The sequence below is a fragment of the Hoplias malabaricus genome, chromosome 14, assembly GCF_029633855.1.
Source record: "Hoplias malabaricus isolate fHopMal1 chromosome 14, fHopMal1.hap1, whole genome shotgun sequence".
NCBI lineage: Eukaryota > Metazoa > Chordata > Actinopteri > Characiformes > Erythrinidae > Hoplias > Hoplias malabaricus.
The window spans coordinates 37,213,951-37,283,143 of record NC_089813.1 but is presented as its reverse complement, the minus strand read 5'-3'; the positions used below and the strand labels follow the sequence as shown (position 1 = coordinate 37,283,143).

At 42.0% G+C, this 69,193-nt stretch overlaps 6 protein-coding genes across 13 annotated transcripts in view; 5 read left to right on the top strand and 1 right to left on the bottom strand.

The window, feature by feature from the left end:
- Positions 1–12,570, top strand: part of hcfc1b (host cell factor C1b) — a 17,859-nt gene extending 5,289 nt beyond the window's left edge. The window contains exons 4-28 of the mRNA XM_066643536.1: positions 1–25; positions 207–415; positions 727–811; positions 1,038–1,144; positions 1,266–1,445; positions 1,647–1,973; positions 2,335–2,486; positions 2,710–2,904; positions 3,006–3,230; positions 3,401–3,505; positions 3,750–3,963; positions 4,136–4,278; positions 4,436–4,574; positions 4,735–4,940; positions 5,128–6,022; positions 6,173–6,315; positions 6,697–6,948; positions 7,227–7,473; positions 7,616–7,930; positions 8,271–8,389; positions 8,528–8,665; positions 8,802–8,987; positions 9,173–9,470; positions 9,759–9,822; positions 10,312–12,570. The exon at positions 1–25 is cut by the window's left edge and continues 136 nt beyond it. Of these exons, the coding sequence (XP_066499633.1) occupies positions 1–25; positions 207–415; positions 727–811; positions 1,038–1,144; positions 1,266–1,445; positions 1,647–1,973; positions 2,335–2,486; positions 2,710–2,904; positions 3,006–3,230; positions 3,401–3,505; positions 3,750–3,963; positions 4,136–4,278; positions 4,436–4,574; positions 4,735–4,940; positions 5,128–6,022; positions 6,173–6,315; positions 6,697–6,948; positions 7,227–7,473; positions 7,616–7,930; positions 8,271–8,389; positions 8,528–8,665; positions 8,802–8,987; positions 9,173–9,470; positions 9,759–9,822; positions 10,312–10,351 (5,009 nt within the window). The 3' untranslated portion in view covers positions 10,352–12,570. The remainder of the gene's footprint in view (positions 26–206; positions 416–726; positions 812–1,037; positions 1,145–1,265; positions 1,446–1,646; positions 1,974–2,334; positions 2,487–2,709; positions 2,905–3,005; positions 3,231–3,400; positions 3,506–3,749; positions 3,964–4,135; positions 4,279–4,435; positions 4,575–4,734; positions 4,941–5,127; positions 6,023–6,172; positions 6,316–6,696; positions 6,949–7,226; positions 7,474–7,615; positions 7,931–8,270; positions 8,390–8,527; positions 8,666–8,801; positions 8,988–9,172; positions 9,471–9,758; positions 9,823–10,311) is intronic.
- A 281-nt stretch (positions 12,571–12,851) lies between these two features.
- cdk20 (cyclin dependent kinase 20) lies at positions 12,852–18,429 on the top strand. Its single transcript, XM_066644106.1, has 8 exons — positions 12,852–13,143; positions 13,579–13,692; positions 13,789–13,977; positions 15,258–15,379; positions 16,195–16,257; positions 16,509–16,632; positions 16,799–16,954; positions 17,070–18,429. The coding sequence occupies exons 1-8, from the start codon at positions 13,069–13,071 to the stop codon at positions 17,259–17,261; spliced, it is 1,035 nt and encodes a 344-aa protein (XP_066500203.1). The 5' UTR covers positions 12,852–13,068; the 3' UTR covers positions 17,262–18,429.
- A 4,801-nt stretch (positions 18,430–23,230) lies between these two features.
- On the top strand, positions 23,231–26,590 carry gata1b (GATA binding protein 1b). Of its 4 annotated transcripts, none has more exons than XM_066643704.1 (6): positions 23,231–23,340; positions 23,513–23,745; positions 24,300–24,791; positions 24,956–25,101; positions 25,268–25,393; positions 25,926–26,590. In XM_066643704.1, the coding sequence occupies exons 2-6, from the start codon at positions 23,538–23,540 to the stop codon at positions 26,232–26,234; spliced, it is 1,281 nt and encodes a 426-aa protein (XP_066499801.1). In that variant the 5' UTR covers positions 23,231–23,340; positions 23,513–23,537; the 3' UTR covers positions 26,235–26,590. The 4 variants fall into 4 exon arrangements, with proteins under 4 accessions (XP_066499801.1, XP_066499800.1, XP_066499803.1 ...); XM_066643703.1 differs by having other exon boundaries at positions 24,914–25,101; XM_066643706.1 differs by having other exon boundaries at positions 23,238–23,383.
- Positions 26,591–30,746: 4,156 nt separating this feature from the next.
- hdac6 (histone deacetylase 6) lies at positions 30,747–46,444 on the top strand. The gene is made up of 28 exons (XM_066643702.1): positions 30,747–31,054; positions 32,199–32,312; positions 32,891–33,001; positions 33,850–33,935; positions 34,189–34,273; positions 34,417–34,457; positions 34,543–34,639; positions 35,406–35,503; positions 35,597–35,701; positions 35,820–35,888; positions 36,094–36,220; positions 37,012–37,077; positions 37,190–37,249; positions 37,354–37,443; positions 37,747–37,853; positions 37,971–38,038; positions 38,122–38,251; positions 38,402–38,530; positions 38,652–38,820; positions 38,979–39,181; positions 39,561–39,753; positions 39,867–40,016; positions 40,474–40,648; positions 40,845–41,254; positions 41,512–41,643; positions 44,387–44,533; positions 44,714–44,842; positions 45,217–46,444. Exons 2-28 carry the CDS (start codon positions 32,229–32,231, stop codon positions 45,283–45,285), a joined length of 3,330 nt encoding a protein of 1,109 aa, XP_066499799.1. The 5' UTR covers positions 30,747–31,054; positions 32,199–32,228; the 3' UTR covers positions 45,286–46,444.
- Positions 46,445–48,383: 1,939 nt separating this feature from the next.
- Positions 48,384–52,004, top strand: lhfpl4b (LHFPL tetraspan subfamily member 4b). Of its 5 annotated transcripts, none has more exons than XM_066644828.1 (5): positions 48,384–48,621; positions 49,287–49,745; positions 50,171–50,404; positions 51,482–51,547; positions 51,875–52,004. In XM_066644828.1, exons 2-4 carry the CDS (start codon positions 49,295–49,297, stop codon positions 51,505–51,507), a joined length of 711 nt encoding a protein of 236 aa, XP_066500925.1. In that variant the 5' UTR covers positions 48,384–48,621; positions 49,287–49,294; the 3' UTR covers positions 51,508–51,547; positions 51,875–52,004. The 5 variants fall into 5 exon arrangements, with proteins under 5 accessions (XP_066500925.1, XP_066500928.1, XP_066500927.1 ...); XM_066644831.1 differs by having other exon boundaries at positions 49,317–49,745; positions 51,783–51,912; XM_066644830.1 differs by having other exon boundaries at positions 49,307–49,745; positions 51,783–51,912.
- A 3,468-nt stretch (positions 52,005–55,472) lies between these two features.
- Positions 55,473–66,009, bottom strand: pcsk1nl (proprotein convertase subtilisin/kexin type 1 inhibitor, like). The gene is made up of 3 exons (XM_066644826.1): positions 65,861–66,009; positions 56,860–57,368; positions 55,473–55,861 (listed from the first exon to the last, which is right to left on the bottom strand). Exons 1-3 carry the CDS (start codon positions 65,936–65,938, stop codon positions 55,477–55,479), a joined length of 972 nt encoding a protein of 323 aa, XP_066500923.1. The 5' UTR covers positions 65,939–66,009; the 3' UTR covers positions 55,473–55,476.
- Positions 66,010–69,193: the final 3,184 nt, after the last annotated feature.

Below are 69,193 nucleotides of genomic sequence, written 5' to 3'. Positions count from 1 at the left end.
AGGATCCCAAAAACAATATTCCGAGGTAGCGAATCAATAACAAACACGTTTTGTTGTCTTTTTAACATCATGTAACCCATACATGACTTGTCACAGTTTATTTTGTAAACTGATATTTCAGTAAGTCTCATCATACAACTCGCTGTACTGAGAATACTAAAACTTGAAACCTTTAATATAACGTTTTTCCCTTCAACCCCGTGCAGATACCTGAATGATCTGTACACACTAGAATTGCGTCCCGGCTCCAATGTGACAGGCTGGGACATCCCCATCACATACGGTGTGTTGCCTCCTCCTCGTGAGAGCCACACTGCTGTGGTCTATACAGAGAAAACCTCCAAAAAGTCTCGCCTGGTAATCTACGGTGGCATGAGTGGCTGTCGGCTTGGAGACCTCTGGACATTAGACATAGGTGAGAGGAGCTTGTGAATAAACTGGGTCAGTTTTAATTAACCGTATGAAAGACATTTTAATATTTATCGTGTTAGATTTTCACACTTAAATTGTGTTTTGGCATTGTTCAGAGGTTAAGTGAATACATTTGAGAACTTGAATTTTCATTTGCTTTGCGAAAGATTTATTGAAGATGCTTTGGTATGTGTTGTGTAGAGTTGAAGAACTTTAGTCGAATATATATTTCTGTGGAATAACTTGTATTTGGTAAGCCTGCTTTCTGGTGTTAGTGTTTTTTAATAAATATTCTTTAAAATGTCTGTCTGGCAGACACTCTGACCTGGAATAAGCCCACCATCAGCGGCACAGCTCCCCTTCCTCGCAGCCTTCACTCAGCCACCACTATAACAAACAAGTGAGTGCTTTCTTTTAGTCATGATACATGTATAATATTGTTCATTTGTGTTGTTACAATGTCTGATCATGTTTTGATGCTTTTTAACGGAATCCCACAAACTATTTGCTGCGTAGAACAGATCATACATGATGTATTAAATTGTTTAATTTGCTATGGTGTTCTCTGTCTACAATGTTTTATTGTTGGTTTTGCAGTAACTCACCTCATTGCTATCTGTCTCTAGGATGTATGTGTTTGGTGGGTGGGTGCCTTTGGTGATGGATGATGTGAAAGTGGCTACACATGAAAAGGAATGGAAGTGCACAAACACACTGGCTTGCCTAAATCTAGGTGGGTGTTTTTTTTTCTGTAAGAAATATTGGTAGATACTTTTGATTGGACAATAACTGTTAGATTTTTATTTTTTTGTCATTTGAACTCTATTTAATTGCTTTCGTTTTGTTTTCCTCAGACACCATGACATGGGAGAACATTTTAATGGACACACTAGAAGACAACATCCCCAGGGCCAGAGCTGGCCACTGCTCTGTAGCTATTAATTCCAGGTTGTATGTCTGGAGCGGAAGGGATGGCTACCGCAAGGCCTGGAACAATCAGGTGTGCTGCAAAGATCTCTGGTATTTGGAGACAGGTGAGTTAAACTAGCTTTACTGCCTTAGTTGCAATTTGAAAACTTTGTTCAAACGAACTTGTAACGTGTAATTGTTGTTGTTGTTTTTTTTTTTTTTGCCCTAATATTGTATATGACTGCTGTCTGAGTTTAAGATTAATGTTGTTTTATCTGGAGGATAAAGACTTAAAAAACAAAAACAAAATCCTGCCTTTCCTGCAGACCGTCCCCATGCCCCTTCACGTGTCCAGCTGGTCCGTGCCAACACAAGCTCCCTGGAAGTGAGCTGGGGTGCAGTGTCCACTGCCGACACTTACCTTCTGCAGCTGCAGAAATACGACATCCCTGCTGCAACAGCAGCGACCTCTCCAAACGTTACTCCTGCTTCCTCTCTGCCAGCCAATTCACCCAAGAGCCCGGCCCCTGCTGCGGCTGCCCCAGCTTCACAGAGCCTTCCTCTGACAGGTGTCACACTTGTACCACAGACTCCATCCCCCGCAACATCCATGCCCAGCAGCCCGCTCGCTGCTGCTTCACCCCGTGCTCCAGGTAAAATATTATGCTACAATAACAAAATGCAAATTCTCACACCCCCCCCCCCCTTTCTTTCTTTAGAAATTGGTACATGTTGGCTGCACTGCCTATGGCCTTTGCAGGCTGTATGTGACATTATCTGTGGTTCAAGCAAACAATTTTAAACTCTTTGTCAAATTCCCTTTTAAAGGTAAATATGACTAGTGTCAAATAGTGTTCACTGGAAGGATAAAATGTTAAATTCATCAGATTTATTCTTTAAAATGTTCTGAAATCGTGCACTTAGAAAATCAATTTTTTTTTTCATTTGCCTCAAGTGTATGGAAAACATTTGTCAAAAGTTGGTATCATTACTTTTACTTTTTTTATTATTTAGCTATTCTGAAAGTGGCTGCACCTCAGTCCACTCCTGGAACTTCCATTGTCACCGTGCGTCAGGCCAATCAAGTGGGAAAGTCCCCAGTCACTGTTACATCACTTCCTGCTGGAGTCCGCATGGTTGTCCCTGCACAGAGCACTCAGGGAACGGTATGTTATCTTGGGGTTCGTTTGGGTACCAGAGGTAAACCCACCTGAATTATGACAGCATTTTGAATGCTGCTTTAGGTGATGTTGTACATTTGTTGCTTATGAACTTTTGTTCACATTTAAATACCTTATGCTAATAATGCTGTGATGGAAAAACATCTCTACCTATCCTCCATATTTTGGTTGAACATTGTTTTTATTTGCACAACCCCTCTGTCTTTAGCCAATTGGTAGTAGCCCGCAGATGAGTGGCATGGCTGCCCTGGCTGCAGCTGCAGCTGCCACACAGAAGATACCGCCCTCCTCCACAGCCACTGTGTTGAATGTGCCAGCAGGAGCCACCATAGTGAAGACTGTTGCTGTGACTCCAGGCTCCACATCTCTACCAGCTACCGTGAAAGTTGCTTCACCAGTGATGGTGGGTGCTGTTCACAATCTATTAAAACCTCTTCTGTTGAAGTACTTGGTTAAGAATCGTTTTTGGATAATTATTTAATGTCTTTCTTTTTCTTTCTCTAGGTGAGTAACCCAGCAACGCGCATGTTGAAGACAGCCGCTGCCCAAGTTGGGACATCAACCATCTCTACTCCAAATACCCCAACCCGGCCCATCATCACTGTCCACAAGTCGGGCACGGTGACTGTGGCCCAGCAGGCCCAGGTGGTCACCACAGTGGTCGGAGGTGTCACCAAAACAATCACTCTTGTGAAGAGCCCTCTTACTGTAGGCAGCGGTGGAACTCTGGTAAATATGATTAAAAACAAATGTAAAATTTTAAGAGAATAGAAAACAGAAATCCTTATATAATGTGATATTAGTCGTAATTTAATCTTAATATTTGATATTGCACTGACTTTTCTAGAATTGACATTCACACTTATCTGCAATGTGTGTGTATATATATTCCTGTTCAGATCTCAAGCCTGGGGAAGGTGATGTCTGTGGTCCAGACCAAACCAGTACAGACATCTGCAGTGACAGGTCAAGCTGGAAGCAGTCCTGTCACTCAGATAATACAGGTAAGCAACATCAGGGCTAGTTATTAAACTAGGAATAGGTTTTCATACAGCATAGAGATCAGTTTACCTGTAAAGTTGATATGCAGTGAAATTTTAAACTCAAGCTAATTTTTGTTGTTGTTGAAACTTGCTATGTTCATGAGAAGTTTATTTATTTATTTATTTATTTATTCATTCATTTATTTTCTCCCCATGATTACTGAACTTACGTGTTTCTCACATGCTCCTAACATTGCTTTTCCAGACAAAGGGTCCTCTACCTGCAGGCACCATCCTCAAGCTGGTTACCTCTGCTGATGGCAAACCCACCACCATCATCACAACCACGCAGGCAGGTGGTACTGGTAACAAACCCACCATCCTGGGCATTAGTGGAGTCTCCCAAAGTACTGCCGCCAAACCGGGCACCACTATCATCAAAACAATCCCGGTGTCTGCCATTCAGCAGGGAGCTGGAGGTCTGTTTTAAAATGTTTCTCTCAGATCTTGTTGGGTTAGTGGGAAGTTGCCTGTTCATTTTGTTCCATCAGTTTCTGTGCTGTTCATGCAGTTTGTTGCTGAGTCTTTACATGGTATCTTCTAACACAAACATGCCTGTCTCCACCTCCCGTTTTCATAATTCAATTATAGGTGTTTCCAGCAGCCAAGGTATAAAGTCTCCCATTACCATAATCACCACCAAGATGGTAACACCAGGCACAGGCACACCAGGCAAAATTATCACAGCTGTACCGAAATTGACCACAGGAGTTGGACAGCAGGGAGTGACACAGGTGAGGGCCCTCTTTGTTCTTTTTATTTCTTTTTATTATTTTTTTTATTTTTTAGCAGACAGAAATGTATGATTTTTACATCAAGCACAATACTTTCTCAGTGAACTGTGGCTTTCTGGAATTTGTATATCCTTTTGCTACTTACATTTTTCTATAGGTGGTCCTGAAAGGTGCACCTGGGCAACCTGGCACCATTCTGCGAACTGTGCCTATGAGTGGCATGCGTCTTGTTTCTCCTGGTACAGTGTCTGCAGCCAAACCCACAGTTACCACGCTAGTCGTCAAAGGCACCACAGGTAAGAGTATCACACTTGGATCATTGGGGGGGGGGGGGTGTGAAATGTTTTCTCACACAGTTGAATAATATTAAAAATAAAATGGAACTTGTTAAATGTAGCTTTTATCCTTTTTATATCTTCCCACTAAAACATTTACACTTATTATTCTGTTGTGTAGGAGTAACTACTCTTGGCACAGTGACTGGCACTGTCTCCACCAGCCTGGCAGGGGGCAATGTTGTTACTTCCAATGCTAACCTTGGTACTCCCATAACCACCCTGGGTACCATTGCCACACTTTCCAGTCAGGTAATCAGTCCCGCAACTATTACTGTGTCGGCTGCTCAGACAAACCTGACTACTGCGTCCTCTGTGGCCCTGCAGGTAATGCACACTTCTGGTGTAGTTCATGGGTTTTTCTTAGTATCATATTTACTGTTTTCATGTGTAATGTCAAACAAGATATGATTCTACAATTGCAGTACAGTAAAAAAAAAAAAAAAAACAGTAAATAAGTCATGGGTATGTTTATTTATTATTTACAATATTGTATATAATTTTCCTCCTATAGGCAGCTACGCAACCAACTCAGGTGACTCTGATTAGCACCCCTAGTGGTGTGGAGGCTCAGCCTGTGCAAGATCTCCCAGTCTCCATCCTGGCATCCCCCACATCAGAGCAGCCCTCCTCCACGGGGGCTGAAACCAGCGATGCCCCGGGTGAAGTGACTCTGGTCTGCTCCAACCCACCCTGTGAGACTCATGAAACTGGCACCACCAACACCGCCACTGTGGCTGCTGCCAAGATATGCTCAAACCCACCTTGTGAGACGCATGTGACTGGAACTACCAACACAACAACCACAGCTTCTGCCAATATGGGCAGAGTGCAGCAGGTATGCAGCAATCCACCATCAGAGACCCATGACACAGGCACCACAAACACGGCCACTACTGCCAGCTGCAGCATGGGCTCCAGGGAGATGGGCATGGTTGATAGCAGTACGACATCCCAACAGGCAACAGCGAGCCTACCCGGCAGTACACTTCTGTCTCCGGTATGTTCTAACCCTCCGTGTGAGACACATGAGACAGGAACAACCAACCCACAGATGCAAGCAACATCAAGCATGGGCAGCAGCCAGACCAACATGGTACAAAGAGTGTGTTCCAAACCTCCCTGCGAAACGCATGAAACGGGAACCACCAACACACCCACACAAGCATCTTCGAACATGGGCAGTGGACAGGCCAACACTGTGCAGAGAGTGTGTTCTAACCCGCCCTGTGAGACGCACGAGACTGGAACCACCAACACGCCTACCCAGGCTTCGTCGTCCATTGGAGCAGTGCAAAATGGCAGTGTCCAAAGAGTGTGTTCTAACCCACCCTGCGAAACTCATGAAACAGGAACAACCAACACCACAACCACTGCCACAAGCAACCTGGAGTCATCCGAAGGCATAGGCATGTTTAATTATATCTTGGATGATATGATTAGTTTGAAAAAGTTATATTTAACATGTTTGCTGATATTTTTAATTTACTGAATAGGTTTTGTTTTTCATTGTTGCTGCATTTTTATGTTATGTTTGCTTGCTTGTAATTGTCTTGCAGCTCAACAAAGTACAGAAGGACAAGAGGAGAGTAGCACCAGTGCTGAGGCAACTTCATCTACAGAGCCTGCCAATCCCACAATCCAAAGCAGAGCTGTCACCACAGTTACCCAGGCCACACCCACCCCAGGGCCCTCTGTCCCAGTAAGTATTTGATTGTTTCCCCTGATCTTAAACTTGCCGTCATTAGTGTTCCGTGCCTTTTTCCAACAGCCCGTATTCTGTTTATAAAGAATATTTTAATATATGCCTATTAATTACCTAATTTAATAAAATTTTTACAGTGTGTCTTGCTATGGGAGCATTCTTGTAATGCTGATTTTGCTTTTACTCAAGATGTGACAAACATGTAGCTTTGCCTTTTGGACTAGAGAGAATTAAACCATGGCTTGAAGCATTTAAATGTTTGTTTGACTTCAAAATATACTAAATTAAGTAATTATGCTTGGACATTTAAAGTTTCCCTCCCAGGTTTATACATCGCTACACTTCTCAGGTTGCATGTTCTTATTTTTCTCCCTGCAGGAGATCTCTTCCATGGCAGGCTCTGCTGCCATCGAGGAAGCTTCAGGTGAAGGTGAAGCAGAGGCGATGGAACAGGGTGATTCTGAGGCCATGGCAACGGGTGAGGAGTCCATGCAGACAGAAGCTGAGCTGGGCGAAGAGGGCACTGTCAGGGTTGTTGCTATTCAAGAAGGTGCTGCCAATGAGGCAGGAACCATGCTACAGGTGCATGTTGCAATGGAAGCACAGCCTGGACAGGGCGCACAAGCTGAGGTATGTTGCGGTGGTGAAGATTTTGATGATTATTATTTTGTATGTTTGTTTTGGGAAGAATAATCTTCAAAATAGTTGATTTGTTAAGTTTACATCTCAATATCCACTCAAAACAGTTGCATTAGACCTGATTATAAAAAAAATTCTCAGGTATATGTATAGTGGATGAGGTGTAACTAATTATGGACTTACAATAAACTGAGTGTGACACTTAAAATGTCTAATTAACCCTTTTTATGGTGTTTTTATTTAATACTGTGGTGTCTGTATATGCGCAGATGGAGCAAGGTGGAGAGGGTGAGGAGGCTGTGGGTCTAGCAGGGCAGGACTCAGAAGCTCTGGCATTGCCCCAGGAGCTAATGTCTGCAGAGGGACAGCAAACTACACTGATGGTAACGGGACTGACCCCAGAAGAACTGGCTGTCACTGCAGCAGCAGAAGCCGCTGCCCAGGCTGCAGCCACTGAGGAGGCCCAGGCTCTTGCTATTCAGGCTGTGTTGCAGGCAGCCCAACAGGCTGTGCTCAGTGAGTACATGCAGGCTAAACAAATGAAGCAATTTATAGGAGTAACATGACGTAATTTCCTAGCAGATTGTTGTTGTTATGGTTGTACACCTTTGTTTGATATTTTGCTTGACTGATACATGTTCTCTTTAATTTCTCTCAGATGAAGGGGATGCTGGACATGATGGTCAGCAGTCAACAACCATCCCCATTGTTTTGACCCAGCAGGAGTTGGCTGCTCTCGTGCAGCAACAACAGCAGCTACAGGAGGCCCAGGCTGCTGCTGCTGCTGCTGCTGCAGCTGCCGCCCAGCAGCTGGCAGCTGATTCAGCCTCTGCAGCTCTCCCCACTGAGGGCCTTGCCCCAGCAGACAGTCTCAACGATCCCACGTCTGAGAGCAACGGCCACGAGATGGCTGCTGCCGCCGCTGCCGTCACTGAAGCTGTGGCGCGACTTCTTCCAAGCACTTCTGCCGAGAGTGAGGGAAAAACTGACCAGATACTTAAAGATTAGTACCCTTGTGCAGTTGTTTATGGCTGATTGCTCAATTAGGTGTTCTAAGACTCTCAGACTAATTGCAGCTTATTAATATTGCATAATAATAATGCTATAGATTGTTGAATAACCTTATTGCTGAAATTCACTTAGACATTTATTGATGGACAAACAAATTGGGCAAAGGAACATGTATCAAACCAAAACATTCCATATGAATTGTGCAGCTATTATTAAGTGTGTATATAGAGTGGTCTGAAACAGTTGTTGTTATTATTAGTCTGAAATGTCCAATTTGACACACTTTGTACTCTCTCTTGCAGCTTTGGCTCCATCAAGTACATTTGCTCCATCCCAGCCAATGGCTGTGGCCAGCCCTGCCAAGATGCAGGCAGCCACAACTCTTGCTGAGGTGGCCAATGGCATCGAATCTACAGCTGGGGTGAGCGTATTTCTGTAATTGCGGAATGTTGTATTGTCACCTGAGATGAATTTGTGTAACGTAGAATATATTTGTCTGAAAATATCTGGTGTCTGACATTTTCCTTCTTTTTCTCTATTATATTTATTTGTTTAACAGAAGCAAGGAGTGCCCCCTGCTCCAGTAAAACCACCTGTGAAGAAAGAAAATCAGTGGTTTGATGTTGGAATAGTCAAAGTTACCAACATGGTCGTCACACATTACTACATGCCCGCAGATGACTCTGAGGTTACTGATGTAAGAAATGTCTTTTCATACTTTATGATGGAACGTGAGTTTTATGTATTAAAAATATAATGTACAGTACACAATGCTGGTATATCATTAGATGTGCTTGTTATCAATGGTGGTAAGTGACTCTGTCGTGTTGCAGGACGATTCTGGGACCATACCAGACTACAGCCAGATGAAAAAAGTGGAGCTTTCTCCTGGCACAGCATACAAGTTCCGTGTGGCTGGGATTAACACTTGCGGTCGTGGAGCTTTCTCTGAGGTGTCCGCCTTCAAAACTTGTCTGCCTGGATTCCCTGGAGCACCATGTGCCATTAAAATTAGCAAGGTGAAAAACACAGTTCTTTAATCATTATGTACAGTACGTCACACCAAAATCTCAAAATGGCTTCCTGACTAAACCTGTCCTCTGAACTGAGTTTTGTGTTGTATGTGTGAGCTGTCATAGGTGTTTTTTTTTAATTTTTTTATTTTTTTTGCACTTCGTTCATTGTTTTCTTGCTTGTTCCACAGAGCCCAGATGGAGCTCACCTCACTTGGGAGCCTCCATCCGTAACTTCAGGGAAGATTATCGAGTATTCTGTCTACCTAGCCATCCAGAGCTCGCAGACTACAGAGGCCAAAGCGTCTGCACCCGCACAGCTGGCATTTATGCGCGTGTACTGTGGCCCCAACCCCTCTTGCCTGGTTCAAACCTCCAGCCTTTCCAATGCCCACATTGACTACACCACCAAACCTGCAATCATCTTCCGTATTGCCGCTCGCAACGAGAAAGGCTACGGCCCTGCCACGCAAGTCAGGTGGCTGCAAGGTGAGCAAGGGCTGAGGACAAAATAATAATATTAATCACATATTCGTGCAAATATTTATAAGGCTTCTATGTAACACGCATGACATTTGGTTTGGCAAAAAAAACAATGTTTTTGTATTAAGACAAAACTACAAAGTAAACATTAGAGAAGTTCTCTTGAAACTAAACTTGAACATTGATTTGTTTGATTTAGAAGTGTTCAGTTGAAAGCAGCACTGTCCTCAATATTTAGATTAGCTTAGATGTATCTGCATTTTAGAAGGCAATAATGTAATTGGTATTTTACAGAAACCAGTAAGGATGGATCTGCTGCCAAATCTGCAGTGAAGAGACCAGTTACATCTCCTGATGTGTGAGTATCTCATTAATCTTAGTGAAGTATTTAAATTTGGGTTAACAGAATGTATTCTACTAAACAGGAAGACAGTCTTAAGTATCAGTGTTTTGTTGTGACGGCAATAACTATTCACTATTCCTTTTTTTAAAATGTTATAAAATGCCAAGTATTGGTCTACCCATAGCAGTGCGAACATACAATATGGTTCAGTCTTGTTGCTCTCGAATTTATCAGGTTTCTTTTGTTTATATCTTTTTTTATTAATTAATTAATTACCAGAAACAAAAATTCAACTAATTTGGGGAATCGTTTGATTTTATTTTTCCTTTTCCTCCTCCCCTGGCTATTTCTTATTTACGTTTTACCCGTTACGTAGTGTGAAGAGTATGTGATGATCATGTTCATGTTTCTTGTAAATGAGGTACATCAAAGACAGTGATATGTTAGAGGCACCCAAAGAACGAAATACAGAAAATTATCCTGTTTTGCTTCTTTTTTTTTCAGGAGAGGTATTGGTGTAAAAAAGGCCAGAGCTGACCAGTGAAAAAGCTTGCCATGTCCTTCAACCCTCTGAGATCAAGACCCATGACTGAACTACTCTTCCTGCTGAATGCCCTCCCCTGCCTTCTGAGGCCATACCCCACCACTAACTACTACATGAGATGGCAGCAAAAAGGAAAAAAAAAAAAATTAAGATCTTTGTGCCCTAAACCCCAGTCTTCACCGAACGTTCTGGTGCCATGGACGCCTTATTTTTCCTCCTTTTGTGTTATAAACGTGTCTTCTGACAAACAGTTAAAAGCACATACTTTTGCTTTTCCTGGCAATTTTGTGTGACAATTTTCCAATGGCAGCAGTTAGTCAGTTTAACTGTATTGATTGTTTCTGTAGTTCAGTTACCTACCTTCCTTCCTTCATGTTTTTATTTTAGCTTAATTCAATACAAGCAATAGATAAAGCAGAAAAAAAACAAGCGACTTCACTCTTGTCAGTTGTTCTCCCCCACCCTTATGTTTTTTGGCAAGTTTGTGTACTTCAGTTGGGCACAGACACAAGATGGAAGGAGACTGAATGAAGAGAGAGAAGACAATGAAGTTCACCTGGAATACCCATTGAAAGATGGAAACAACACAGCACTTGGTGATGCTTCTGAGGAAGAGACTTTGTTTTAAAGACAAATCTGTAATTATACATTCGGTCTTGAGTTCAGTAGCCCATTATTACATCACTGTGTCTTCATACATTGCCGAGAAGGAATGATTTAAGAACTGTACCGTTTTGTACCGAAGATGTAAGGACTCTTGTAGATGGAGAGGCCTATGACTTTTTGCATTGCATCAAAATACATCTTGTATAAAGAAAGAAAAAATCCCATAAATAGTAAGCAGTGATACAGAAGCTCTGTATGTGGTTTATTTTTGTATTTTTTTTTTTTTTTTTTTGTCTTTGTCTTTTTTTTTTTTCTTTTTTTTAAACTTGACCTCTCTTGCTGTGTATGTGTGCATCTGCAAAGTTTTAAAACTTGCTTCCTGCTCATTCCTGTCATGAGTGTGTGCTTGTGGGATTTTGTGGCAGCTTGTCCCGGTGCCACAGTATTTTTTACATCCCATGTTGATGAGTATTTCAAATGTTGATGAGGTTCAGGATGAAAATTAACTTTTTGTAAGAGACACACCCCCCCCCCCCCACTCTAACAAGCTCAAAAATTCTGAAAATAAAAGTTTTGTTTTGTTTTTTTCGGGTCAGGGTCTCCCTACTTGTACATTGTTGGACACTTCCAAGAGGCTTTTGCAGAAGTAATGTTTATGTTCCCAGTTGGTTAATTTCCCCCTTCTTCCTGTTAATCTTTTACTAGTCTATAGTTTATGTAAAATTTACTTTTTGTGGATTATTTTTTTTCTATGCTCGTTTGTGTGTTGGTAGAGGTAAACGCAAAACTGGGGTTCTCTTCATAGTGTAGGAAATGTTTGCGGCATTTCCATATTACCGAGGTCTTGGCTGGGTCTCATTTGGGATGCAGGGTACAGATGTATGAATCTTAGTGAGGGTGCTGATCCAGGTTCAGGTTATTAATAGGATGTTGAAGTCAATCTGATCCTGGACCAGGGCCCTCGCTCTGCAACATTGTTATGCATATGACCCCAGTTTCTAGAATTTTTTTTCTTTTCTTTTTTTTTTTTTTTTCCCCCCCCTTCCCCCTAGAGAGAAGTGGACTGCAGAGTCATTTAAAGGAACTGAAAAAGATTGGTTTGAGTTGCTGGGAGTGGAAAATTGCAAATGATGGATTACTGGCACAGCCTGCGTTTGAACTCGGTTGTAAATTAGTTCTTTCACGTAGCAAGACGTAAAACAAGAAAACTCTGCCTTTTTTATATAAATATCTGTAACAAATGTTTTTACATGTTGTCATCTATTGATTGCTTTTGTGTCTTGACATATAAAAGTAATGGAAATCTGTTTTGTTCTCCTCTGTGTCGTGTTGCTTTTGTTTTGCCTGGTTGTTTTGGAGGTCGTGTACAAGTAATATAAATAACCAGCGGGATTTTAACACTGTTTATGAACACGTAAGATATTATTCAATGATAATAAATAATTTTAGAGAAGACTCAAGTCGAATCCTTAGTACACTGTGTCAAACGCGAATTTGAGCCTTCGGGCCTGCCATAGTTCTTACTGGTTTGAAGCCTTTCCTGTGAATCAAATCTATTGACTCCGTTCACATGGAAGAGTCGATTCGTTCGGTTCCTAACGACTCGTCATTTTCTTTCTCAAAACATTTAATTTTCAATAAATCTTTATTAGCAACTGACTTAGCATCTCTTTTGTCTAATGTCTCACAAAGAGAACATTCACATCTGACAGTTTGATGCCATTACTTTAAATATCAGAACTATTACTTGCTTTCTCATAATTATGAATTGGTGTCACTTAATTTCAATAAAGTAATTTGTAATATGTTTTGTTAACTTGCAAAAACTGAGTCGGCTCCCAAAATTCACTTGAGAACCGAGTTAAAGAGCCGATACATTGCCACTGCATATGTATCCATGGAAACAGCGATGAAACGGCTAGCTGGTTAAAGCTAAATTATGAAACGGTGTGATGTCTAACGACAGGGCATACAGTATGAAATCACAGGTATTAGAATTTTAGCTAGGCGTTAGTTTAGTGGGAAGCGATTCTGTAAACCGGGTCAGTATCGTTACCGACGAAGTTGTCACTCCTCTTCACCCGCTTAAGTGGATAACGTTCGTCCATAACATGGATCAGTACAGTATTCTCGGTAGAATCGGCGAAGGAGCTCATGGAATTGTATTTAAGGCCAAACACATTGAGGTAAATGTTCTTTATTCCTTACATAGGGCACTTTGTGAATCCACTACATACATGCCTTGTGGGATTCGGCAAGATGCTTCCTTACATGGGTTTTAGAGACTTTCATTCATTTATATTTTGTATCCATTCATCCTCATCTTGGTCACTGTGAGTCAAAATCCTACCTGGACTCATTCAGTGCAAGGCATGAACACACACTGGACAGGGCACTAGGGGCACATCACACACTCAACCAATCTCACTTTAAATCATATGATTGTGTGACGAAACTAGAGCAATTGGTATATGTTAGAAATATCCACTTCATTAAAATGTCCTTTTAAAAATCTTCTCATTTTGATCTGCATTCTCCTTATAAAGATATTTGATTGTCATTGTCTTTGAAAACCTTTGCATTCAGGTTCCCACATTTCTCTATTGTTCCTCCCTCCTCAGACAGGTGAGACTGTGGCTTTGAAGAAAGTGGCCCTTCGAAAGCTGGAAGATGGAATTCCAAACCAAGCGCTTAGAGAAATTAAAGCTCTTCAGGAGATTGAAGACAATCAGTATGTGAGTTTGCTTCATGAGTTTATACACAACTTGTATCCTGTGATCTTTCGCTGCCTTACCTTGCCTGATGTTTGATGTCTCCCTCTCACCCCACAGGTAGTAAAACTGAAGGATGTGTTTCCTCATGGCACAGGCTTTGTCCTGGTGTTTGAATATATGCTTTCAGATCTATCAGAAGTTATTCGCAACTCACAGAGACCCCTAACCGAGTCTCAGGTCAAAGGGTACATGATGATGTTGCTTAAAGGGGTGGCGTTCTGTCACGAAAACTCAATCATGCACAGGGTAAGCGTCTGTAAATAGGAGCATTTACCATTTTCTGATGTCATATAAGGCTGTGTTTAGACGGGCGAGTGTAATTTGGGTTAAAATTAAATGAACGCCCTCTGAAGCCGGAAGCTGAAGTCGGATACAGAAATTTTCAATGCAGCACAAACTGCCCGAGTTGTGACGTATATATTAATATATTAATGCTATATTTATGCTATATTAATGCTCAAAAATACCCGCAGAAAGGCTAAAATCAAAGTTGGACCTCGGAGTAAACCACCACCCACTTGTACATGAAAGCAGCCTTAGGGTCCTGGGTTCAGTGTTTGACACAGGGAGAACACACCACACTCCTCACAGACAGTCACCCAGAGGAAACCCACGCAGACACAGGGAGAACACACCACACTCCTCACAGACAGTCACCCGGAGGAAACCCACACAGAAAGAGAGAACACACCACACTCCTCACAGACAGTCACCCAGAGGAAACCCACGCAGACACAGAGAGAACACACCACACTCCTCACAGACAGTCACCCGGAGGAAACCCACACAGACACAGAGAGAACACACCACACTCCTCACAGACAGTCACCCGGAGGAAACCCACACAGACACAGAGAGAACACACCACACTCCTCACAGACAGTCACCCGGAGGAAACCCACGCAGACACAGAGAGAACACACCACACTCCTCACAGACAGTCACCCGGAGGAAACCCACGCAGACACAGAGAGAACACACCACACTCCTCACAGACAGTCACCCGGAGGAAACCCACACAGACACAGAGAGAACACACCACACTCCTCACAGACAGTCACCCAGAGGAAACCCACACAGACACAAGGAGAACACACCACACTCCTCACAGACAGTCACCCAGAGGAAACCCACACAGACACAAGGAGAACACACCACACTCCTCACAGACAGTCACCCAGAGGAAACCCACACAGACACAGGGAGAACACACCACACTCCTCACAGACAGTCACCCAGAGGAAACCCACACAGACACAGGGAGAACACACCACACTCCTCACAGACAGTCACCCGGAGGAAACCCACGCAGACACAGAGAGAACACACCACACTCCTCACAGGCAGTCACCCGGAGGAAACCCACGCAGACACAGAGAGAACACACCACACTCCTCACAGACAGTCACCCGGAGCGGGAATCGAACCCACAACCTCCAGGTCCATGGATCTGTGTGACTGTGACACCTTCCTGCTGCGCCCCCGTGCCGCCTAGACTAATGTTTCATTCTCAAATTTGTCTTTAGGATCTCAAGCCTGCAAACCTTCTAATCAGCTCAACTGGTCATTTAAAGATTGCCGACTTTGGTCTGGCCAGACTTTTTTCCAATGAAGGAGAGAGGCTCTACAGCCACCAGGTGGCCACAAGGTGAGAAATTAGGACACTTCTAACTTATAAACATTGCACCATCCATTTAGTTTGTTTTTTCCCCCTTTGATTGTGTCACATGCTTAGAATATTTGCATTCTGACTGGCTATCTGCTTCCTTCTACACATCATGCCAAAATAGCAGACTTGTGATTGGTCCTTTTGCATCAGTCACATTTCTTTTCCTGCAGTAGTAGGCAGTTGTTGTGTGGCAAAAGGTACCAAACTCTACCTAGAGAGTCTACTGAGAGACTACTGTCCTTGCTACTTCAGGCTTAGCACTGTAGGAACTGCACTAAGCAATTATGGAGTTAAAAACACAGAAAATCACGTCCCTCTGTACCCCTCCACATTGATTCAGTACAGTGCTGTAAAAAAAAAAAGAAAATTACACTAGGGGGAGCCCTAGTAGCAAGAAACCCACATGTTGCCTAGTGTTCCTTTAAAGCAATGGATATCATTGTTAATTACATGGGTCGATAAGGGCTTTGGTCAAACAACACAACACTTTTCTTACACTGTCTAAACAGCCGGGTTCAGAAAAACACTGTTGAGCCCAATAGAGGCACAAGGAGCATAAAAGCGCTGTGACTGGAGAGACTCAGGTGGAGAGATGGGACGACTCTCATATGCCTAGTATCTGTGTAAGCTGCAGCTTTAAACAGATAAACATATTCATATTATAGTGACAAGGAATATTTTCATGATGAACCGTATAGAGACAATTCTCCTCAACATTTGGGAGCTCCCGCTCAATTCTGAGACCAAGATCTAGCTTTTTTATTATTAGAGAGCATTCTTCTGCTGTTTTTCAGATGGTATAGAGCTCCGGAGCTTCTGTATGGTGCTCGGAAATATGACGAAGCAGTGGATCTCTGGTATGTTTCATAAGAATGTCATAATTCTTTCCATCTGTCATGAGAAAACGTATGTTGACTTATTATATGAGTAAATGTTTTAGTATGTTACAGGTAATTGATATCAGAGATGTTAGTGTTGAAGCCTGTGGATCCTGTTGGACGTTTTGTCATCTTGTCTTCTCAAAAGTACACACTAGATGGCAGTAATTTTAAGTGAAGTCCAGTTTTGCTAAACTCTCATGGAGAATTTATTTCTTTTATTGTGGCAGGGCAGTGGGCTGTATCTTTGGAGAGATGCTGAATAACTCTCCTCTGTTTCCCGGAGAGAACGACATTGAGCAGCTGTGCTGTGTACTCAGGGTTCTTGGGACTCCCAACCAGAAAGTGTGGCCGGTGAGCAGTTCAGTCACTTCTAAAAGCCAATACATCCCTGTGCCACTCCTGTAGGACCCCAGTGCTGCACAGTTTTATGACTTCCTGGAAACTACTTTTATAGTTAATGAGTAAGTTCAGCTATAGCCAGGGCCACAGACATTTTACCAGTGTTTATCTTCTACAGGAGATCACAGAATTGCCAGATTACAATAAAATCACATTTAAAGAGAACCCACCAATTCCTCTGGAAGAGATTGTGCCTGACACGTCACCTCAGGCCGTGGACTTGCTGAAGAAATTTCTGGTGTATCCATCCAAGCAGAGGATCAGCGCTAGACAGGTCAGATTGTGTAAATCATAACCACGTGGTAAATCTTTAACTTAGGACCCTCAGTGTAGTCCAACTGGAACAGTTTTTTAACATTCCTTTTTTTCATTAATCTTCCTTTCTTCAGGCATTACTCCATCCATACTTCTTCACAGATCCTCTTCCTGCTCACCACTCCGAGCTTCCTATCCCTCAGCGTGGAGGGAAGCACTCCCGCCAGCGACTGCAGCCTCCCTTTGAGTTTTCCGTGGATCGACCTTTGCACGAAAGCCTGGTGGATCCTGGCTTGATCCAACGACATGCATGGGAATGTTTGTGAAGCTGACTGCTTTTCTGAACTGCAGTTTAAAAACAGGTTCCATTTTTATAGCAGATAATACAAACCTGTCTGCCATGAGAAGCTGTGTTCAGACGCAAGGCACAAAGGCAGATAGCAGCTTATTGATTTTATAAAATGGCTACAGTCTGAATTATAAAATATATCAGATTGTAAACAGTGATTAAATAACAGTTTTAGAAATTCATTGTATAAGATTTTCAGGGTCGATTCTGAATTGTTTTTTTTGTCAGATTGGCCTTTTTTATTTATTAATTTATTTATTTTTTATTACCCAAAGCTTACATGGGGAAAGACAGGCACTTTAAAATAAACCATAAACTCAAATATAACATCACACCAAAAGGAAGAAGCAGTTGTCTCTTTAACACGCTGCATCAAGAACAATTACATTACTGTATTTTGTGACCAGTGTACGAGCAGCATTCAACCTGCCAAGTTATTTATGTCATAAAACCGTAACACGGGTCAAACATAGGTCAACCAGAACTGGCCAGCTGTTAAGCACATTTGAATCAAAATTTGCCAGCTCCAGACTGTGGATTGCAACAGGTGTTACTCTGCAGCGTTATTTAATGAACATCTCAAAGAGTTCAAATAACTTGACGCACCAAAATGAAACATAACTAAATGTTGTGATTCTGTACGTGTATCATCATCATCTCTAAAGTGGATAAGACTTTAAAGATGTTATTTTTCTTACTGAAAATCAGCATATGCAGAGTTATGCAGTCCAGGCCCATCATCAATTTAAGTATGAAATGTGAAACTCTTATTTAAAGTCAAATTTGAATAGGCTTAATGTGTTTCAGTTCTGCTCATTTGAATTTGGCTTTGCTACATTCTTCCTGTAAAAAGCAAAGCATGGGATCAGTTACTTTCACTGGAATTTTTTTTTTTCAGTTGTGCTGTCACCTGTGTAATGCTTGAGCAGGTACCACATGAAGCATTAACTTAACTATCAACAATAACTGTATATTTTCCTTTTGTCAGCTGGACAAATGCCATCTGGATTAATGCCTTAACTGACTGTCTCATTAAATATGATATGAACTTTCCAGAAATAAAAACAAATAAATGATGTCTAGTAATAACGACACACTCGTTTTATAAGACCATACCTGAACTCATCCGAACTTATCTTGATTAAATGCTGTAGTTAAATATCGGTTCTGTGCAGGTATTCATTCATTCATAATGGTCTTATTCATTTCACATTCATTCATTCATTATCTGTAACCCGTGTCCAGTTCAGGGTTGCGATGGGTCCAGAGCCTACCTGGAATCATTGGGCGCAATGTTGACACGTTTGAGTCGCCAATCCACCTACCAACGTGTGTTTTTGGACCGTGGGAGGAAACCGGAACACCCGGAGGAAACCCACGCAGACACAGGGAGAACACACGACACTACTCACAGACAGTCACCCGGAGGAAACCCACGCAGACACAGGGAGAACACACCACACTCCTCACAGACAGTCACCCGGAGGAAACCCACGCAGACACAGAGAGAACACACCACACTCCTCACAGACAGTCACTCGGCGGAAACCCACGCAGACACAGGGAGAACACACCACACTCCTCACAGACAGTCACCCGGAGGAAACCCACGCAGACACAGGGAGAACACACCACACTCCTCACAGACAGTCACCCGGAGGAAACCCACACAGACACAGGGAGAACACACCACACTCCTCACAGACAGTCACCCGGAGGAAACCCACACAGACACAGAGAGAACACACCACACTCCTCACAGACAGTCACTCGGCGGAAGCCCACGCAGACACAGGGAGAACACACCACACTCCTCACAGACAGTCACCCGGAGGAAACCCACACAGACACAGAGAGAACACACCACACTACTCACAGACAGTCACCTGGAGGAAACCCATGCAGACACAGGGAGAACACACCACACTCCTCACAGACAGTGACCCGGAGGAAACCCACGCAGACACAGAGAGAACACACCACACTACTCGCAGACAGTCACCCGGAGGAAACCCATGCAGACACAGGGAGAACACACCACACTTCTCACAGACAGTCACCCCCGGAGGAAACCCACACAGACACAGGGAGAACACACCACACTCCTCACAGACAGTCACCCGGAGGAAACCCACGCAGACACAGAGAGAACACACCACACTCCTCACAGACAGTCACTCGGCGGAAGCCCACGCAGACACAGGGAGAACACACCACACTCCTCACAGACAGTCACCTGGAGGAAACCCACACAGACACAGGGAGAACACACCACACTCCTCACAGACAGTCACCCGGAGGAAACCCACGCAGACACAGAGAGAACACACCACACTCCTCACAGACAGTCACCCAGAGCAGGAATCGATTCATTTCACATATTATGTGCAATTTTAAATTTTTTAATTTGTTTCATTGTGTTTTTTATCACTGAGAGTCTTCACATTCTGTAGAATATTGTGACAAAACCTGAAATTCATTGGTCTCTTAGAGCACAAGGTGTTTAGATTTACAAGCACACTGTGTAACACTACTTCCACTGTGTTTCACTGGTAGCTATATATACACAGTAGCTAACCACCATCCCACAAAACAGCAGGCTTTCTAGCACCGTTTCACCACCAAAACCTGTACTTCTGCTGTCCTCTATGAAAGCTTCTATGGGCATGAACCCAGCAGTCTGCTTTGCCCGTCAGTTACATTGTGTTTGTGTCATCAGCACTTAGGAAAAAAAAAAGCATTCTCTTCCCAAACCTTACATTGTTCAAAAGCCTTGGAGGAAACAGTCCTCTGTTATCTGCACACATGCAAAATGGCAGCAATTTGGTTGCTCCAGTTACTATGTATAGAGCTGTAATAATTGCCTGTATTTTCTCCTGGTTTTGATTTTACAAGTGCTAGTAGTCCAAATGTTTTTAGACACCTGTCATAGTGACTCCAGCTACATAGTCACTTTTGGGCAAAATGGGACATTGTGTAAAATGCAGTTTAAAAAAATAATCTGTCATTTCTCAATTCACAAACTGTTATTTAACGGGATAAAATACACAGAAAAGACTTTCAAAGCTTTCACTGACCGACTGATTTCACTGATTATATTTTGTAAACAGACGTTTACCAACGTGCCGCATCACCTTTACTTCTAATTACACTGTTTAATCCCTTGGGAACTGTTGCTGTTTTGCAGCTGGGATCATTGATACAAGATTTCAGCTGCTCAGAAGTCCATGGAAGTGTGTCCACTCACTTTCCCTGACCTTTTGGTCCGTCTTTTCTTGTGCATTTTGGGTTGGTCATCCTCTAGTCTCTCATAAGTGGACACAGGACACTGTTGGTCAGATGTTTTTGGTCGGTGGACTGTTCTCAGTCAAGAAGTGACACTGAGGTGTGTAAAAACTGCTGTCTGATGCACTCTTACTAGTGCAACACACTCTAATACATCACCACCTCATTGTCACTGCAGCACTGAGGATGACTCACTGCCCAAATCAGACCTGGTCTGTGCTGTGGTTTTTCTCTGGGGATCCTCATTATATTTAAGATATGAGGCAACATATAAGCAGACTACAGTGTGTAATTTTAACCCTGAAGCGCTTCTGTATGGTCAGTGGACCTGAGAAAATGGACGGTGAGTGTGAAAAGGTGTTCACTTTGCGATGGAATGTAAACAGCGATATTAGTGGAACTCAGATGAATATTTTATTCAGATATGTGTATTATTCCTCATTCCGGAAATTCAGAGAGCCAATGGGGAAGTTTCACCCATAAGCTGTAGCTGTTAGAGTCCCTCTGTCTGTCCGTCTGCCTGTCATAAGCTCCTGTTGGGACAGCTATGCTTCAGCTATTCCTCCTTTCTCTCATTTCCCTGAAAACTGAATGAACAAAGGAAAGTAGAACAGTACACTTTGATTAACAAATGACCTCCACACAGCCAGTGTTCTGTGTGGGCTGCGTGGATGCGGCCGGTCTCTATCTCACCTCATGATTGCTGCCTTTTGCACTATTTGCATCTCACCACTCATCTCAACTGTCCCACTTGTGTTACATAGAAAGCTGTGTTTTGCATCTTTTATTGGCTCTGAGCAGCTCCGAACTTCCTTAAGTTTTTATCTCTGCTTTGGCGTTTTTGTCTTGATCGTCTGGTTTTATTCTGAGTTTTGTATTTCCTTGTGTTGAGGGCAAAAACACTTCTCTCAGCTTAATTGATACTGAACTTGGAATAATCGTCATTGTTACTGTTGCTGTTGTTGTTAAGATTGTTGTTGCTATTATTCCATTGATGTTGAGACTATAGCTATACAGGACATAGGTTTATTTGAAGCTCAGGTTAAAACCCCACAGAAAAACAGCAATAGCAGCAGTAGTTGAGATTGTTGTATATAGTCCGTGTAAAATAAGCAGAAGTTAGTGTCACAGTCACACAGCTTGTTCTCCCCGAGTCCGCATGGGTTTCTTCAGGGCCCAAAAAAACACACGTTGGTAGGTGGATTGGCGACTCAAAAGTGTCCGTAGGTGTGAGTGTATGAGTGTGTGTCGCCCTGTGAAGGACTGGCGCCCCCTCCAGGGTGTATTCCCGCCTTGCGCCCAATGATTCCAGGTAGGCTCTGGACCCACCGCGACCCTGAACTGGATAAGCGCTTACAGATAATGAATGAATGACTGATTGAATAAATACTAGTCAGAGCTTAGTTAATCCAAGGAACACAATTCCACTGCTCTAAAGCTGGAGGGCTTAACAGCTCTCTTGCCAACACTTGGCATTTGGCATACTGATCATAGACTCGTTTGTCTGCTCTAGAGGCAATTCATTGCAATAAAATAGCGTGGGCCAATCCATGTTTTCATATCAGAGTAATGAGACCAAATAAAATCCCAGGGAAAGCAGAGCATGTTTTAGTGCATTGTAGTTAACCCAGTTGCAGGTCGTTTACATTCGCCTTTTGGTACAAACTTAACGTAATGTTACTCAGTTGTACTTAAGTAGAAATATTATAGTGTTGGCTTTACACTGTGTACATTCATTGATTCTTCATCTGTAAATGATCGTTTCTTCCTAATCTGGTTCATAATGAGTCCAGAACCTACACAGAACCACTGGGCACCAGTCCATCACAGAGCATCGCACACTCACCCACTCACTCACACCTGTGGATGATTTTGCACAGTGAATTCACCTATCGACATGTGCTTTTTCATAGAACCTGGAGGAAACCCATGCGGAGAACACCTCAAACTGGGTAGATTCAGGGGTGGCATCGGTCCATTCTGCTTTGTTGGTTCAGCTCTTGTTCTGTTTTATTTTTGCTTATTCATCACCCTTGGTGTCTTCAGGGATCCAGAAAAGAGAAGTAGCGGATTCACTCATTTCCAGTTTGATCGCCTCCACTGACCATAAAGATGCGCTGTGTAGATCTACAGTTACAGACTGTTAGTGCATGTGTTGCCCTGCATACACATTTAGCCCCCTTTACCCTACTCTTACACTGTCAGGACCCCCACAGGGCCACCACAGAGCAGGTGTGATACGAGTAGTGGATCATCCTCAGCGCTTTAGTAACACTGATGTGGTGGTATGGGTGGATCAGACACAGCAGTCCATCGGTGCCACTGCACTACTGAACCACCACCTGAATAACACTCATACAGGTCTATGTCCCTTCAATGTCATGCTCAAGCCAAAAGATGGTATCTACATTTCTGATAACGGAAAGCTTTCTGTTATGAGTTCTGGATACTTTACTGATTCTCATGTGGATTCAGAGCTCTATGACTTTACCACAGAATACTCAGGAAAGACGAGGCTGAAGAGAGGCCTTACTGCTGCTTTTGGAGGGTGTGTCTTTGTGGCAGGTCCTAAACTTCCCCTCCTCTTACTCCTGCCCCTGTCCACCACCCCCAACAAACACACACACACACACACACACACATCTGCCCTCAGTAACCTCAACCACCACACAACCCTTTCACTCCTTCGGCTCTCAACAGCAGCTTCAAATCTCACCTAAAAGCTCCAGGACTTCACCTTCACCTGATAAACACCAAGCGTTTCCAACCAGGTGAGCGCCACCACAGTCTCAGCACATCACACCCGGATCACAGGTACTTTTTAGTACATGCTGTTTCATTTTCTATTTCAGTAGTACATTCTCATGTAAAGTTCATCCATCATTTTGCAGCAGGACAAACGACCAATTCCACTAATTTAAAACCTTCCCATGATTGTTACAGACCTGACATTTTGTGGATTTTGTGGATGGAGGTGACGTTAGATCAGACTCGCTGGGCGTCCCAGCCTCTGATGCCTGCTGAGCTGGCGGTCAGTTACCCGCCGGACGCTGGATATATGTCTCACACCGAGGAGGACTCAGCCTTCAGCAGCGTGGAGTCTGAGTACAGCCTGCCCTCTCTCTTCTCTAACAGTGTCCATAGCCGCACCTCCACGGCCTACAGACACAGCCCCGGTGAGTAGTCCACGCACAGCAAGTGTTTTCACTTAGAAAATATAAATGAATTAAATCCTAAGTGTGTTCTCTTTCATGATGAATAGAAACTCAGCGATAATGAACTGAGCTCTGTAAAGCCTATGATAACAGACACTGCTGCTCTTCCTGTCGGTGCGGAATCTAGTCTTATTTACCCAGAGCTTTTAGATGCAATTATCATGGATAAAACTAAAAGCTTTTCAACCTGTTCCTAGATTTTGTTGCTGTTGCTTTAAGACTTATTTATTTATCTAGGAAACGTGCCTTTTTCTAATGGCAGATAATCTGCTGGTTATTAGAATAAGATAAGAGTGAGTCATGAGTAAATGAAATAAAGGGTAATATTTCCCTGGTTTGACTCATCGCTCATTAAACCTGTGTTTATCAGTCAGTGGTGTCTGACTGGAGAAGTTTTAGAGCTTTAGCTGTGATTTCAATGACATTCAACAGTGCAACAACAGCTTACACTTCATTTGAGATTTTGACATATATATGTGTGTTATTTGTTTACTAATATTCTCTCTATCTCTCAGTTCGGCAGGTGTACTCCTCTCCTTTTCTGAGTGGTCTGCCATGGCTGGAGAGTCCTGCCAGTCACTCTCTCTCTGCCCCGTACCCATCGCCCCCAGGGTCCTGGCACAGCAGTGCTTTCAGTAAGCCCCAGATACCCTCCCACAGTTCCGCCACCTCCCCTACGTTCACCCCGCCTCTCCCCCTGTCCTCCGTCAAAGCCCCTCGGCCCGAGCTGTTCTCATCGACTCCGGAGTGTAAGGAGAACCTGGCGGTGAAGGGCGAGAGGCTCAGCCCCGTGGGGGGCACTCTGGGGCTCGGGGGAGGTTACACTCTCAACCACAGCGCCACGGGGGTCTACGCACACACTCACACACCATCACAGTCACACACACACTCCCTGAGTCACTACAGTTCCTACGGAAACCCGGGTCAAGATTTCAGCAGCACCGCCTTCTACTCGCCCTCATCCTTCTCTCCTAAGAGCCGCAGCAAGATGAGGCTCTCTCCCTCAGGTACAGGGTTCAAAGGTTATATGCACGTCAAATACAGTTAAATAATCTCTACATAATAATGTTGTTTATTTATCTTTGCCTTGTTGGAAAGCTTGCACTGATACGTTAATTTGTTACATTAGATGGAGAGAAGGCACTGATGCGGGATGTTATTTTAATGACAGATGCACGGGAGTGTGTGAACTGCGGGGCCACTGCAACCCCTCTGTGGAGGAGAGATGGAACGGGCCATTACCTCTGCAATGCATGTGGACTGTACCACAAAATGAACGGACAGAACAGGCCCCTCATCCGGCCCAAGAAGAGACTGGTATGACTTTTCAGAACCACAGTCAGATTCACAATCAGAATGAGGTCCCAAATCAGAGTCAGGGTCACAATGTGTATAAATAATTTAATATCAAATCATAAACTCATACAATACCAATTGTATATATGTCCACACCTTATTGTTTATCTTCTCTCTCTCTCTGTAGGTGGTCAGTAAGCGGGCAGGTACACAGTGTGCTAACTGTCAGACCAGCACCACTACACTGTGGAGACGTAACACTAACGGAGAGCCAGTGTGTAATGCCTGCGGCCTCTACTTCAAACTGCACAATGTAAGAACTGCTCCATTTCACACATTTACAGAACCTTACAGAACTCCACAGACCATACAGCACCTTACAGCAAAAAAGAGCTTTACAGAACCTGAATGTGCTTAAGAGAATCTCAGAAACCTCATAGACACTTACAGAGCTTTAGGGAACAGGCCTGTGTTACAGCGTGCCCTCTGTCAGCATTCAGCTAATGCCCAAGTTTAAACGTCTTTGAGCCTTGAGGCTGATGTCTCCATCGCAGGTGCTTCTCAGTCACTGGTGATGTGTCAGCCATCTGAAACCTGGATGACACTCACTCCCTTCAGCTCAGTGGCACTGTGTGATTGGCCGAGCTCTAACCAACAGGTGGAACTGGCCAAAGAATAAAATTAGGGAGAAGTTGAAAGAGAAGATAAGTCTATAAAAGTAATTTACTTCTATGTATGCCACATCCATCACATCCTCGAACATCGTAACTGGTATCCAGAACCCAGGATAACAATGTGGCCTAGTCTGTTTCCACATGGCTAACACTCCTCTCTCTCCTCACCAGGTGAACAGACCTCTCACTATGAAGAAGGAAGGGATCCAGACGAGGAACCGTAAAGTGACCAGTAAGAGCAGGAAGGGCAGAAGAGGTGCTGGAATGGAGCTGGACCCCTTCTCTGAGTCCGCTAAAGTCCCTGGCTCTGAACAGCCCATGGACTCCTTTGCACTGGGGGCCGGGGGACTGGGTGCTTACAGCCACGTCACGCACCCCATAGGCGTCCATTCGCACAGTCCCCCACAGTCCATTCACACCCCCACACACCTGCCTTACCCCTACCACGCTGCAGCCACCATCCTCTCCAGCATGGGCTGAGGACGTATGGTGGAAAATGGACTCTTTAGCTACAAAACTGCAGTGAAACAACTGAGGACAGATCGTCGCTGCTGGATCAAATCCATGTATGTCTCTGAAAAGTTAAAGCACAGAAGGAGAAGATAAAATATTCTTAATTTAATACGTTTTAATGCATGACTGCATTCATTATCTCCTAGTAATTTTGTACCATAGCCATTGCTTTGCTCATGAAAATATTCAGTGTAAAGAGCTGCTGATAAACAACAAGCGACTACAGAAGCAGAGAAACAAGGTTTTGTTTGGAAAGCGAGAAAAATGTAATCGTACAACTGTGAATTCATTTTTTAATATCATTTTTTGTGTCAGTGTGGGTACATTTAAAGATTGTTAATGTGATTATGTATTTTTTCAGTCTTAGTAATGTTCACAGTTAATGTAAACACTTTTTTCCATGTTATTTCTTATTCATTACTTCAGTAAAGCAATAATGTGAATAGTGTATATATCTGCAGGGGTGTTTTATCTGAATTCCTCTCTCTGTCTCTCTCTGTATCTGCCGCAGAGATAAGGAGATACATTAGCATTCAAAACTGTTTAATTAAGCATGAATATTTGACACATGACAGACATTTTAATAAAGTGGCGTTTCTGAACTCTTTTTCAACGCTTTTTTGCCATTGTGGTTTAGTCCTCTGTGTGGCTCCATTGTAAGCACAAGGGCTCTAATTACTCAGACAGCAGATCAGCAGCAGTGTGTATGCAAATCCCTCACTTTCCATAGAGCGGAGGAGTGAGGCAGAGACCCGGCTTAGCGATATGCCTCACAGGATTCAAATCTGTGGCTTTATGGAAACAGTAAAATGCTCAAACAAACCCCTCCAGGGCTCAGCTCACACCAGACACTCAGGCCACACTCAGTCCACTGTGCAACACTAGAACAGTGTTATGTACTCAACAGGTAATTGGCGTTACAGCCAGTGACCAACTGTACCATTTACAGTGCTGTATTTTGGACATGATTATAAATAGTGGAAAACAGAAATGGAATATAATTTGTTGTGTGTGTTGAGAAAATATCCAGAACTATGTTTGGCAAAACTGTTGGAAATTAAGACGTAGTTCTACAGTAACCCCCCCGTTCACAGTAGTTTGGGCTGAAAGTCATTGAGAGTGGTCACAGTGGTTTGATGTGAAATTCTTGCCTGAAAACACCTCTAATCTCGAATAAATACGGGCTCTGAGAGCACAGCAACAGTAATGTATCAACTCCGACAGCTTTTTACAGCTTTGATGTCCACAACACAACCATGCACAATGTTTTTACCGTCCACAACTACGAGTAAACCTCCTAATGTCTTCCAAATCTTTTCACCCTGTTCATAAAAATCACTATTCTTTGCACCGACGTTTTTCCTAAAGCCCAAACATCTCAAAACTATCAAAAAAAATGTATCAGAATATTGACATAACTAGTTTATACCATCATTTTTTGAGGGATATAATACACTTTATAGGTGTTGGGTTCCTCTGGTAAGATCCTCCCAATTAACCACTTCATATCAAACCTAAATTTGTTTAGATCTAAATTATTTACATATTTTTTTTCTTCTGAAATGTTGCAGGATTAATTGTCCCTAATTGATTTTAAAGCATATTTATTTAGTTACTAATATGGAGGTATTTGGTAACTAAGAGTGATTTATTAAATTTTATAGGGTAAATGAGCAGAAAAGACTGGCCTGGTCTCTATCAGTTCAAGGACAAAACATGATGATGGAACCAGGTTCAATAAATAACAACGCAAAGTGCAGCAGGTAGAAATACCCTTAACAGCTGCTCTCAGAAACCTCTCAGGTGCTGAATGTGGTCCTGAAAAGGGCCCAAAACTAGAAAAGTTGGCCCAAAATTCCTGGAGCTCAACAATAGTTCAAGTGGAGTGCTTTAAAAGGGCAGAGGACTGGACAAATATTCCAGTTTGTTGAAGTATGTCCTTCACTTGGTCATCACTCTGTTGGATCCACAGGAAGGCCTCCTGACCGGCTCTGCCCAGGTCAGTCGTATATGATCCCTGTATCCACAGCCGTGCCGTGACCCGAGCAGCAAAGACAAAGGCCAAACATCCACAATCTAGCTTTATGCGACACCAGCCGCAACAGTTTTTCTTTCCTCATTTCTCCCTCCATCTGTTTCTCTCTCTCTCTCTCAGTGTTGACCACACTGCTCAGCTCCTTGAGCCTCTGCTGTTGGAACCCCATTGTGCAACGCAGGCAGCTTTTTGGTTTTCCGGAGTCTCTGAAAAAAACAAGCAGAAGGGAAGGAGAGATGCTTCAACGATGGCATGGGCCCCTAGCGGCTCATTTTTTTTAAGGTACCACGCGAGTCACATCTCTCTCTGGTTTCTGTTGCTGGCTTCCTCCACTCAGAGTGAACCGGGTTTATCTGGGCGGCCAAACGAGTGGGAAATGGGGCAGAATGACACATGGAGATTAGCAACCACAGGCCATGTCCAGCCGACACATGGGCACGACCGTTAGAGCTTCTCTCGTTCCGTCACCTACGCCTGTCATACACACCCACACACAAATATGCACACATTCACTGAGAGGATCTTACTTACATACAGCAAGCTCACTGAGGTCTATAATAAATATGTTCAGATATACACTGAAGAAGATTTAAATATGTAGATTATCAAAACACACTGATGGTCAAATGAGTCACCAGCAGTATCTCCAAAGATAACGTTTTTCATTAATTCGTTCATTGTCTGGAACCCTTTATCCAGTTCAGGGTCGCAGTGAGTCCGGAGCCTACCCGAAATCACTGGGCGCAAGGCAGGAATACACCCCATTGTGTGTTTCTGGACCATGGGAGGAAACCCACACAGACACAGAGAGAACACACCACGCTCCTCACAGACAGTCACCCGGAGGAAACCCATGCAGACACAGGGAGAACACACCACACTCCTCAAAGACAGTCACCCGGAGGAAACCCACGCAGACACAGGGAGAACACACCACACTCCTCAAAGACAGTCACCCGGAGGAAACCCACGCAGACACAGGGAGAACACACCACACTCCTCACAGACAGTCACCCGGAGGAAACCCACGCAGACACAGGGAGAACACACCACACTCCTCACAGACAGTCACCCGGAGGAAACCCACGCAGACACAGGGAGAACACACCACACTCCTCACAGACAGTCACCCGGAGGAAACCCATGCAGACACAGGGAGAACACACCTCCTACCTGCTGCACCACCGTGCCACACCAACATTTTTCAAGCTGTTCATAAAGTCTCTTTAGTCCAGATCAATTTGTATTGGACAATTCTGAGTTCCTCTGCTTTAAAAACACATCTAAACTCAAAAGGACTTGCTCCAATTCAGATTAGTGCCTTATGTAAGTCATGAATTTCTGGTGTCAACTTTGTAACATATAACGCTCCACTTCAACGCAGAAGCCAGTACTTTAGTTCACTGTGTAGGCAGTAGGGAACTTGTTCATGGCTTAGTCAAGTAACATAACAAATGTAGTTTTGGGTGTCTCGCCCAGGAAATCTTGTTGGAATAGTTGTGGGTGCGTTCTAAAAGAGAAACATTGCCAAAATCTCTGCTTGCTCAGTTTGTCTGACTGAAAAGGTCAAGAGGTCAAGAAGCAAAGAACAGTACCAAGCCATTTGAACAAGAACGCTTGGAGAAAAAGACTCATCTTCGAGTGTATATGACTGCATAAGCAATTATATACCCTTTTGTAATTACATTGCTATTGTCCACTCAGTGTGGGAAACGATGTCCAGTTGTATATAGACATTTTGCATAATTCCCACAGAAAAAACATGAAATTGGCCACTTTAGAGCAGCTGCACATGAATCTAATGTCAGCAAACTTGGCAACACCCCCTTTTCCAAGCAAGATATAAATCGCACACTGTTGTGGAGCAGTGGAACTGTGTTCTCTTATGTGATGGAGCACAATACTAAACCTCTGGGATGAGTTGAAGTGAACTCACATGAATTTCCCAGCATTTAAGCTGAAGCCTTCCTAGTAGCTATTGCTGCAGGAAATGTGTGGCAAATTACCTTTTAATATCACATCAGAAGAACTGCTGAATACAATTTTGTATCGTACCTTCCTACAGTGTACGAAATCTCCTAATAACGCATATGCATTATATTGTTGTATCATTTTTATTGGACGAACAGCGCCATCGCGTGATTTGGTCTGACCATTGCAAGCAGATGTCATCCGTTCGCGCCTCTAAAAGTGCGCCAGGGATGAGTAAGCTTCATGCTCCCTTCCTAGTGCACACTATAGATTTTGATTTAATGGTTTGTGTGTCGTAATGGTATATTATTTTTCTAATAGACTTTTAAACGCCATTTATATAAAGATACGGCGCTATATTGCTAATAAGTATTGCATTATATAGATTCAGGGGCCAGCAAGCGGAACTCACGAAATGCCCTATGTAGGGTGTAAGGAGTCGTTTGGAACACAGCCGCACTGTTACAGCGAGGTTAGCCTTGATGGGCGTTTTACAGAAATTGGGACCATTAGTGTGCATATTTTGACAAATATTGGACTCGGTTCCGCTTTGTAGTACATTTCTATGCACTTCACATCGATACACACTGACATTAGCTCTCAGTGTGCTTTAGTATTTTCAGAAAATGTCTGTAAAAACGTTGCTCGGTTAGCATTAGCCGTATCAACGGTCGCGTCACATTAGCGCCAAGCGAGTTTGAAAACAGCAGCTGATGAAGCGAAGAGACAACAAGGGATAAGAAGTGGGATTCTTTCAAACGAAAAACAGGTTTTAAAATTAGTAAGTGGTCTTAAGTCACGCTGATATCATCAGCATTGCGCTTACCTTTATTTAATCTTTCTTTCAAATTTGAGTTAGACTCTTAAGAAACCAGTCGTTTTTTTCATTCTGATCCTGAGGAATCTGTGGATCCCACTGACGTTGTGTAACTGAAGGAATGTACCCACATAATCCCGCATCTCTCTTTTAAAAAAAAAAAACCCTGTCAGTCATCAAGGCCACTTACTTAATCACAGACTTAGTTTTCCCCTGAAATGTCCTGCCATTCCTTTTGAATTTTCCTGTTTCTGCACTGATTGTTTATTTTATCACCTCCACTGACCATGTAGGAGCACATTGTAGTTCTACATTTGCACTCTGTAATCCATCTCCTGCTCTCCATATTTTGTTAGACCCCTTTCACTCTGTGAACCCAACAACACCTGTATCATTGGATCATTCTCTAATGTCTCATTGGATCTCCCTGTAGTGACACGGACGTGGTGGTCATGGGTTCTTGTGTGTGGCTGGTACCAGGGGATCAGACACAGCAGTGCTGCTGAAATTTTAAACATCTCTGTGTCACTGCTGAACTAAGGAATAGTCCAAATACACAAATATATAGCCAACAGAATCCGGTGACCACAGAAGCTGAATAATACAAACTGTGCAGCAAAGATAAACAAGGCTCTCTGACTTTACCAAGAAGGTAGGTGTATCTTATAGAGTGTCTGTGTCTGATCCACCATTCATTTGTACCAAAACAACATCAGTGTCACTGCAGTGTTGAGAACGATCCACCAGCCAAGTCACACTCTGGTGGAGATGTGAGGCTCCTGATCATTTTGAGAGGTATAGGCAATGTATGTGTTTTTATGGCATGTAGACGTGGGTGGTCTTCAACAGAAAGAGAAACCCCTAAAACTAACATGTCGTACCTTTTTCTCCTTGGAAATATATAATTTTGTTTGCTTATGTCAGATTATTCGTTCAATGTACTGGTTTGCAGATCTATATACTAACACATGCGCAAACATACATTCTGACACCTATCACCACTGTTTTTAATGAAGGATAAAGAATTAATAGCTCAAATATGTTTATTGTCTGTAAAGCCAAGTGTTACGTTTAGGGTTTAAGATTTGCCTTATTCTCTATAAAACAGGACATCTGAGGGGATTGAGGAATCATCATCATGGATTTATCAAATCCCACTCCACCAAAAGGGCCAAAATGCTCCAATCGTTCTCCAAAAAACCCCCAACAAATCCCTGCAAAAGTAAGAAATATTTATCTTGAAGAGCTTTAACACTGAAGCGCAGGCTGCGAACGTCTGTTCTGATGGTGTTGTGTTTGTCACCGGTCATTTCAGTAAAGGTGTCTTAATTTAGATATGGCTTAAGTTCAGTAAACCTCTTAGTGTTCTAGCTTTAATTACGGCAATGGACAATTTCAGGTTTGATTGTATTTATTTCATTTCTATTCACTCCAAAATGTTTTAAGTTATGCAGAATACCTTTCACTGCTTTACATGATTTATACAGAGGATTGTGCTGAAAACAGGACGTTGAATTCTGTTGCATTGGCTATTTTTTAATAGGAATTTAATTCTAAACTGAAACGACAACAGAGGTATGGCTAATGATCAACATAGACCATGCCCCCTTGGAGTTTGCCCACTTAGGGAGCTCAGCTTTTATAGTGGACATGAACATAAGTAACATAGTGCAGGAAATAATAATATTATGTGTTTAGAACAGCACAATTCAGCCTACAGACTCCATGTTAGACAATTACAGTGTAGGTAAAGTTTAGATTGGAGTTGCTGTGTTGGATTAATCTCTGTCTCTGTCCCAGAGAGAAAACAGCAAACCTAACCCTAAGCAGAGTCTCCAGGAGGCCAGGAGGAAGGGCAGAATGGACAGAGGCAAAGCAGAAGAGGAGATGATCAACAAGCTCAAAAACATGGTCAGTGGGTAATAGATTCTTAAATGTAGATCATATTTTTATATTGAATACTGTTTTGAAAGAGATTTCAGGTTAAATTCTTCTGAAGGATATACCTGTGTGTATTTTCCATTGAAGATAGTGTTTTGTTTTTTACATTATGAAAGATGTCATTTGTAATATCAAAGTTACTTGTATCTAATATAATTATGGAGAAATTATAAGTTATATTCAGCTTCTTCTGAGGAGATACAGGGGTTGGACAATGAAAGTGAAACACCTGGTTTTAGACCACAATAATTTATTAGTATGGTGTAGGGCCTCCGTTTGCGGCCGATACAGCGTCAATTCGTCTTGGGAATGACATACACAAGTCCTGCACAGTGGTCAGAGGGATTTGAAGCCATTCTTCTTGCAGGATAGTGGCCAGGTCTCTACGTGATGCTGGTGGAGGAAAACGTTTCCTGACTCGCTCCTCCAAAACACCCCAAAGTGGCTCAATAATATTTAGATCTGGTGACTGTGCAGGCCATGGGAGATGTTTAACTTCACTTTCATGTTCATCAAACCAATCTTTCACCAGTCTCGCTGTGTGTATTGGTGCATTGTCGTCCTGATACACTGCACCACCTTCAGGATACAGTGTTTGAACCATTGGATGCACATGGTCTTACTGGTGCAATGTGCAGTTAATGAAGATTGGCACCAGGCTGCTCCAATTTAGCCATGAAACCTCCCACACTACAATGACAGGTGTTTCCGTTTCATTGTCCAACCCCTGTACATACATTAAGTAATGCCTCTGAGATTCAAGGGACTCACATTTTAAAAGTATTTTTAAATATATGGACATATTCATATGTTTGTAGGATTTGCGAAACAGGTCCACGGCAAATGGAACAGGCCTAATTTACTCCGATGAATTTTCTCGCCATTTCTGCCTCTGGGATGTCAGGTGACTGCATTAATATTTCCAATATAACAAGAAATATAACAATATAACAAGAAAGTAATATATGTAATGGTAAATAAAGAAAACTACAGAGGACAAGGATGAATTGAATAGAATAAATGCTAGATTTTGGTGTGTAAATATATGCCTCTATTCTTAATGGTTCACTAGTCGGTCCTTAGAGAAGGTTATTCTGTAACAGTAAAAGTAGGTTAGACAATGTCTTTAAAATGTTTGTTAAAATATCTCTCACCAGCCACCCAGAGTGTCCAGAGAGAATGACCACTATAGTGGAACTGATGAAGAAGGAGGGGTTACTGTCTCGCTGTGTGCACGTTGAGGTAAGAAATCTGTTCTGTTTTTTAGAATGGAATGGAGTATGTTGTCTTTAGTGTTTGAAGTGTGAAGGAAACTACAATGTCAATTTTAGGTTTAATATTTATTCAGCCATTTACTCTGGTGTGTGTGTGTGTTTGTGTTTCAGACGAGAGCAGCATCAGAAGAGGAGCTTTCCCTGGTTCACACGTAAGATTTTTTTTTTAGGACTAAGAAGTGCGGAGTTATGGATTATTGAATAGTTTTGTTTAGCTCCTGATTTATATTTCTACAGGAAAGAGTACATTGATCAGATGAGGTCAACTCAGAAGATGACAGAACAGGAGTTAAAGTCTGTCTCTGATGGCTATGACTCTGTCTACCTCAACACTGTAAGAACATTTCACCTATATTTTTATTTTATTGTTTGCAATTTGCGGCACGGTGGCGCAGCAGGTAGTGTCGCAGTCACACAGCTCCAGGGGCCTGGAAGTTGTGTGTTCGATTCCCGCTCCGGGTGACTGTCTGTGAGGAGTGTGGTGTGTTCTCCCTGTGTCTGCGTGGGTTTCCTCCGGGTGACTGTCTGTGAGGAGTGTGGTGTGTTCTCTCTGTGTCTGCGTGGGTTTCCTCTGGGTGACTGTCTGTGAGGAGTGTGGTGTGTTCTCCCTGTGTCTGCGTGGGTTTCCTCCGGGTAACTGTCTGTGAGGAGTGTGGTGTGTTCTCTCTGTGTCTGCGTGGGTTTTCTCCCACAGTCCAAAAACACACGTTGGTAGGTGGATTGACGACTCAAAAAGTGTCCGTAGGTGTGAGTGAATGTGTGTGTCTGTGTTGCCCTGTGAAGGACTGGCGCCCACTCCAGGATGTATTCCTGCCTTGCGCCCAATGATTCCAGGTAGGCTCTGGACCCACCGTGACCCTGAATTGGATAAGGGTTACAGACAATGAATGAATGAATGAATGCTTGCAATTTGTCACTAAATTAGTGTCCTTTCCTTGCTTTAATGTTTGGGTTCAGTTTTTTGTGAGTGCTCTGCTGTTTTCTAAAGGTGTTTAACTGGAATGTTCATATTACACATGACTTGTTTGTAGGTGGTGCTAAAGTTTACTTAAGCTTATATAAATATGTTTGATGATGTTGGTGTTTGTTTGTGGGTTTAGGATACTTTCACCTGTGCCTCTCTAGCTGTTGGGTCTGTCCTACAACTGGTCGATAAGGTTATGACATCTGAGCTTCGAAATGGCTTCTCTGTGTCCAGGTGAGTATTCTTGATAGGGTTTGCTCTTGTATCTGTATCTTGTATTTGCTCTGGTTTATTGTGGGCATTTTCCTATTTGCAAATTACCCCCAGGCCCCCAGGACACCATGCCCACACCAACAAGATGAATGGATACTCTATGTTCAATAACCTCGCAGTGGCAGCTCGTTATGCTCAGACTAAACACTCTGTGCAGCGGTGAGTTCGCCTGCTCTTCTTTCCTTTTGTCTGTCATACGTTACAATACGTTACATATGTTTCAGGATGATTAAATAAGGTTGTAAGTAAATGCAGCATATACTCTGTTTTGCTTCAGGATTCTGATTGTGGATTGGGATGTTCATCATGGCCAAGGAATCCAGTACACCTTCCAGGAGGATCCCAGGTATGGAGTTACTTATTTGTTAACAAGATTGCTTTATATTCTAATGGTTTCAATTTCACATCCCCCAAACCCCAGTATAACCCAGGCCTCTATTTACCTTTGCAATAAATGCACTTATAGCTAGTGCTGCTATTATAGTGTTGAATTTGAAATGGTTCTTTACATGTGCCTTTTTTACTTTGTGACTTTGTGTCTCTTTTTGTAGTGTTCTGTATTTTTCTGTGCATCGTTATGAGGATGGTTCATTTTGGCCCCACTTACCGGAATCGGACAGCAATGCTGTGGGTTCTGGACCAGGAGAAGGTTACAATATCAATGTGCCGTGGAACAAGGTTTGCTTAGACAAAGATATAATAATCTTATACTGATCATAAGAAAAGTCACGTTTTAAGCATTGCTCAATGTGTGGCCAAACTTTAAAGGATCACTAGGTAAGATTTGGTATATATGGCCAGGGCTCTCCTAAAGTTGCAGTGGGTAATTCATTATTACAGCACTGTCCTGTATTCAAGGGGGAGGGGGGGTGGTTTCATGCCCTCCTCCAAAAATTACATAATACAGTTTTTACTGTGCAGAGCCAAGAGAAGCAACTACAAAGGCTCTATTGTTGCTATTACAGGTCAAAGTAACATCACAATTATTTTGAAGCTGTCATTTTTAGGTATAATTAATACCTAACGTGTGGGTTCGATTCCCGCTCTGTGAGGAGTTTGGTGTGTTCTCTCCGTGTCCGCGTGGGTTTCCTCCGGGTGCTTCGGTTTCCTCCCACAGTCCAAAAACACACGTTGGTAGGTGGATTGGCAACTCAAAAGTGTCCGTAGGTGTGAGTGAATGTGTGTGTGTGTGTTGCCCTGTGAAGGACTGGCGCCCCCTCCAGGGTGTATTACCACCTTGCGCCCAATGATTCCAGGTAGGCTCTGGACCCACCGCGACCCTGAACTAGATAAGCGCTTACAGATAATGAATGAATGAATGAATGAACGAATACCTAGCGTTCCTTTAAATTGCATAGCATGAATTTGAGTGTAATAATACCACAGTGATGCAATTGCTTGCTTATTAGTGTATTTGCTCTGTATTTGAATAGATTATGTTCTGATCTGTACTTTGTGATGATATTCAGACAGGAATGCAGGATGGAGACTATGTAGCTGCATTTCAGAGACTTCTCCTGCCCATAGCATATGAGGTAGTGACTGCACCCCTCACATTTGTATGGTGCTATCTGATTGCTGTACCATGATGAATAACTAGTTAACTTTACTGGATATTCATATGTGTTTGTATTTTTGTAATTTCAGTTTCAACCCCAGCTTGTGCTTGTTTCAGCAGGCTTTGATTCTTTGATTGGTGACCCCAAGGTGTGTAATATACAATAGTTATTAATTAAAAAATATATAGATATGACTTTATACAGTGTAGAGTGAATCAGATATGGAATTATGAGTTGTGTCCTTTTTTTAAGGGTGAAATGTCTGCAAGTCCCCAGTGTTTCTCTGTACTGACTCACATGCTGATGGGGCTGGCTCAGGGTAGAGTAGTGCTTGCACTGGAGGTAAGATGCTACAAACTGGTTTGAAACTTTCCCAGTTTTCATATGACAAGAGCTTCAACTTTTTAATATCTTACATGACTCAACATGTGCCTTTACATGACAATGAATGCAGAACTGAAACCCAATAAGTCAGAGGTTCATGAGATTGCAGTCTTGTAGTCTACATTTAAGCCACTAGACTGAAATGTCAGTGATGTGGTGATCTTAAAATGGAGGCTATTTCTGCAGCCTGCAAGCTTAGCTATTTTCTCCGCATTACTTGCATAGCTTTCTTCATACTCAGTCTTGTTTGTTCATTGACAGGGTGGATATAACCTGCAGGCCACAGCAGAAGGTGCCTGTGCTAGTTTGAGGTCACTCTTAGGTGACCCCTGCCCTCATCTGACCTCTCCAGGAGTCCCAAGTGAGAGGTGTGGCATCTTACAGTACATTGTGATACTATGTTTTTCTTTATCTTTAAGCTACAACACGATATTTTCACCAGTTTGTTTGATTTTTTGCTGTGTGTTTGGCTTTGTATTTTACAGTGCTCTGAAGTCCATCTCTAAGACCATCTCGTCTCTCTATTCATTTTGGAGCAGCCTGCAGATACTGGGTAAGAATCTCTGTTCCGAAGTGATCTCCTTTAACTCAGAAGCAGTGGCTGGATAGTGAGACTTTTGTATCTGTGATCTGCAGAGGGGGGCCCTCTCTCTGAGGCAGAGCCCCTGCCCTCAGCTATTTGTGTTGAGAGACAAGAGTCTTCCTCAAGCGGTACTGGTCTTGTGTATGATCAGCGCATGATGGAGCACTATAACATGTGGAACAGGTGAGAATACACACAAATGCATATTCAGGTTTGAATTACATGTTTTAACTTTTCTTAAAAATTAGACATTTAGTTGAGCAGGGGTGACATTTCCTTGCTACTGTAAATGTTTTCTGTCACTTTTGTTTGATGCTTATATCAACCCCTCAGCCATCATCCAGAGCTCCCTCAGAGAATCTCTCGGATCTTTTCTCGTCATGAAGAGTTAGGGTTTGTCAAGCGCTGCCAACAGATACCGGCTCGTTTGGCCACAGAGGAGGAACTTGCGCTCTGTCATGGGTATGTGCAGATTTTACACGTGAAGAAGGATCTACAATGCACTGACTTCTTAAACCATTCTGCTTAGATGCAGTTCTCTAACTTTTTTTTTTCTCCCTTCCAACTTTCTGTCATTCTCCAGCTTGGCACATATAGCCACTATAAAGAGCACAGAGCAGATGAAGACCAGAGACCTGCACAAGCTCTCAGATGAATATAATTCCATCTACATTTGTACTGAGAGCTACAAGAGTGCGTTGCTGGCAGCCGGTGCCTGCTTCAACTCAGCCCAGGCGATTCTCACAGGCCAGGTCAGCCTTTGGCTTAATTCATGTTCTTACCATGGACATTTCTGCTCTTCTACATTTAGTATATTACCATTGAAATATTTAATTTTAGTCTTTATTATAAAACCAATTGTGCAGAATAAAGTTATATTTTATGAAAATGTGTTTTAAAAATTGTGCAGGTGAGGAATGGTGTAGCTATTGTGCGTCCCCCTGGACATCATGCCGAGAAAGACACAGCATGTGGTTTCTGCTTCTTCAATAATGCTGCTCTGACTGCCCGTTATGCCCAGAGCATTACCCACAATGCCCTGCGTATACTCATACTTGACTGGGATGTGCACCATGGCAATGGCACCCAGCATATCTTTGAGGAGGATGACAGGTGTGCCATGTTATTTGAAGCATTTGTCATTTTATTGAACAAGTGACAAGCAATTTTGGTATCATGTACAGTTTAATTTAAATCTATTTGGCTCTTATGCAGGGGTTTCCACCTCAGGAGTAATCTCGGTTTGACAGCAAAGGCTATGGTTGTAGATTAGTGTTTGGTAATTTAGAGTTTTACAGATTTAGTTCTTGTGTTTTTCTGTTTTTATTGTAACTTGATTCATAACTCAGTCAGTTTGATTATTAGAAACCTTCCTGAAGCAGCCTGGTAATTAACTGACAAGGAAGTTCAGGGATATTAGATCAATATTAACAAAGTACTGAAGTGGGCTGGCATTTGAAGAAACCCATTCTTGATTTTCTGCCTCCTGCAGCGTCTTGTACATCTCTCTTCATCGCTATGAAGATGGAACGTTCTTCCCTTTTTCAGAGGATGGTAATTTTGATAAGGTGGGAATAGGGAGGGGAGCAGGATATAATGTCAACATCCCCTGGAATGGAGCAAAGATGGGGGACCCAGAATACCTTGCAGCTTTCCACAACATTGTGATGCCTATAGCGCGTGAGGTAAACTTGCACATGCTCAGTCATTCACACTTATTTGTCCTAAACTATATAAGACAAAATTATAAGCTCTAATTGGGATCTCTTTTTTCTTTTTTCTACACCCCCGTGTGTAGTTTGCCCCAGAGCTGGTGTTGGTGTCAGCTGGGTTTGACGCAGCACGGGGTGATCCTTTGGGTGGGTTCCAGGTGACCCCAGAGGGTTATGCCCATTTAACCCACCAGCTGATGAGTCTTGCTGCAGGACAAGTGTTGATCATCCTGGAGGTTTGTGCCATTGTGCTGCTTACTATTTTTATGCATTCTTATTTGTTGAGCAATTATCAGAATCATTAAGCTCCATTCCTGGTTCTGCGTTTATCTCATTCCTTGTCGTTAACTGAACAGTTTGCAGTAGATTGATTAGCTACTTTTGCTAGAATTAAAGAGATTTAAAAGCTGAGCAGCAAGAGTTAATTTGCTCAAAATAAACCCCAAAATTAGAATATAGACATCACATTATTACAGTAAATAGTTATAATCTGTATGTGGATGTTTTATTGAAATTATATATAATTATTTATAGAAGCACCACACTTATTGAGAACATAAATGACATTAAACAGTTGTAAAAACCGTAGGTGTCTAAGACTTTTACACAGGAATTTGTATCATTAAAAAATTCTGGAATATGTAAGAAGTAATTTCAGAAGTAACTTTTGCATACTCTTTCTGTCCTACATAGGGTGGCTACAACCTCAACTCCATCTCTGAGTCCATGGCCATGTGCACTAGTATGCTCCTTGGAGATTTGCCCCCAATGCTGCCCCCTATGCCCCCTCCTCACTCAAGTGCTGCAATTACCATCAACAACGTCCTGCGGACTCACGCTCCTTACTGGCGATCACTCAGAATACAGAGTACGTCAGTGTCCAGCTTATCTCACACACAAAATGTTTTTGCAACTATAGATTTTTACGTTTCTAGTTTTTGGTGGCGATTCCACAGCGTAGAAGATTGTTTTATTGTTTTTAGCACATTTTTACTTGAATGATGGAAATGATGATAGACTCTTTTCAACTTTGTTCCTGTTCTTTGTTTCTATTTCATTATCAGTCCCAGAGTCTCTGCGGTTGTCCTTGCCGTCCCCTCAACCCAAGAACAAACGAACCTCAGCAGGGAAAAGCAAAAAGTCTCCACGTCAGGTCACTCCTAAACCAAGTCCCAGTCAGCAGCAGCAGGAACGATCCCCATTAATGACTTCACCAGCATCGCCTCCTTCAGCCCAGGAGGACTCAGGCTTGGACGAGCTCACTCAGGGCCTGCACTCGCTGGACCTCAGCTCATCTGCCTCTGACAACTCCAGCCCAACATCTTTAGCTGTCGGAGGAGCACGACCCAAAGTAAAGACCAGTTCGCAGAGGGACGTCATTTTGACAGAGGAAGTGTCACCTGTTAAAGAGTTGGAGAGAAACAGAGAAGAACCCAGTGTGAAGGAGTCCACACCCATCAAAGAGGAGAAACGGGTAAACGGAGATTCTGTAAAGATGGAACCGAAACATATTCATCTTGTCTTATTATCAAGTCTTCAATTGACATTGCTTTGAGTTAAAAATACAGGAATATATATATATAAACATGCAGGAGAATGTTTTAGCTTTATTAGCATTTCTTAAGCATAGCAATTAGCATTTCTTAATTTTCCACATGTATGTTGACACAGAAAGGTGATGTGCTTCTGTACTCTCTTGATGAAAATGTGTTTTATTTTTATTTCCTTCAGTCAGTCCCAGAGGTAGCAGAAGATGCTGTTTCCATGGGTGACCAGGAGGCGAGTGGCATGCTGGAGGGAGCCTGTGGCTATACGAAGAAATCTGTCTTTGAGCTTGTGTGTGGTGCTGTGGATATGGGCGGGGTAAAGTCTCAATTTTAACATATCCACCTACCTCATGTCTCATTCACATGTAAGAATATAACACCCAACAGCGACACTGATATTCACTCTGGGGAGCCGTCTGGTTTCATCCAGACTCTATTTGTCGGAAGTCTTTTCCACATGGCCTTCTTTTCTTTGTTTAGCACTGCTGCACTCTCTCTGCCACTGCCACTCCAGCCTTCAGGGGTCTGAGTCTTTGAGCATGTGTGCAGCACATAAGGGCAAGGTGCTTTAATAGACAGGCACTTGGACGTTTATTTCGGTCCAAGGGAAATGATCGGATGAGTTGTTACAGTCCTGTTGCCTGCATAGAAAAGGAATCTTTTTAGTTATTTCATTAGGATATTTAAATTTACTGTAAAGAATATTTGAAAAATATAACAACTGTTTTAAGACAGATCACCTTCTACAGCTTTAAGAAAAAGGTTAATGAGAAAATGTGTTGGTTGCTTCAGCTGAGTGAGTTTTAGTGGTGTGCTGGCTATTTTTAGCAAAGCTGTAAGCTTAAAGGCTAAGCACCAGCTATATGAAAGTGTCAAACAAATAAATACAGTGGAATTTGAGTTCCTTACTTGTGTTAATTGATAGTCAGACCCCCCCCCCCCAAACGGTGTTGGGAAACTCTAATAGGCGTCTTGCCTGTGACGTAGATGGTGGACAACAACTCTAGAGGTTGCACTTAATTTAATTCAAAATGACGAAAAGGTGTGTTGTTTTTGGCTGCAATCAGTCAATGTACAGTGGGACATCTGTGAACAAATGGCCCAAAGATCCCAAAATATCCAGAAAATGGACTAAATTTGTCAACTTTAAACTTTGGGCACTTTGGAAAGGACCATCCGCTCACTCCGTTATCTGTAGCTCATTTCACTGGCGCTTTTCCAACAATATGGGCATGTAAGGACACCAACGAAAGGTGTTCAAGAGCCTCTGTAACATGGAGGTAAACAGGGTAAGGACACTCACTTCGCCTGTTTTAGTTGGTGTTAGTTAACGTTAGCTTGACTCGCTAAACTCGGTGGCTCAGATTATACTCGGCTACGTAGCTGCATTACGGAGGTTTATAGTGTCGGATGAATTCGAGTTCGACTTCGATCACATTTACAAGAATAACGGTACCTCTACATTTGAGTTTAGCTTATTGCTAGGCTATTGTCATGAATAATGTTGGTTATTTAGCTAGATACTGTCATAACAGTCAGTCATAACGGTGTTTTACCGAGGCGTTGTTCAACTGTTGTCCACCAGTGACGTCACGGTCGCATTCGAGAATTTCCGTAGCGAGCTCGGGTTTTTCCGTCAATTTAATAAAATTGTCAGTTTTAAAGCAAATTAAGCCGCTATTTTCATTTTAATTCATACTTATATCTGTCAGTAACTACAATAATGTCAAATATTCATGGAGGTCCATCAAGTGGTGCTTAGCCTTTAAGACAGGCAGAAAAGAGATATTATCATTACTCTTATTATCATTATAGTAAAGTACTTTCAAATGGTGTGTGAGGGAGGACATAACTGCAATGTCTTATTTAACAAAGCTTTTGCACGACAGGAATATTTACACACACCTCTCTGAATATGACTAAAGGAATAGGAGGCAACTCTGGGGGAAATAAGAGCATCTCAATAAACAACCAGTGTCCTGCTGACTGTGCGTCCTGGGTGAATGGCCAAACTCAAAAACAATTGTTAGTGTGTGCAGCTGGGGGGGAGTTTTTTTTCCCCGCACTCTTTCCATATATTTTGAGCTACAAAGGCCAGAACAATTGTTGAGGGACATGGGGGTTTCTTTTTCTTTTTTTTTTTTCTTTTTTTTTAAAACTCGGCTATATGTTGCATTACAACGTCATTTGTCAGGAGACTTGTTCAAGGGTTCTGTTCATACGTAAATGAGGTTTGCTCGCTGCTGACTTTCTGCTGACACGAGGAACGCATGCTCCCTAAAGTCCACATTTGCTCCAGAAAGACTTTGGAAATGCTTATATATGGATGAGGATATCTCACAGTTAGCAGAGGTGTACAGCTAAAAGGTTTAATGAGCATTCTGAAGAATCAGGATGGATGTAAGTTTATTATTTCATCACAGACTTCTTTTTTCGCCTGAAATGTCCTGTCATTAAACAGACCAGAGACGAGGATTTTTAAATTCTAATTGTTGCTAAATCAGGAATGATTGTTAATATCTAAGTATATTTAGTATTGTTAGATGCATCCATGCTTATTCAGAGTAGAATTTGATTGCTAATTTTCTAATGTAATGTATGACACATTTTTAACAAAGACAAATCTGAACAGAAGGATGTTTAACACTTAATAACACAGTAATTGGACGCTTTAAAGACTTAAAAGTGCAAAATACCCTGCATTCATGTGACCTTGAGTTACAGTTAATGAGTTTGTATATTTATCACCAGCCAGAAAGACTTCTTTTGGTTTCATTTTCTTTTTTTTGAATAATAATTATATTAATAATACGTGTTAGTTAATACAGTACACACAGACTCTGCCATTGGACGAGAACTACAAAAACAAATTAATTGTAAAAGACAATATTCAACATGTAATGATTTGCATGGTTTGTTTTTCAGTTTTTCTCTTAAAAGACAGAAAATGAAATTCCCCAATTTTATTGTCATAAGAGATGTACAATAAGAGATAAAGCCTTTAAAATTGGCCAGAGTTGCATGCCTGCTGTCCTCACCATTGTGTGTTTCCTTTCTAGGACACTATGTATGTGGTAGACCCACTGGCATGGTGCCCGCACCTGGAATCAGTGCGGTCTCTGCCAGCAGGGGGCATTGACGTGTTTCGGCCGTGTGAGGAGTGTGGGGCTGACTCAGAGAACTGGATCTGTCTCATCTGCTACAAGGTACACACCACTGTGCATTTTGTAAAAAAAAATCAGTTCCTACTGCTTGAAGAACTCCAGCTTTTATTTAGATCTGTTTTAATGTGTACTGGCATGGATGTGCTGAAATTCTTTTGTCCTACCCCTAAGCAGTGCAGAGATTCAACATGTCAGTGTCTGTTTCATCTGGTGTGTATGCAGGTGTTGTGTGGTCGTTTCGTAAATGAGCACATGGTGACCCATGGCCAGGTGTCCGGTCACCCTCTAGTTCTCAGCTTCGCTGACCTGTCTGTGTGGTGCTACCCATGTGAATCCTACGTCCACAACAAGGTGGGTGCAGCTGCAGGACACAAAATGTAAAAGAATCTTAACTCTTCTAAGCTTCCTAAAAGCTATTAGGCTTTATTTTATATTGATTTCATGTTTTGTTTATATTTTTAGATTTAGTTTTTCTAACAGAGTTTCTAAATACTACATAAAGAAACTTATACTAAGAAATAAAGGAAATATTCAATATTTTTTGGGACAAATACACTTTCTGTAATTTGTGTTTTCTTCAGTAGTTTTTATATCACTGGCTCTTAATAAAAGTAATTAGAATAGTTTTAAACTTATACAGGAGTTAAACACTTATAAGTGCTGTTGTCTCACCTTTAAAACAGTCAGCTTTTTTCTTTTGTGTGTGTGTGTGTGTGTTTACATAGGTGCTGTATGAAGCTAAGAATGCTGCTCATCTCGCCAAGTTTGGGGAGGAAATTCCCCCCATCAACTAAAACCAGCAGAAAATACAGGAAGAGATTAAGATAATGATGTGTGTGTGTGTGTGTTGTGTGTCTCTGAATGCATATATGTGCATTATCGCATGTGAGGAAGTGACAAGTGGCATATGACGCAGAACCATGTGAACGTGTGTGAGAAACGGTTTTCACACTTGTCTTCCTTTCCAAACCGTCATAAGCATCTTCCTATCAGCAGGGAGCTACACTCACTCTCACCATTAGCTTCACCCTGCGTACGTGTGTGAGATCACACCTGACTCATGCACTGCTTAATAATATTTAATAATTAATCTTTGCCAAAACTGGAAATTTGCCAAATATTCCACAGATACGTTCCATGTTAACCTTCTGAAAATGTAGTATTATTTATTCCAAACAAACTGCACAAATGTTTCTAATCTTTGTAATGCCAATTAAAATGGGCAAGTTGCATGGTGCTAAAAACAAACACCAGCCAAACATTTAAGGATTCCCAGTGCATGCAGTTTTTCACATATCATATGTGCTGTACATCGCTGTTTAAAAATAAAGTTCTATATTAGGGGAGGGTGATGTATTCAAACTGTAATATCATTTTTAAAGACATAATAACAAATGCCACATTTGTTTAGTTTTGATGGGTGAGAACATACAGGAAAACGAGCAGTGTCACGTTTAACACATTAAAAACCACAAACTCCTCCATACACCGCACTGCAGTAAATCCAGTTACACAGGACCAATAATGTTCTTTATTTAATAATGACATTTGATTTCTTCATCATAAATCATGCAATTGCTCTTCATTAAGTACTGACCATTTCCAGATTTCTTTCAAAATCATAGACTGTAAGACAAAATATAATGGTTATACCTCTCCTCCTGTCGTATCACATTGCCCACCTCTGATTCATTCACAATTCATTCACCATATAGGATAAGAAATGTTTAATACTGACCACAAACCTGTCCAAGTCACAGGCAATAATCAGTGCAATATTTCCTTAAACATACAGTAGTCGTGATGGTTTCATTTTGTGGATTTCTCTGTTCTCTTAATCGTCTACGTATCATGCTTTAGTTCCTCTATGAACAGTCACTGTGGTTGTGCTATGGGCTGTACTTTTGAAGCAAGACAGCAGCAAAAAAAAATTATTGTAACTTATGATTTTTGTAAACGTTAGTAATAAATAAAAACTTTTAAATATGAAGACATTTTTCTCCTTTTTTTATGTGTGAAAATTTTGATTTCTGATCTGAGCCGGATTTATGTTTTCACGATAAAGAGTAATAAACGTAATTAAGTTATTGTGAGTAAATGTTGTGTGGCAGTTCAAATTTATCAGGTCACCGGTGCTTGCTTTATAAGCTGTTTCTGGATATACCATGTCAGGATTGTATTTTGTAGCAGGTAGCTGTCGCAGTCACACAGCTCCAGAGGTTGTGGGTTCGATTTCCACTCCGGGTGACTGTCTGTGAGGTGTGTGGTGTGTTCTCTCTGTGTCTGCGTGGGTTTCCTCCGGGTGACTGTCTGTGAGGAGTGTGGTGTGTTCTCTCTGTGTCCGCGTGGGTTTCCTCCGGGTGACTGTCTGTGAGGAGTGTGGTGTGTTCTCTCTGTGTCTGCGTGGGTTTCCTCCGGGTGACTGTCTGTGAGGAGTGCGGTGTGTTCTCCCTGTGTCTGCGTGGGTTTCCTCCGGGTGACTGTCTGTGAGGAGTGTAGTGTGTTCTCCCTGTGTCTGCGTGGGTTTCCTCCGGGTGACTGTCTGTGAGGAGTGTGGTGTGTTCTCCCTGTGTCTGCGTGGGTTTCCTCCGGGTGACTGTCTGTGAGGAGTGTGGTGTGTTCTCCCTGTGTCTGCGTGGGTTTCCTCCGGGTGCTCCGGTTTCCTCTCAAAGTCCAAAAACACGTTGGTAGGTGGATTAGCTACTCAAAATTGTCCGTAGGTGTGAGTGTGAGTGAATATGTGTGTGTCTGTGTTGCCTTGTGAAGTACTGGCGCCCCCTCCAGGGTGTATTCCCGCCTTGCGCCCAATGATTCCAGGTAGGCTCTGGACCCACCGCGACCCTGAACTGGATAAGTGCTTACAGATAATGAATGAATGAATGCGTTCCATTTGCACAAAAAAATGTGGAACTGGGACGGTTTGATCCCCAAAGCCAGTAGGTCATGACTGAAGTTTGAGCAAGGCACCTAACCCCCAACTGCTCCCCGGGCGCCTTGGCTAGGGCTGCCCACCGCTCTGGGCATATGTGTGCTTACTGCCCCTTAGTGTCCACAGGTAAGTGTGTGTGTGTGAAAATGTGTTTCACTGCACGGATTCGGTGTGCCAGCACAGTGGCCAATAAAGTGATTCTAATGCTAATAATATTCTAAATAAAGTGATTCTAATTAAAAAAGAACAACAAAACACATTTTCTGTATTTGTTTTATTTCAAGTCATCTACAGTTGATGTTTTGTCATGTCTTACTACAGGTTTATTAAAGTTTAATACGGGAAAATATACATTTTAAACTAGTATCTGCATGATCAGAGAAAATCTTTCTCATTTTCAGTGTGATTCCTGCAGTGGTCATGGCCGCTACTCTCTTATCTGCCCTCCTGTCGTCCTCCTGTGCAAAACTACAGATAAAGATGTAGCATGACTGTTTTTAGATGATGTGCCACACCCCTTAGATGTTGTTTTAGAGTGAACTGTAAGGACCTTGACTCTTAGAGTGCAGCACGGTGGGTCAAGACTCTTTTAAACAACCTAAATTGTTTATCTCTTATGCTCTCTTCATTCTCTCTTCCTTTCTTTTGTCTTTTGTTTTTCTCCCTCCCAATTCCTAGACCCTCCTTAGCTCCTTCAGGTTTGTGATCCACTGTGGTTATTCACCATATCCACTCTTCCCTCTGTCCAGGCTGCATTGACTGACAGGAAGGCTTTTTCTGTTTTGTCTGAATGTGTTCAGACCTTGCACCACTGCTGCATGTGATGTGCGGATCAAACCCCTCCCTTCTAGTAAAGAGCGCCATGCTCCCTCCCTCCTCTCCCTGGCTCCCTCTCCCCTTCCCTCCCTCCCTTTTCTCCTCGTCATCCTCTGTATGTTTTGCGCAGCTCCTTTGCCGTGGGCCTGCTGTTGTGTCGTTCATCACTGCCACCACAAACCCACAGGGAAGAGGAGGTGGAGAAGAGGATCTTCCTTCATTTGATTGTAGTTTTTTGTCCTCACTCCCTGGGTCGCCCATAACGCAGCTCTGCGCAGTTATATTTTGATGTGGTTTTTCTGAAGTGATTTTTGTTTTGTTGCCCTTCACATCCCGACAGAGGGAGAGAGAGTCACAGACGAGGGCCGGCAAAAGAGAGGGAGAGGTGATTTTCATCATCCCATCTTATCCCACTCATTTCCTCATTCACATGACTGCCTTGTTTGTGTCGTCTTTTCCTCCCTCCCCCAGTGAGCATCATCATCATTCCTCTCTCATTCAGCTCTCTGCCCCTGAGGCATCCTCACTCATCCCCTGTGATATTAGTCACTGTATTTTGCTTCTTGTCTTAGCATTAATACTGTAATCCAGTGGACAGCAGTCACTCAGCCTCCTGGATGTTTACATCCAGCGTCGTTCAGGAAAGTGGTGTGATGATTAACCAAAAAGAGTTAATGTTATGACTGTATTAAGGACTGTATTTTGCCTTTTTTGTATTTTGTAGTGTTTTTACTATTTTCCCTCTTCATTCTGTTTGCTTTTATTAAATAATTACACTGCCATTTTCCAACTCCTAAATTTAAACTGATTGTTTTTGTTTGTTACTGTGCCTTTAAGGCTACATACTCTACATATCTATGTACTGATTGCGTGATATGTATTAGGACACTCCACGGGGATCTGTGGCAGCCACATCCTCTCAGAGAATAAATCAAAATAAATTTTGATTTAATGGTGAGGTTGGAAAATGAAATGTTAAAATAACGCAGACTTTAGTGGACTTTAGGGGACAAATCTGAAATGAAAAGTTGTAAAATGTGGTCCCTTTAGGTGAAATAATGTTTTCTGAGGTCTCTGCAGTGGTCATGCAGCCCCACGCGACAGAGGTGGCGCGTCTCTACCAGACGGAGTTTATCCGCAGTGCCCGAGCTGTGGGTGTCCTGTGGGCTGTGTGCACGCTCTGCTTCGCTGTCATCGAGGTGGTCATCTTAATCCAGCCGTCCTGGGTGGGCACAAGAGAGCTGCGATACCGTGGCGGGGGCGGGGGTTCAGCCCCTCAGGCTGGGACGCTGGGTCTGTTCGAGGTGTGTGTAGAGTCAGACTGGCCCGTGCCTGAGTGCAGAGGATCTCTCCGCACCCTGACCCCTCTGCCCGCCTTCCAGTCCCCTGCTGTGCTGGTCTGCATGTCCCTGACCATGGTATGGGCCAGTGTCGGCTGCCTATGTCTCTTTCGCTTCTGCAATGCTGCCACCGTGTATAAAATCTGCGCCTGGCTGCAGCTGACGGCAGGTGAGGAAAACTCCAGGTCCAGATCTCTGCAAAAGTCTAGAACTGCTGACAGACTGGGTCCCACTGCTGTGTACAATTTAGCCTTAATAGCTAGGCCTGGATTTGGGTGATCATCAGAGAGGTCGTAAACATCAGTTACAAATACTCATGAAGTCCATATGTCAAGGTGTTGAGAGTTGTCAACCAGTCATAAAATAAACAGCACATTAGAGAATGTATAAAATATAATCAGGTCAGTTTTGCTCTCTAAGGACTGAAGCATCATTGGGGATCAAACCTATGACCTCCTGATAATAGGGCCAAGATTTACATCACTATATAAGTGCCCTGATTTTTTCACAGGAGCTATGAAATTAAAATAGCTAACACGTAATGGAGACATAACCCATCAATTAGCTCTAATGTATTCCTGTTTCTTGCCGTAGGTTTCTGTCTGGCTCTGGCATGCGTGTTGTTCCCGGACTCATGGGAGTGTGCGGAGATGAGAGCTCTGTGTGGAGAGAGTGTGACCAGCTTCTCTGCAGGGAACTGCTCTGTCCACTGGGCCTATGTTCTAGCCATGCTGGGGGTGCTGGACGCTGCAATCCTTTCCACGCTTGCTTTTGTCCTTGGAAATCGGCAAGATGCACTTCTCCCAGATGATGCCAAGGATGGTGAGGGTAAACACATGATTTACTTCTGTTTGTTCAGTCGGGACTTAGAGGTTACAGTGAATTCAGAAGAAAAGCACTTAATATTTAGTGCAAGTTAATATTAATAAGACTAAATCTCAAGTTATTTTATTTATTTATTTAGATAATTTATGGAGCCTATCATGAGAAGAGCACAGATTAAAGCAGGGAAATCCATATCATAATTATAGTGAAATACTAAGAAACGTAAAATATAAACTTAGAGAATAAGTGAATGCAAACATTCAACAAACACAAAGCACAGTAACCTGCAATTAATCTGTAATTCTTTATGCAAAGTGCTATAAATAAGCACAAAGAACTACAAACACCTTACAAAGTAAGGAAATATGTGTTTGGTAGATTATTTCTTTGTTGTAACAAAGCTTATACAGTTGGAAGCCTGTTAATTTCCCTTTTAAATGGTGCCTTATTTGTAAGGAACATGCATTTGTATGTGGGTTGCGCCCATGAAAAATGTACCAAATCCTTTCTGCCAATGCCAAACAGCTTGTTTGGTGTCAATGGCAATTTAACAATTTATTCATTTAATAAACAGGAGTTTCAGTAGTTTGTGGAAGAACCATACACAGCCACAACAGCCTGGAACCTCCTCCTCATGCTGGTCAGTAGCCTGGTCACACACTGCTGGTGGTCACGAACAGCACGCCCAAGCTGATCCCACAAGTGTTCAATGGGGCGAGCGTTGTCATCTTGGAGGGTAGAGTTCGGTCCCAGACTGTGGAGATATAAGATTGCCACTGGTTGCACAATTTCCTCTCGATATCTCTCTGCGTTGAGATTGCCTCCAATGATGACAAGCCTTGTTTTTCCAGTGAGGGAGATGCCGCCCCACACCATCACATAAAATACACTGTTTGGCATTGGCAGAGAGGATTTGACAAATTTTTGTCATGGGCTCAACCCACATAGATTTATTGCAGAGAAGCTAAATTATAACAAAGAAATACTCTACAAACACAAATGTCCTTACTTTTTGTGCTATGTTAATGTTTTGTTTATGTTCTTTATGTAATTGTTTAACAACAATCTTCTCCTCCTTAGTGACTGGGCTGCTGCTGGAGGCATAAGGTGATGGTGATGAAGATCCTGTTGAAGAAAATGCATCAGGTACACATCTTTCAGCCTGTTCACAGTAGCTTTCTCTTTGGAGCATAGGTAATGGGATTGTATTATATGTATTCTGACCAAAATTGAGCATTTTACTCTAATAACACGTGAAAGCATGTGATTATTTTTCTTACAAACTGAATGATGATTGACATTGATGTCCCCTTCTCTCTCTTCCTACACTTTAATTATTTTCCATTTTCTACCTTTTTTACTAACCCATAATGCCTCAAAGCTTCAATCTTCCTTCATTATGCTTCATTCATCTGTGACTCTCTCTCTCTCTCTTTCTCACTCACACACACACACACTCTACCATTCTCTCAGATAATTCCATTCTCATCACATCTTCTCTGCCCTGAGAGAGAAAAAACAAGATGGTGTGAGAGGAGCTTGGTTTCTCCTCCCCCTCAGCATGACATCACCCTGACTGCTCTGCTTACATAATCTCTCTGCATAGAAACAGTCACCTGGCAACCATCACTTGGCAACAGTATCCTCCAGCTTCAGAAACCTCCATCTCTAGAGAGAGAGAGAGAGAGAGAGAGAGAGAGAGAGAGAGAGAGAGATGTAATTCCCTTATTGTAGTGGCAGATAATGAGGGACAGAGGGACCATTACAGTGTCCAACATCTCATGTTCTACCTTACATTCCCTTGGAGTCAGTGATAATAAGTGTTTTTTTCATTAAATATAACCAGGTAATTATCTACTGAGTTGTTCTATGTCAATACTAGAGCTGTCTCAATTACTTGATTAAACATGTTAGCCTGATTAACAAAAATGATCTATTAAAATGTGCATTCTCAGTAAATCCGTTCTAATTAGGTCATGAAAATTATGCAGATTTTTAAATTAAATTATCCCTTTTTTATACCAAACAAACAGTAATTTATGTTATTTTTCTATTCTGTTTTAATATATATTTTTATTGAAGTCTTGGTTACCTTTGCAGTAAAGACTTTTTGAATTTTTGAGAAGGTTGTGCATGGTTTGTCCAATTTAAAATGGTTTCAATTAAAGTAAGGAGGTTTAATTAATAATTCAAACAAATATTAAGTTGCTTAAGTACTAATATAATCTATAGTGACAGCCCTGGTCAATGCCATCAGGTGTATTTTGTCCTCTTCTGGGAATCTGCTGTTTATTGTGCATATTTCCAGTTTCTACATTGTCTTTACTCAGTTCAGTCAGTGTGCTGCATGCTAAAGTCTTGTAAAATACAGCTAAAACATAAGGTATTTTACAGTTGAATGTAGAACAGATCAAGCAATACTAACAGTAGGTCTACTTAGTAATATGTTTTGTAAATCAATTTTGTAAGCAAGGACATTTTAATTGGGTTTGGTGGTGTTTTTCTCCCCTGTTTTGTTCAAGGGTTGTTGGTGATTCAAACATTTTGAAATTCCGATATTTAGAGGTGTTTCATACATGAGTTAAAAAGAAGTAAATGTCAAATAGCTCTCTTTGATCTTTTTTATGTGGAGTTTTAAACCTAGCACTGGTTGTTTTATTGAACAGAAGTAAGACAGAAATATGTATTAATTTAGTTTAATCTAACAGTGCTAGGTTCAAAGAGCCATTAAGCTCAAAAACTGAAAAAAAAAAAAAGTACTGAGACCAGGGGTAGAATGTTGTTCACACACAATTTATTGAATTTAAACTGAGTTTACAATAAAATCTGTGCATTTTTTTAGTACATTTCATGGGCGCACAGCAATGGAAACATAAAGCTATAATATAGTGTGAAAGGCAGTATTTTTCTTGCACAAACTCTGCTGTAGAGTAAATCAGGTAACTGAAAGGTGCCGTTAATAATTTTGGGACAAGTATTGGCACATTGGGCACTAAAGCCAGTGGCAAAAGCAGGGGAGAACAACTGACTTTTCCACACAGAGTTTAGTCAAGAGTTTAAGTTTCATAGTAATATTAATGCACACAGGAAAGCAGAGAAAGAGAGAGCAGAGAATTCACTTTGCTAATTGTTTTCTTTTTCTGTGCTATGATTAGCTTTCTGTGCAATTACATATGGATGCTACAAATGTCTGCAGTGAAGCAAGCAAAAACATTCTAAACAGTATTTGTCATCATATTAAAACAGGTGATATAGTCTACACCAACTGATATTATATAATAACCTAAATTAAATTTGAAGCACCACAAAATCCTTCTTGTATAGTGGGTAAAAGGTGCGATGGAAGGTTGTGTACTTAGCGTGCATTACGTCCAGTAGCATCCAGCTAAAGCTTGAAGAAAGCTTCAGTTTGAGAAGAAGAAGCCTCAGGTTTGGCAAATATAAACCCTAGTGAACTACATGTATAGGCAAAATGTTGGTTAAGTAGGCTAATTTGCAGACCACTTTAGCTACTGAAACACATTTATTCAAAATAAAGGATTATCTTATTGTTTAATATTAGATAGATACACTCCCAACCATGCTAGCAAGCTAACTCGCTAACAAACACTAAAGGAGTGAGATTACCTAACTTTGTTTAACCATACCTTACCACTTTCTTCAACCTAACCGTAATGTGAACCGCCACACCAGTATTTTAGCTCGCTAATTTGTGGGTGGCTGGTTTACTAAAGCTACTTTTCTATATTCTCATATGTATTACTATATCACAAAGATTAATACATTTGACAAATGTTATTTGTAATGCTTTTGCTGAACAAACGGCAGAAACAACAAGAGCACTTTTTTTAAATGTAAAGCAGATGGATACAGACGTTTCATTTGTGAAATCTGTGGTATTTTGTGTTAAATGTATTATATGTATCTGCTAAATATTTCACACAATGGCCAATAAAGGCGTTTTATTGAAATCTACAACTGCTCTAAGTGTGTTTTTAAATGTGTCCAATTTGTCGCTATGGTAACAATGAATTATTCAAATTATGCTACATAAAGAACTGAATCTGTGTTGTGCAGTTGACAAAGGGTATGTACGTGAAACAACCTTCCACAGATCTGGTCCTACGTGTAAAGGTTGGTGTGGCACCCACAAAGATCTGGATTTTAAATCTCACAGTTTGGTCATTTAAGCCGTAAGTGAGAAAAGGCCTGACTGTTTCTCTGTTCTCCCATTTGATGGCCTTGATTTTTTAATTAAGATGTCCCAATGAATGCTTTGAAATAGCAGGAGGACTAAGAGGTTCTAGAAAGAGGAGAGTTTTGGCGCCAGCAGACAGTAATAGTAACACGTAGTGGCTGGGCAGCTCTGGACCTTTGTGCACCAGAGACAGAGGGAAATTGATAAGAGTGGGCTCTTCTTTCTGGGAAGAAACCACACTTCAGCGCCTCATGTGGAAAACTAATGCAGAGGACAAAGAGGTAACGCGACAAACACATCTACAATAACGTGGTGAGGACATAATGCGGCTTCTTAAACCTAGTTGGGTTTTTACTTTGGCTCAAGCTTTGGGTTGTAAGGATTTGGGATGGAATCTAATTTGAAGGTTACCTTTAATATAATTCACAATATGGGATAAAAAGTACTGCATCATTTAGAACTGATAAAAGGCTTGATGTCCTATGCATACGCTATCAGGACAAGAAAGTGGTGAATTTTTAGACAAAAGGCAATTAAATATAAACAATGGCATCATGCAGTCTTGCTTTTTATATAATGTCTAAGAAATAAAAGAGAACTGTGGTTGAGTTAAAGGTGAGAATATTGGCCTTAAAGGTGCAATAGTACAAATGCTGCCAACCTTTAAAAATAATCCCATTCTGTTCATATGCAACGGCATGAAGCACTGGTCAGTAAATATGTTTATGATTTATTATAGTGCTGAAGCAGATGCATTGCTAGACATAAGCAGCTGAATATGTGGCATTTATGTCACCATGTGAGATCATATCTGTTGTTAATTGGCTTATTTTCTCTGCTCCTCTCTCTCCCTCTCTTTCTCTCCCTCCCTCACTCTCTATGCTGGTAGGTACTGTAGAATGTGCTGAGCAATGAGATTGGGGTCGTAGGTGATTGCCCGGCGTTTGCGACTCTGTTTGGGAGGAATGAGCATGTCTGTGTCGATGCGTTTCATCCTCTGCAGACCGGCGTGGGGTGATCTGTTTTTCTGAGCAGGGTAGCCTTCATCATCCTCATCGCCCAGCCTCTTCACCCTCAGTAGTGAGGCCTCGGTGCTGGGGGAAGGGCCAGGTGCAGAGTCCACAGAGCGTCTGGATCGTCTCACAGCAGCTCCACCCCGTCCTGTGCCGGACGCTGCGTTCACGTCCCGCTTGGTTCGGCGGCTGGAGGGGCTCGGCTGGTTCCCTGGAGCCAAACCTGAGAGGATTTTCTCGACCAGGTACCTGAGTAAAGCAGCAGAAAAGACGGTGAACACTTCCATTCTCTGAGCAGATCCCTATCTTCTCTATAATTATTAGTTATCGCCATTTCCACAAGGACTTCACCTATTCAACACAATGCGACCAACCTGGGAGGGTGAAGAAAAGCACATGCTTCCACTGATATATGTGAAACCAGCCACAGCTTCTTTTCAAACTGCTACCGGACAGTGTGCCAGATTATGAAGGCCAACAATGTTCTTATGTGATAGTAATAGCGGGGGGCCATCCCACTCCCCCATAGAGCGAGGCCAATTGTGCTCTCCAAGACTCTCAGCCTCAGATGAAACACAACAAGGGTCCCAAAGACCACTGTACCATTTGGGAGCTCAAGTAAAGAACTGCATTATGTTTTATCATGGGCAGCATGGTCTTAGGAGTTTGGTGTTTTCTCCCTGTCTCAGCATGGGTTTCCTCCTCAGGTTTCCTTCCACGGTCCAACAACACACACTGATATGTGGATTGGCGACTCAAAAGAGTCCATAGTTGTGAGTGTGTGTGATTGTGAGAGTGTGTATCCCTACGAAGAACTGGCACCCCCCTCCAGGGTGTGGTCCCACCTTGCACCAAGTGATTCCAGGTAGGTTCCGTGATACTGAACTGAATAAGCGGTTACAGACAGTTAATGAATGAATGAATGTTTCATCATATAATCTTCGTGGTTCAGAGAGACTATTGAATGTAATGCAATGTAAATTAATGGTTCATCTGCTAAATGATAGAAATGTAAATGCCATTTCTATCCTGTGGGAAACAATGATTATATGAACTAGGCCTACGCTTTGGGTCAGAAGTTTCATCCATTCATCTCCTGTAACCACTTCATCTTGCTCAGGGTCAGGATCGGTTCAGTGTCTACATGGAGTCATTGGACCCAAGGCAGGATCATGCGCAGGGCGGGGCAAACTCCATTTAAACTGTGAAATACTTTCTCTAAAACACTGAATGTTGTTTCTCCTCACCGGAGCATCTCCTGGTCTCTGTCCTCCTCTCTCTCTTGTAGGCGGTTGGAGGTGGGGTTAAGCCCAGCCTGCAGCATCCTCTCCTGCTTGTAACGGTTGAGCAGGGCCTCGGCCAGTTGCGGGTCCAGCAGTGCCTGCGGCTTGGCCATGCTGACCGTCTGCTCCGTCTCGTCGTAGTCTGGGGGGTATGGTCCCTGGAAGTCTCCTTCCTCCTCCTCTTCCTCTTCCTCCTGCTTCCCTTGGCTATTGTTCTGTGCCTCGTTCAGGAGGCGCAGCAGACCTGCCAGATACGCAGCTTCCTGCTCCCTTCGCTGGTCACTCTCCATCAGCCGCTGGAGAGCCTGACCTAGCCCCTGGGCTCTCACTGCCTCAGGCTGGTAGTACAGGTCATTGCCCCGCCCCTTGAAGTCAGCAGGTGGATACGACATCATCTGAGCCTCGTACGGCAGTGAGTCGCGCAGGTCACGGCGAAGACGCACTGCTCCGCCCCCATGCATGCCAGAGAGAGGCTGAGAGAGAGAGAGAGAGACGGAGAGAGCGAGAACTGTTATTTTTAATGGCTCATCATGTTTAACCTTGTGACATTTCTGTGGTTTATTTTTGTGACATGATGTTTTTAGCCTTTTGAGCTTAACAAGCTACTGCGCCTTTAAAGGAACACGTGAGATTTGGTATTTTTGCTCCTGGGCTCCCTCTACAATTTCAGAGAGTAATTAACTTTTACAGCACTGTCCAGAACTCAAGGGGCAGGGAGAGGGAGAGGGAGCAACCCACCCCAAAAGTTACACAGTGCAGTTTCTGCAGTGCTACATATTACAGCCCATTGGAGCATCACAATGATTCTCAAGCTGTAAATTTACAGTAAAAATATTACCTAGGAATGCCCCTGAAAGCAGTCAAAGCTGAATTAAAGTTCTAAATGTGTGGTTTCTTTCAGCATTTGCAACAATACATTTGCTTCTCAATGTTCAGGAACAGCACAATGTTTGGTCACTGTCCAATACATCTCAGACTCAGAGAAGCAGGTGAGTCTGGCTGTCGTTACTCTGTGAGAAGATGTCTCAACTCTAAATACAGACTACACTGCAGTAAAAAACACTCAGAGAAAGGTGCATCAGAATAGAGTGAGGCTTAATGGTCACATGGAAATGTCTTGTTTTAGCAGCTCAGTTTAATATGTAGAGTAAAATGCATTAATATTTACATAGTACATAGTACAAAATTGAGCCTTTTATAGATGAGCAGGAAAGAGGATTTGTGTAAATTGTCCCTCTTACTTCAATCCACATCAAAACCAAGTACACAGCTGCAATCTCTAAATCTCTAAGCTTTTAAATAATTATGTACCAATTTTTATTATGTTTCATCCTGTCCTTGTCTCAAATGAGAGCAAATTAGGCTAAAACACTGGCACCAGTCTGGACTAATGCACTCAGAACTGCTGTATGAGCTTTCTGGCTTTAAATGACTATTCAAAAAACATTACACCCCATCTTTCTCTTCACACTGTGTCTCTCTAAAAACAGAGATAAAAGGACTTTTCCATTTAATGGCCAAGACATTGCTCAACAATAAATTTTTTACAAAGTGTGCACAGGCTTTCACAAACTATAATGGGGCACCTAGAATATGTCATTTATCACCTAAACGCGAGGGTCAGGTTTTGAAATAAAGTTTCATTAAGTCAAATAGGCAGCCTGGTTCAATGCAGCTGAACACTCTTGATTATGTCTTTTAATGTGAGTTTACACCCTTTTACAATGGTATTTTCTGTCTGTATAATTCAGAGCAATAACACAGAAGGACTTTTAAATATGCAGCACTATGCAAATGCCAAAAATCACCATTATTTGATGAATTTATTTGGAAAATGGCGATAAAGTGCAGTTAGTGTGTAGTGTAGTTATTTTTAGGAGAGGATTAGATACAGTAACCTGCTTGCACCACTCAGGGGAAAGTCAAAGGAATAAATTGGAAAGATTTTCTCTCAATTTGGAGAAAATATGGCACTCATAACATCCACACAAGGAGTGGTAGACTACCACAACTGTCCCTACAAGATAAACAACAATTTTTTAAGATGAAATGAAGCTCTACTAATGTTTTAGGCTGCAGATTTCATTGCAAACGGAAGCTTTAATAACAGAAAAATATGGACTCTGTAAACATTAAAAAAATTATATTGAGTTACTGAAGCTCATTTCATTGATGTTAGAAAATGAATAACAGCCGTGTGCACTGGAGGTTATGTGTATGATGGGTGGTCTCTGACATTTGCACAGTACAGTGTGATCTAGAAAATGAAACTACACTACTCTAGTAATGTGTCAAAAAGACAAAGGTAGAAGCTGATGTAGATACAATGTCTGTGATGCAGATGCAGAAGTGATGTTAACAGTGAAAACAAAACCATTACAAAACATTGAAACTGTTAAGGGGATTAGCATTGAAGTCGAGATGTGTGATAGGACAGAGGGAGAGGTAAAAAAAAGGTTATCTATTAGTATCAATAACAGTAGGCCACAAGCACTGAAGGACTGTTACAGAGAGGGTGGGATGCAGGGGAGGAGAGCAAGACACAATGGCGGAAGAAAGTGAGATACACAGTCCATCCATCCATCCATTATCTGTAACCCTTATCCATTTCAGGGTCGCGGTGGGTCCAGAGCCTACTGGGAATCATTGGGCGCAAGGCAGGAATACACCCTGGAGGGGGCGAGCCAGTCCTTCACAGGGCAACACATACACAGGGAGAACACACCAACTCCTCACAGACATTCATCTGGAGAAAACCCATGCAGACACAGGGAGAACACACCACATTCCTCACAGACAGTCACCCAGAGGAAACCCACGCAGACACAGGGAGAACACACCAACTCAAGAATGTGTGTAAACAACACTGAGAATGAATGAAAACAAGAGAACAAGAATGAAAGAGAAAAAAGACCAAGAAGGACTTTAATAAAGTAATGGAGAGATACAGAGAGAGGGAAAGAGAAAGGGATAGAGTGAGAGACAATGAAAGAGATGCTGAAAGAAAAGACCAAAATGAAGAGACTTAAAGAAACAAACAAAAAAATGAGTCAGAAATAGAGAATGCAAATTCTCGTTAAGCTGAAATGATTGAAGTGTGCAGAGTAAGCAGGTAGTGACAGTCCCCAATAGCCCAGCCTGCTCTCTGTGTATATATCACCTCTGCAGGCTTCAGCAGCTCAAATCCAATATTGCAGCTTAAGCCAAAAAAAAAAAAAAAGATTACAGTTACAGGCCTGTGCTGTACGCTACATCTGAGAGTCAGCGTGGATAAGCCCCTGATTCACACAGAGCACCCTCCTACTTGGTTAATTTTTCACAGAGAGGCCACAGAAGAAAATCAGGAGCCTGCTTTAGCCGCAGGAGATCATGACTGAGACAGCTGTAAAGATCCCTTCGCCATTAGCCACCAGACATCATGCCCTGTTTACTGCTGCACTCTGAAACAATCGCCATCTGCCAGTTAATAAACCAGTGTGTGCTCTCTTTTTTCAGTTTAAAGACTAACAATATCCCACTGAGGAGCACAGCCAGGGCTCTGTTTTTTATCAGATTACGATGATGTTAGATATTTACTTATTACTATAAATGTCGAAAGGGTTGTAGACAACAATAATAATTAGGGAATACGGATAATACACATTTTCTGTGTTGGAAAAATATATTCAACTGGACACACACAGATCATATCATCTCCACTAATGGACATTAGGTGACGAGACACTTTGGAACAGCTGCAAATGAGCTTAGAGTTCACTGTCCTCAGTGAGATGAGCTCCAATCAATACCTTTCTTAGTGTCTGCGATGATGCAACAAGCATAAAACCCTAGGTAGTATGTTTACATTAAAATAACAGCTTCAGACTCCATTGATGCTCCACTGACCTGTCATAAGGTGAACAGAGCCTCTGTCGTTGCTTCTCCTGGCCCAGCCCTGGAGAAACTACCACATGTAACTGCAGTATGTACCACGTACTTGACCATGCACTTGGTTAAACATAAGCAACAGCATTTGTTGCATCTGAGTTTTGGCCGACATTTGACAGGTTTCTATGGGAACATCAGTGCCTCTCTGTTCTGATCTGTGTGTGTTGAAAGCATTGGGTTGGGTGGGAGGCATTGTTAGGGCCGATGGAGTGATGAGGTGATGAATAATAGATAAATAATACAGCCAGTGACGTGTAGAGGTGAAGAGAGGGATTCAGAGGCGAGATCCATGGAAGGATGCATGACTCAGGGAAGGAGTGAGTCACTCTGTCGCATTGTGATGTCCGTCCCTCATGAGACATGAACATATGTGTGCTGTGAGAGGCCGTGTGTGTGTGTGTGTGTGAGAGAGAGAGAGAGAGAGAGAGAGTGTGTGTAAGTGAGTGAGTGAGAGAGAGAGAGAGAAAGAGAGAGAGAAAGTTAACAGTCTGTTCATCTGTTGAAATCATGGATCCAAGTGCTGACTTCCTGGCGTTCTTTGCTCCCCAACTGTTTCACAGGTTCAAATTGTTCAGAGCAAACTGTTTTTACTAAAGCTTCAATGGAGCAAATATCACACTGAAGAAAACAGTGTGCATTGAATGTACTTGTATTCATATGTGTACATCATTTACATATTAATAAAAAATGTTACATCAATGTAATTACTGCTAAACGTAAACAGCATTATAATGGGGTAGGTGGGGAACCCGTAAGTGAACACTGAATTATTTCTGTGGAAAGTCTTACTATTAATTAATTTGTATTCAATAGAAAGGCTGTCAGGCACTTTAAAGGCAGCTCTTGTACTATTTAGGACTTCAGGAGATGAACTGAAGGCTTACTGTATCAGGAAATAATGCTTTGATTTAAAAAAGGTGAGACCAATGACGTGAGGGAATACAATATTATAAAAAGCAGTTCATTGACCGCGAATATGAGGAGTAGCTTTACTTTAGTCTGGTGTTAGAAATGGAAAACTAAAGCGGCTCTATGACAGGTCTTTTCACTGAGACCTATTAGGCTAAATATGTCATTCATTCATTCATTCATTCATTCATTGTCTGCTCAGGGTCATAGTGATTCTGAAGACTACCAGGAAAGCCTTTTGCAATCTTCAAATATTTACTTAGCAGAAAACAGAACTAGAATTATAAGAGAGCCATTCCTTTTTTCATCTCATGCAAAGTTTAGACATTCCTGGGCCTAACTCTATAAGTTCTAGTTTGCCACTTGTTAAAACTATAGTCTATTGATGGGTAAATGATAGACACATTCGGTCAAGTAGTTTCAATGCATTCTTTTGCGTGCAGCTCTGTTGATTTTCTCTGCTGCTAAAAAAACATTGATCAGAACTTAGTCAACCTCCGCTTTGTCTGAGTCTCTTTTTCTCTGACATTTATTAAAATCAAATTTAAGGATTTCAACACAGCAAAGAAAGTGTCTATAACTGTTAACTATTGCCCTCTGGCGTGTTCAGACTGAAACAAGTAGAAAAGGTCAGAAAATATAGAAAGAAAAGTAAAGAAAAGTTGAAGATGGAAAATGCTGGAAGCATGTGGGATTGAGTATTGATTCACGCTCTCAGTAACAGCAGACAGAATCATCCATTAATCAAATCTGCAGAGCTCCTCAAGTATTGTGGTGTAAACAAAGTGATTCAGATGTTCACTTCCTATCAAACCACTCTGAATGGCAAATGAATGGTCCACAGTAATGTAGGGTAAATGTGATGGCTAAAAAGCGCACATGCAAATGTGACTATTGTGACATCATAAAAGGGTGAATCCAACACTGGCTTTTTTTGCAGCTTAGTTTCTTTGTATAAACTAGGGATGAAACTTATTATTAACCTTCATACATAATAATTACTATATTTATTATGTGTAATATTAATTACTCCAGATTAACATTGACACGGGGGTTATTTAAAAAAAATGTTCAGTAATGATTATGAATTCATAAGTTAATGGATGATTAAATGTTGAGTGCTTAAGACATCTGTGGAATTGAAACTCACTTTGTGTGTGTGTGTGTGTGTTCGAAGAAGAATATGAATGCATTTGTGCCCACTGAAAGCAGTTGCCATGACAGCAGTCTCCTCCGCTCTCAGTGTGTTTTCAGCTAATTAGATTGTGCAGCCACTCCTATTGATTCCGTTCACTCGTGCGTTCAGGAACATAGTTTAGTATTCTTGGCACATTCACAAAAACAACTTTTCCATGATCATTTCTCCTCACAAACACTCGAGTGACAAAGATTCCCTCCTCCCTACCTTTTTTGTCCAAAACCAGTCAGCCCATCCACGTCCTGTGTTCTTAAATAAACATTTGCCCCATGTTCATTGTAATAATTAATTTCTCTCCACAAACATCTAGCCCATGGTCATTTTTCTTGATCGTCATCTTCCCTGTGTTCCTGTAATCACCATAAACATCAAATGGATATTTTTTCCTTCTACGTACATCTGCTAGGATCATTTCTTTTTTTTTGAATCTGAAATTATTTCACCCCATTAACATCTAGGTAATGTTTGTGTCTCTCAGTCAACATCTGCCTCTTATCCCCTTCATGTTCATCTTTCCATAAATACATGTTCTTTATATTATCTCTTGCTATTGTTTCAAAAACACCTGTCTCTTGTTCTTTTCTCCTCAGTTCCAGATGTTCTATGGTCTTTTCTTTGTGCTTATGGATTGTTGCCTCAGTGCACTGTCCATGGTGCTGAACACAATGTTCAGCCGTTCAGATCTTTTTTCAGTGATGTGTGACAACAACATATTATTGAAATGGTTTCTGCTCTGTAGGGAACAAACCTCCTCCCCTCCCTTAATTTTCACCAGAGGCTATTCAATTTCCAGTGCAGGAAAGACAAGCAAATTGGAGCCCATAATGTAAACAAATGGTGATGAGGCTCTTAACTGAGTGTTCACATGATCAGGTTATTTGGCATCAACAAATTACCACCCAGGGCAGTCATGATGACTGAGGAAATATCGTTCTTAACCTCACTGAACAGATGTTAAACGGGGCGCTGCCTGAACAAATGATTCCATTAAATATTTGGGAGGGAACAATTATAAAATTAAAAATATATTTAAAACAGTTCCATCACAGCTTTAGGCCTCAAACGGCTGTATTTTAGTACAGTACAGTGTGTTATGGCCTATTAATAGAATTATGGCATATTAATGATCCTGTTGAGTCTGTGTTTATGCTCAAGGCTGGTAGGAACAACAGCGTAATCACCACAAGAATACCCACAGATGCTGAACATGATGAGACTGCATTTATCACTCCCTGCACAGAGATGGCTGCAGACAATTTTCATCTAAAAATAGCCTGAAGTGTATAACTAGAAAAAACAAACCCAAACCCTGTAAATCATTAATATGTTGTAATTCAGCTACACAGCATCAAAATATAAAGACTTCATGAACTCAAAATAATTTAGAGCAGCATAATTTCAGCCTCTCAAACTATGCTCTGGGATTAGTCTTGGTCTCTGTACATAGTTAAAATAGCTTCTAAATTTAGGAGCATGCTCACATTCAATACATCATCAGCCAAAACATGGACATTTAACACCCATTGTCCATTTTATCAGCTCCACTGACCATACCGGTGCTCAGACTGTGGTCCATCTGTTGTTCTACATACAGCCCTCTTCCTCCAGCTCCAACCAGACCATCACAGAGCAGACACTATTTAGGTGGAGGATTCTTCTGAGCAATGTGGAGACACTGAGGTTTAAAAACTCCAGCAGCACCGCTGTGTCTGATCCACTCCACACCAGCGCAACACACACTAACACACCACCACCACGTCAGTGTCACTGCAGCGCTGAATACGATCCATGACTGAAATCGTACCTGCTCTGTGGAGGTCCTGTGGAGAACAGAACTATGAAGTCCACATATGGTCAGTGTAGCTGGTTAAATGGACAATGAACAATGGAATTTTGGTCTCAGCTGATTGGTGCATTTGCATTTTTAATGGTCCATAATGAACTGACATTGGTCAGAAATGGACATTCATACTGTTTCACTGTCTCCCAGACAGTGTCTCACCTCCCAGTCTCCACTGTCTCACCTCCCAGAAGTTTCCAGAACCTAATCATGATTTTATGAGTGAACACTGTGTTGATAAAGGCTCTGTGACGTTGCCTGGTAATGAATGCAGGTCAATTCTCTCGCTCTTCCTGCAGTACTCCTAAATCAAACATGAGCCCGGCACAAACAAGCGCACTCACCCAGATGGTGACATGCTAACGTTACTGCAGACCTTAGAGGAGACCTTTCTGCTGTGTCCAGACTACACACAAGTCTCATATCAAAAACCTCTCTCCTTCATTTCAAAAAGAGTGCTGCTCTCTAAATTGATTCACATTTCATAAGGGATGGGCCAATAGAACAGCTGCAGAGCCTCGTTACGTCAAGAATATTACATTATTTACCGCCTTAAATACCAGGAGCTACTGACATTATTACAAGAATTTGTTTGTTACAAACCCATTAGCTATAATCTGACACATATTCAATGCCTGAATAAACACAACGTCCAGTTAACACCCTGAAGAATAAATTAACCCTTCACACTCCTAGACTTAGTACATCCACAGGCTTATTAATCAGTCATTACGAAGAAATCAATGCAAAACTCTCAGTTATTTGTAAGTCATGCAATTGATAAAGTCTGGATCCTAAAGCAAGGCATTTCACCCACTTCTGAACCTCAGTGTAATGAGTATCTGACTGGCTGAAATAAGATTATAATCATTAGATACAACAACCGCATTTGATTGATTATAATTCAGTTACATCATCGTTATTTAATTTCATTCTATGTGAACTGATAGATAGATAGATATTCTACAGTACGTCTTAATGATTACCCTTAAATGAGAAAGGGATTCAGAGGAGATGCAACGATAACAGTACAGGAATAAAAAAAAATGCAGGGAAATCTCTCCCACTGTGTGTGTGTGTGTGTGTGTTACCTTGGCCTCCAGCAGAGCAATGTACAGGAAAGTGATGGTGAAGAGCAGCAGTATGGAGCTGGTTCGAGGGCCCGACATCCTGGAGGAGAGAATGAAGCTGCCCCTGCCACAGAGAGATACACTGCTACTGAACCACTGCTCTCTCTCTCTCTCTCTCTCTCTCTCTCTCTCTCTCTCTCTCTCTCTCTCTCTCGCTCTCTCTCACTCACCCACACAGAGGGGGTGGGGGAGGAGTGTCTCTGAATAGAAACAGATGTGAAAAAGAGGGAGGGCTAAATGAAAGCGAGAGGGAAAGAGAGAGATAACAGAAATATGAGTGAGAGCATAAAAGAGGGGAAAAGGGAAAAAAAAGATGAGAGAATTAAGAAGTGAGACCAAAAGAATGAGAGGCAACAGAAAGGAGGAAGGAGAGGAGTAAATATAGAAATAAACGAAATATTAGAAATAAAGAAATAAAATAAAAATAAAGAAATAAAAGATAAGAAGAAAGGACTGTGTTAAGGTGAGATGAAGAGATATAAATATAGAGAAGAGTGATGTGCTTCGAATAAGGTATTTCACTGAGGTTATTTTTTGAGAACATACAAAATTCAGAGTAGAAAGCACCTTTTCCACTCTGTGTGTAATTTACATGCAGTACAGAGTGATAGAGCAGTTCCCCAGGGAAACAGAATCCATCAAGTGAAAGGCTTAAATGTGAAGACCCCAAACCAGTTCTTAACGTTATTAATTCAGATATAAAAAAGTAGCATACACACCACAACCAAGTCCAACATTTATTCTTCTCAGCAGTCACTCAGCAGTGATTCTGGGTTCTGTGCTGATCACTTGGTGTTCTGACAACATGTATTTTAAAACAAAGTTCCTGCAGAGCTGGGGCAACAGGAACCATGCACTGTTCATAAAAGAGAAAGCAGTGATTTGTGCATCCTTTTTCACACGTATCATCCATTCATTCATTCATTATCTGTAACTGCTTATCCAATTCAGGGTCGCGGGGGCCTACCTGGAATCATTGGGCGCAATACACCCTGGAGGGGGCGCCAGTCCTTCACAGGGCAACACACACACACTCACACCTACGGACACTTTTGAGTCGCCAATCCACCTACCAACGTGTGTTTTTGGACTGTGGGAGGACACCGGAGCACCCGGAGGAAACCCACGCAGACACGGGGAGAACACACCAACTCCTCACAGACAGTCACCAGGAGGAAACCCACGCAGACACAGGGAGAACACACCACACTCCTCACAGACAGTCACCCGGAGGAAACCCAAGCGGACACGGGGAGAACACACCACACTCCTCACAGACAGTCACCCGGAGGAAACCCACGCGAACGTGTGTTTTTGGACTGTGGGAGGACACCGGAGCACCCGGAGGAAACCCACGCAGACACGGGGAGAACACACCAACTCCTCACAGACAGTCACCAGGAGGAAACCCACGCAGACACAGGGAGAACACACCACACTCCTCACAGACAGTCACCCGGAGGAAACCCACGCAGACACAGGGAGAACACACCACACTCCTCACAGACAGTCACCCGGAGCGGGAATCGAACCCGCTCTACTGCGACACTACCTGCTGCGCCACCGTGCCGCCCATGTATCATCCAATTTAAACCAATTCAAAAACAAAATGAATGATCATTCAGTGAATGAAAACAGCTGGCGTGTAAATAAACAGGCAAAAATGCATCGTTTTGTTCCATGGCCTTTGTCAATCCTGTAGAACAAAAGTGATTGAGCGCCAGAACTCATTTCCCTTTAGATTATCCCTCTGTTTTTTCTTTAATCCATTCCTTGCCTTTTCAGCTGGAATTAAATTATTTCTATGTTTCCATAGACCCTTTCCTGGACCCCTCGGCATGTATCTGTGGAAAGAAACAACACATCTGTTCCTGAACAGCAGTGATTTTAATACACAGCAGTTTCAATAGTAGCCCTGCAGAAAACCTTACACCCACAATAACTAGTGAACACACAATTCAGTTTAATTGTTCTTTTAATTTGTCTGTTTCTAGCATAAATTGGTTCCATTTTGCTAAATACAGAGTCATTTCTTTCACTGGTTAGGATCCCAACAGGGAGAACTGCCTTGTTCATTATTATTCAGTCCTAAAGAACTAAAATAAGATTAAAAGAAATGAGCAGGGCTCAGTAATGAACTCAGGAATACACACAATGTTTTAAAGCCGTATCTTGATTTATTTAAGTTGTGCAACTGAAGCATGGGGTTTGAGGGAAATTTGATTATGTTTTTTTTATTGATTTATGTTTAAAAAAAATAAGATAAATGATACTTACTCTTGATTAAAGACACGGTATTTTCAGGATGATAACAGGGAGATAGGAACATATGACATATAAAAAGAATATTACACTATTTTCCACTTAGTTATTTGCAAAGCTGAGGTACAAGGCTAACGTTGCTAACATTAAGTTGGTTTTGTTTTGAATTTAGTTGAAGGTGACTGTAAATTGGTTCCATAAAAATAAAATAAATTCAAGAACAATCTTACCAAAAGAATAAGTAATAAGAACTACAGTGTTTGAACTACTTTCAGCTTTAATTAAGACCTTGATGAGGTCTTTGTGGCCGAGGGAAGGAATAAATGTAAGGAAACAGTTTGAACTATTATTCATTTCTACTTGTGAGTGTTAGCAATCGTAACTCCAGTATTAAACTAATACAGCACTATACTGATCCTGAAGAAAACTGCAGCATCTCAGTAGCATTGAACTGTAAAGTGTTACTAGACACAGTTCAGACTGCAGGAGTCTCGTTGCAATGGGAAGGAACAATATTAATGATTCTTTTTAGCGTAGCCTTCTTCCGCTAAAGGTGCTTCGCTGTTTTATGATTGTAATGTACCGGCAATAATTGTGAGCTAAGAGAAGTTAAAGAAGCGACCCTGAATTGGATAAGTGGTTTCAGACAATGAATGAATAAATGAATGGATGTATTGAAGTAAATTATGTAAAATGTATCTTATTTCCCATTCAGGCCGATTTGGTCCATTTCATGGAAAACCATGTCAGAAAAAACAGAATTTCCCCCATATTTATAAATAATTGTTTTTTTCCTGATTACGATATTGTATTCGATTTTCAGCTTCTAAAATAAGTCTTTTTTTGTTAGCTTTTATTTTATGATTCTTATCATTTTAATTGGGCGGCACGGTGGCGCAGCAGGTAGGTGTCGCAGTCACACAGCTCCAGGGACCTGGAGGTTGTGGGTTCGATTCCCGCTCCGGGTGACTGTCTGTGAGGAGTGTGGTGTGTTCTCCCCGTGTCCGTGTGGGTTTCCTCCGGGTGACTGTC

Coding starts and splice junctions, on each gene's coding strand:
- cdk20 (XM_066644106.1), top strand. CDS start 13,069: ATGGATCAGTACAGTATTCTCGGTAGAATCGGCGAAGGAGCTCATGGA. Junction 13,144..13,578: donor TTAAGGCCAAACACATTGAG/GTAAATGTTCTT, acceptor CTCCCTCCTCAG/ACAGGTGAGACTGTGGCTTT. Junction 16,258..16,508: donor GACGAAGCAGTGGATCTCTG/GTATGTTTCATA, acceptor TTATTGTGGCAG/GGCAGTGGGCTGTATCTTTG.
- gata1b (XM_066643703.1), top strand. CDS start 23,538: ATGGAGGTGACGTTAGATCAGACTCGCTGGGCGTCCCAGCCTCTGATG. Junction 25,102..25,267: donor TCCGGCCCAAGAAGAGACTG/GTATGACTTTTC, acceptor CTCTCTCTGTAG/GTGGTCAGTAAGCGGGCAGG. Junction 25,394..25,925: donor TCTACTTCAAACTGCACAAT/GTAAGAACTGCT, acceptor TCTCCTCACCAG/GTGAACAGACCTCTCACTAT.
- hdac6 (XM_066643702.1), top strand. CDS start 32,229: ATGGATTTATCAAATCCCACTCCACCAAAAGGGCCAAAATGCTCCAAT. Junction 37,854..37,970: donor CCAGGAGTCCCAAGTGAGAG/GTGTGGCATCTT, acceptor TGTATTTTACAG/TGCTCTGAAGTCCATCTCTA. Junction 41,255..41,511: donor CCATCAAAGAGGAGAAACGG/GTAAACGGAGAT, acceptor TATTTCCTTCAG/TCAGTCCCAGAGGTAGCAGA.
- lhfpl4b (XM_066644828.1), top strand. CDS start 49,295: ATGTTTTCTGAGGTCTCTGCAGTGGTCATGCAGCCCCACGCGACAGAG. Junction 49,746..50,170: donor CTGGCTGCAGCTGACGGCAG/GTGAGGAAAACT, acceptor TTCTTGCCGTAG/GTTTCTGTCTGGCTCTGGCA. Junction 50,405..51,481: donor TGATGCCAAGGATGGTGAGG/GTAAACACATGA, acceptor TCTCCTCCTTAG/TGACTGGGCTGCTGCTGGAG.
- pcsk1nl (XM_066644826.1), bottom strand. CDS start 65,938: ATGTCGGGCCCTCGAACCAGCTCCATACTGCTGCTCTTCACCATCACT. Junction 57,369..65,860: donor TTGCTCTGCTGGAGGCCAAG/GTAACACACACA, acceptor TCTCTCTCTCAG/CCTCTCTCTGGCATGCATGG. Junction 55,862..56,859: donor AGAGACCAGGAGATGCTCCG/GTGAGGAGAAAC, acceptor TGCTTTACTCAG/GTACCTGGTCGAGAAAATCC.